At 43.9% G+C, this 72,089-nt stretch overlaps 2 protein-coding genes across 2 annotated transcripts in view; one reads left to right on the top strand and one right to left on the bottom strand.

The window, feature by feature from the left end:
* Positions 1-29,024: 29,024 nt before the first annotated feature.
* LOC115385371 (NACHT, LRR and PYD domains-containing protein 12-like) lies at positions 29,025-55,334 on the bottom strand (the record flags this gene model as incomplete). The annotated part of the gene is made up of 7 exons (XM_030087353.1): positions 55,325-55,334; positions 53,427-55,281; positions 52,299-52,472; positions 51,862-52,044; positions 45,672-45,845; positions 41,956-42,129; positions 29,025-29,082 (listed from the first exon to the last, which is right to left on the bottom strand). Coding segments are annotated over exons 1-7 (2,628 nt in total), but the record flags the coding sequence as incomplete, so codon positions are not given.
* Positions 55,335-68,147: 12,813 nt separating this feature from the next.
* Positions 68,148-72,089, top strand: part of LOC115385365 (uncharacterized) — a 4,023-nt gene continuing 81 nt past the window's right edge. Inside the window, exons 1-6 of the mRNA XM_030087350.1 lie at positions 68,148-68,297; positions 68,828-68,993; positions 69,100-70,319; positions 71,590-71,713; positions 71,802-71,939; positions 72,035-72,089. The exon at positions 72,035-72,089 is cut by the window's right edge and continues 81 nt beyond it. Coding sequence (XP_029943210.1) covers positions 68,828-68,993; positions 69,100-70,319; positions 71,590-71,713; positions 71,802-71,939; positions 72,035-72,081 — 1,695 coding nt within the window. The 5' untranslated portion in view covers positions 68,148-68,297 and the 3' untranslated portion in view covers positions 72,082-72,089. The remainder of the gene's footprint in view (positions 68,298-68,827; positions 68,994-69,099; positions 70,320-71,589; positions 71,714-71,801; positions 71,940-72,034) is intronic.

Raw genomic sequence — 72,089 nt, forward strand, 5'->3', positions numbered from 1 at the left:
CAGACCTCCTAAAAAGTAGAAGTCTTAAAACTAAACAACAAAAAATGGAGGACTGCCTGGCATTAACTAGAGTTTTCGAAGCAGATTATCTCAGCGTAATCCGTTCTGAGCAACCTAAAGACAAAAAGAGGCCGGAGAAATTAGAAAATCTACTAAAAAACCCTGAAAAACCCACTAGTCCTCCACCATACTCAGAGCAGCCTCAGCCGCTATCAGCGCCTTATGCTGAGGCCTTCCTGGCACTTCAGAAAGCCCAAGAAGAAGCAAAACAAAGGGAGCGTGACTCCCTCGTTCCAACCCAAACACCTATATTACAAGTAAACAATGCTCTGGTGGACGCTGTGATCATGGGTGAAGACGCGACCCCTCTGCAAAGAGCAATACAGGAGATGGAAAGAAACCAAAGTGTCCCAGGATCTGCTGGGGAGACACAACAAAAAGCACATGGAGTCCCTGGTGAAGCTACAACACAACAGTCTTCACCTAGTAACCTCAACACAAGTCTGCATGATGTCGCGTGTGAGATAAACAGAGAACTAGGAGAGCTAAAAGGGATGAGACAGGAAACAGAAAGAGAGAGCAGAGAGGTCCGAGAATTAATCTGAATGCATACACCTCGCACAAAATCACTGGCCAATTGCAAATCTAGGACACGAGGAGAGAGGGCGAGAGAGGAAAGGGAGTCAGAATTAGCCAGAAAACTAAAAGAGATTGAGCTGGAGGAGATGAGACGTAAAAGGGGGGAAGAGAGCAGTGAGGGGGACAGGGAAAGATTCGTGAGCAGAAAGGGTACACCTCGCAACTCTGAGGCCCTCTCTGAGACATGAGGCCTGTTCTGACCTTTGACCTCTGTTGCTCTATTGCTCTTATTTGATCTCTACAGCAGATACAGACCTGAAACCTGAACTGCGAGGCCTCTGGGAGCTATAAAATCATGACCTGTTCGATTTTTTTTCGTAAGCTCCTCCCAAACAGGAAGTAGCAGAGGTGTGAACACATTCCGCAAATCTCAGCTTATTTGGAGCAAATCTGACCAAATGATGATGCTTAATTGATTCTTTTAACTGGACACTGCGGCGCCCTGTACAGACAGCAGAAAGGACTTAGTGGAGTCAAACCACCACAGATGTGATTCTGAGGGAAGACAAACAACATCTTAAAAAAAATCAGCTTCTTAACTTGAATGGAAGCAACTTCATCAGCTGATGACACTGGGGGTGGGGGTGGGGTTGGGGGGGGGGGGGGGGGGGGGGGGTCACAGTATGTGACCTTTACACTCTCAGAGCCTTTGTGAGCAGTCTGGAGGATCAGCTGATGAAGATTTTGGGTTAAGGGTTCCAGTAAGTTCAAACAAAGTTCTCAATAAATAATTTGGCCACTATATTTAAAATAAATTCAATTTAATCACATTTCATCCTGTTGAGCCTCACATTCCTCCCTGAAACCTACATGTCAAACAAGCCTGTGTCAAGAGGAGGGAAAATTAAAAATGTGTCATAGGACTAAGTATGATACATCATTGTAAAGAGCTTGATCAGGGGAGTAAGATTACACCAGAGTGGAAGTTTGAATTTGCTCCTGCTCAGAGATATTGACCTTTGAACTTTGACTTTGCTGCTTCTTTTAAAGCTTCTATTTTGACAATGAAAAATGCTAGAATCATGGGACCAACTGTTATATAAAGCTCTTGAACTCCACTATCCTGTCAGGTTTGACTTGATATTATCACCAGCAGGGGGCATGACGATATGTGGTAAAAACTAAATTTCACCTATGTATATCCGTTTCATTTGAAAAAATAATCCAAAGGAGCATGTTCCTCATCACTCTAAACCCCTAAAGGTACTTATTTTGTATATATTAACTCTTCTATTTAGGGAAAACGGGTATTTTGAATACAGAACTACAACTCCCATGGCGGCATGATGCAAATCAATGGATGACGTCATGGTTTTTGTAGTCAATCAATCAATCAATCAATTTATTTTTGTATAGCCCAGTATCACAACAACAGTTGCCTCAGAGGGCTTCAAGATGTTACATTGGTTGGTAAAAATAAAAACAGTGAATAAGCATAATGTTAATATGTCAAATTCACAGTAACGAGACAAAACGAAGCAACCACCGCCTTAGACCCTCACATCTGGCAAGAAAAAACTCCAAAAACCCAGTGGGAAAAGAAGAAATCTTGGGGAGAACCACAGTATGGAGGGATCCCTCTCCCAGGGACGGACAGCTTTGGCAACAGCGAGCATGAGACAATAAGAAGTAAAGCCTCGGACTATGTTGAGTACAGTCCGTTGGACGGTCCAGCACAGGAACTACGGATCCCAGAAGTCGAACCGAAGCCAGTCCGCGGGCAGCACTGACAGGAGTGTCCTCCTGGTCTGGACAGAGCTTGTTCGTAGGCCCTCGTAATAGTGGAGTCAGCAACTGAAACTGGAGAAGACTCCCCCTCGAAGGGGGGGGACAGCAGGTGAAAAGCAATGAACGGACTAAAGGGAATAACATTCAGACATTAGAGGACAGGGCTCAGTGCACCGTACTTCCCACAGCATTCTAGCTCCTAGGGCAGCTTTGTGTATAGTTTGGTATTTAAACTAGTATTTAGTTAGTATAGTTTAGATAGTTTAGTTTAGTTTAATTTAGTTTGGTTTAGTTTGGTTTAGTTTAATTTAGTTTAGTTTAGTTTGATTTAGTTTAGTTTAGTTTAGTTTAGTTTAGTTTAGTTTAGTATGGTTTGGTTTGGTTTAGTTTAGTTTAGTTTAGTTTAGTTTAGTTTAGTTTAGTTTAGTTTAGTTTAGTTTAGTTTGGAATCCCTAGCTGACCTGATCATAGACTGCATCGAAGAGAAACGTCTTGAGCCTAACTTTAAATGTGGAGACTGTGTCTGCCTCTTTGACACCACTTGGAAGCTGGTTCCATAAAAATGGTGCCTGATAGCTAAAGGCTCTTCCACCTAATGTCCATTTAGAGACTCTAGGAGTCACCAGTAACCCTGCATTTTGAGAGCGAAGTGCTCTGATTGGTTGATAAGGCGTTAAAGCATCTTGGAGATAGGTCGGAGCCATCCCATTTAGGATTTTGTAAGACAGGAGAAGGATTTTGAATCTAACTCTAAACTCGATGGGAAGCCAGTGAAGAGATTTTAGAACGGGAGTAATGTGTTCGCCTCTTCTAGTTCCGGTTAATAATCTGGTGGCTGCATTTTGAACCAACTGAAAGTTTTTTAATGCACTTTTTGGGCAGGCTGCAAGAAGGGAGTTGCAGTAGTCCAGTCTAGTAGAAACAAATGCATGGATGAGTTTTTCTGCATCGCTTCTAGGTAGAATGTTTCTTATTTTAGCTATGTTGCGCAAGTGGAAATATGCTGTTTTACAAGCCAGGTTGATGTGTGCTTAAAAGGAGATATCCTGGTCAAATAAGACCCCGAGGTTCCTGACAGTAGAGGAGGAGGATACACTGACGTTATCTAAGGTGATAATCTGTTCAGATAGACACTGTTTCAGTTTATGGGGGCCTAGTATAATGACCTCTGTTTTGCCAGGATTCAGACGGAGATAGTTCGTAGTCATCCAGGATTTAATTTCTCTGATACAGTCACTGAGTCTGTCTATTTGATTAGTTTGATCAGGTTTCATAGATAAATACAATTGTGTGTCATCTGCATAGCAATGAAAATTGATATCGTGATTTCTAATTATGTTCCCTACAGGAAGCATATACAACAGAAATAAAATTGGCCCAAGCACGGACCCTTGAGGAACCCCATAACTGACCTGGGAGCACGGTGAGGACTGTTGGTTAACGTGAACAAATTGGTACCTATTAGATAAATAGGATTTGAACCAGCAGAGGGCTTTTCCTCTGATGCCAACCTCACATTCTAACCTCTGCAGGAGAATATTGTGGTCAATTGTATCAAAAGCTGCACTGAGGTCTAAGAGAACCAGGACTTAGGCTAGACCTGCATCAGCCACCAATAGCAAGTCATTAGTGACTTTAACTAATGCAGTCTCAGTGCTGTGATAAGCTCTATATCCCAACTGAAATTTCTCAAATAAACTATTGTCCTGTAGGTGGCGGCAAAGCTGTTTAACCACGACTTTTTCCAGGACTTTTGAAATAAAAGGCAGATTTGATATCAGTCTGTAGTTAGCTAGAATATCAGGATCAAAATTAGGTTTTTTCAGCAGTGGTTTGATTACTGCGAATTTAAATGACTGTGGCACATAGCCAATTTCTAGAGACGTATTTATTATAGTTATGATCGTATTTAAAATAATTGGAAGAATATCTTTGAAAAGCTTAGTTGGAATTGGATCTAGGAGACAGGTCGAAGTTTTGGAAGACATTACAATCGAAGTAATCTCAGCCCCATTTACTGGTGAGAAACTATCTAGTATTTCAGGTATTTCAGGTGGAGGCAGTGGCTGGATTCCCTGAGCTTGATCTGAGGAAAGCGCTTCATTGATTTTACCTCTGTTGGTTATGATTTTATCATTCAAAAATTTAAGAAAGTCATGGCAGTTTAAAGATTCTGGGATTACTGGTTCCACTACAGTATGACTGGTTGTCAGTCTGGCTACAGTGTTGAATAGAAACCGAGGGTTATTTTTGTTTATTTCTATTAAACGAGAGTAATATAATGTCTTGGCTTTAAAAAGAATTTGTTTATAGCTTAGCAAGCTACATTTCCAGGCCTTCAGAGATTGTTCTGATTTAGATGTACGCCACAGTCTTTCTAATTGCCGAGTTTTTTGTTTGAGAACACGGGTTTCAGAATTAAACCATGGAGCAACGCGCCTGGGTCGATTGGTTTTCAGTTGCAGCAGAGCCACTACGTCAAGGGCAGATTTTAGTGAGTGCATAGCACTGTCAACAAACTGATCACTATGATCACCACTGGTCAATAAGCTCATTTCTGTGAGTTCACAAGATAATGCAGCAAATGCAGGCTGGATCAATTCTTTGTACCGAGCCACAGATTTTTCAGATAATGTCCGTATCAGCTGAATTTTATCTTTTTGAGCAGAGTAGTCTTCAATCAAAACCTGAAAAGTAATCAAAAAATGGTCTGAGAGTATGGAGTTCTGAGGGAGAACATTTAGTTCACTGACCTCTATCCCATATGTTAAAACCAGATCCAGGGTGTGCTTGTGACTATGAGTGGATTCATCAACATTTTGAGTGAAACCGATACTATCTGATACTGCAATAAACGCATTACTCAAACTGTCACCAGAATCATCCACATGGATGTTAAAGTCACCTATTATAAGGATCTTGTTATGAGTCAATACTATATTGCTTAAAAACTCTGAGAACTCAGTTAAAAAATCAGAGTAAGGACCAGGAGGTCGATACACAATAATTAATAGCACAGCTTTTTGATTCTTCCAATTTGGACAAGTACGCGTTAGTATAAAGCTTTCAAAAGAGTTGAATTTAACATTAGTTTTGTGTTTAATAAGAAGAAGACTGGAGTGCGATATCACTGCCACACCTCCACCTCGACCTGTTGATCTAGCTGTTTGGAAATTAACATAGGTTGGAGGGGTACATTCATTGAGCCTCACATAGTCATCTTGCTGAAGCCAAGTTTCTGTTAGAGCAAGGAGATCAATGTTATTGTCACCGATAAGGTCATTAACTAACAGAGATTTAGTGGAGATTGCTCTAATGTTTAGTATCACTCCGCCGCGGCCCGGGCCAACTCCACCTCCACCTCGGCCTCGGAGAAGGAGCTCCCCGCCGCGGCCACGGATCACTCCGCCGCGGCCCGGGCCAACTCCACTTCGGCCTCGGAGAAGGAGCTCCCCGCCGCTGTCCCGGAGAAGGATGTCCCCGCCGCGGCCAGGGAGCCGGGCCGCTCCCCGCCGGTCCCGGAGCGGCGGCGATCGCCCCGGACCGCGGCCTCCGCTGCCCGCCTGAGGCTGATTAGGGAGGCGGTGAGGAGGCATTCCGTGAGCCACCACCGCGGGGAGAACCAGAACCAGGGCCAGGACCACCGCTCCGGCAGCGAGGTTGCTGCCGGCGGCGCCGCTGCACCGGCGGAGCGCTCCCCAGCCCTGGGCGCTGACACCGCCACCCCGGACACCCACGACGTCGCCCCACAGCCGCCCCCGCCCCGTCCCCTCTTTTCCCCCACGACACTCCTGGTTGGGGACAGTAGCATCAGGAATATTCGCTTTTTTAACGCCATCACGCGATGTATTCCTGGTGCTACTGTCCCCACGATCCTCCACGGACTCCCGGAGCTCCTGCAGTCCCTCCCCTCCACTGTCCGCCGGGTCATCGTTCACGTCGGGACTAACGACACGGCCCGGCGGCAGTCGGAGGTCACCAAGCAGGATTTTAAGGACCTTTTTAACCTGTTGGAGAGCTGTGGAAGGTCGGTTTTTATCTCTGGACCTTTGCCGACCTTCTTCAGGGGCGCTGAACGCTTCTCCAGACTGCTCGCCCTAAACACCTGGCTTCAGCGCTCCTGCACAGCCTCCAACTTTTATTTCATTGATAATTTTAACCTTTTCTGGAACCGCCCAGCTTTTTATCATCAGGACGGACTTCACCCGAGCACGCTGGGCAGCTCCATTTTAGCAGGTAACATTCAGCATACAGTCCACACATCCCCCACTGACTGACTACCTGCAAGCCCCCCCCATCCACCACACGCCGCACACACCCCTCACACACCTTCACTGCCCCCGGACACACCACACACACCCCTCACACACCTTCACTGCCCCCGGACACACCACACACTATCCACAGCATCCCAGTTATCACCTCGTGCAGACACCACATCCCTCGGACTGTTCTTAAACACAAAAAGACTCTTTTAACAGTGAAACTTCACCGAGAGCGCACATCCAGTCCGCCCACCACCATTAACATGGCCCTGCTGAATGTGCGCTCTCTTTTAAACAAATCCTTTATTATTAATGATCTTATTTTAGATAATAACTTGGACAGTCTGCTTTTAACTGAGACATGGCTTGGCACCGATGCACCTGTTATCCTCACTGAGGCTTCCCCACCGAGTTTTAACTTTTTATATTCAACCAGACAGGGTAAGAGGGGTGGAGAGACTGCTTCCATTTTAAAAACTTCATTTAGTGCGTGTGCAGTAGCTTTTAACAGTTTTAGCTCCTTTGAGCACCATGCCTTTATTTTTAGCAGTCCCCAGATCCTGTGTTTAACAGTATACAGACCCCCTCAATACTCTAGTCTTTTTATTTGTGAATTTTCAGAACTTTTAACAATAATTCATTCTAAATATAGTAGAATTTTAATATCTGGTGATTTTAACTTACACGTTGATGACAACTCGGACTCTATGTCCAGAGAATTCTTAAACCTTTTAAACTGTTTAGATTTTAAACAGCATGTCGCACAGCCAACTCACAACAGAGGACACACCCTGAACCTGGTTATAACCCACGGTCTGTCCATCAGTGTGTCCTCTGTTGTTGACCTGGCTGTGTCTGACCACTACTGTGTGTTTTTTAACATCACCAGTTTTAACCAGCAGGAAGCCCCGGTGAGAACAGTGAGGAGACGCTACCTTACTTCTGAAGTGGCTGCAGATTTTATAGAGATTTTACAGAGCACTCCTGCAGTGATTTTACCTGCATCTTGTGATTTTATTGTTGACGATTTTAACAGTAAACTGAAGTCTAGCCTGGACTCAGTCGCTCCACTTTTAACTAAAACAATCAAGGGCCATTCCAAACCCGCGTGGAGGAGAAATGATATAGTCATCAAACTGAAAAGAAACTGCAGGAGTGCTGAAAGAAGGTGGAGAAAATCCAAGTTGACTGTACATCACGACATTCTACGTCAACAACTCAAAATTTACAATAATGCAGTTAAACAGGCCCGAACTTCCCACTTCTCTCAACTTATTTCAGACAATAAAGACAACCCCCGGTTCCTCTTCTCCACCTTCAACATTTTAACTGGCACTAATTTTAATAAAGCTTTTAAGGAGCCAACAGACGCTCTCTGTGAAGACTCTGCAGACCACTTCAGAACTAAAATCATGGACATCAGGTCCAGTCTTTTACCACAACAGGTTCTATCAGTGAACACAGCTGAACCGTTGTCCATGCCTGAGGAAACACTGGACAGTTTTGACCTGGTTGATGCGAGGACTCTTGGTCCAGTTTTCTCCCAAGTAAAATCAACAACCTGCCTTTTAGATCCCATCCCCACACCACTTTTTAAATCACTTTATGGATTCCTTGAGGAACAGATTTTAAATATCATGAACAGCTCTCTTCAGACGGGCGTCTTCCCCACTGCCTTTAGAACGGCGGTGGTGAAGCCCCTTCTGAAGAAGAGCAATTTAGACCCCGATGTTCTTAATAACTACAGACCAGTATCCAACTTACCATTTTTAAGTAAAGTTTTAGAAAGACTGGTTTTTAACCAAGTCAATGACTTTTTAATGATCAATAACATTTTAGAAAGACATCAGTCTGGTTTTAGAGTGAACCACAGTACCGAGACGGCCTATTAAAGATATTAAATGATATCAGGTGGAATTTAGATAATAAAAAGCTCACAGTGTTGGTTCTACTGGACCTGAGTGCTGCATTTGATACAGTAGACCACCACATTTTAATGAACAGACTGAGACACCTGGTGGGCCTCTCTGGTACTGTTCTTAACTGGTTCAGTTCTTTTCTCACAGATCGATGTTTTTATGTAAGTTTGGATACTTGTTCCTCAGGAACCCATGAAATTAGGTGTGGGGTTCCCCAAGGTTCAATTTTAGGTCCCATACTTTTTAATCTCTACATGCTTCCACTTGGGGACGTCATCAGGAGACACGGCATCAGTTTCCATGGTTACACTGACGATACTCAGCTGTACATCACCGTGTCTCCTGGTGACTCAGGGCCAATAGAAACCCTTTTTAACTGTATTTCAGACATCAAGTCATGGATGCAGTGAATTTCCTACAGCTCAACCAGGACAAGACTGAGGTTTTAGTTATCCGTCCTGAAGGTCAGAGAGAGAAGATTTTAACAAAATTACGGGATTTTAAACCAGCACAATCAGTTAAGAACCTGGGCGTGATTTTTGACTCTGAGCTAAATTTTATTCCACACATAAAAAACATAACTAAGATTGGATTTTATCATGTTAAGAATATAGCTAGAGTCGCCTGTTTCTCTCTCAGGCCAGTACAGAGGTGCTAATGCATGCTTTTATCTCCTGTAGATTAGACTACTGTAATGCCTTGCTCTCTGGTCTTCCCAAAAAGATTATTTCAAACTTACAGCTATTACAAAACGCAGCCGCACGCGTGCTGACGAGGACCAGGGAGCGGGCCCACATTACAGCGGTTTTACAGTCGCTGCATTGGCTCCCTGTCCGCTTCAGGATCGATTTTAAGGTTCTCTTATTAGTTTTTAAATGTCTTAACGGCCTTGCGCCTTCTTATTTAGCTGATCTGTTTTTACCCTATCGACTCTCGCGGGCCCTGAGGTCCTCTGGCAGCGCCTTATTGTGTGTTCCTAAAGCTAGAACCAAAACCCATGGTGAGGTGGCTTTTGGCCATTATGGCCTCCGCCTGTGGAACAGCCTGCCAGAGAACCTCAGGACTGCAGAGACCGTTGATATTTTTAAAGGGAGGTTGAAAACACACCTTTTTAATCAGGCTTTTAACTGACCTTTTATAGTCCTCTTATTCCATTCTTATTTATGTAATTTTATTCTATTTTATTATGCACATTCAACTTGTTTTACTTTTTTTTTTTTTTTTTACTTTATAATCCTATCTTATTATCTTATTTTAATTTCGTGTCATATTTTATTATATTTTAGCTGTTTAATTCCAGTGTTTCCTCAGGGGGGTCCTTCACACCGGGAGTTGGTGCTGGTCCAATGCTGGGGTTACTGTGCCCGGGTACTCTGGTCCTGGCTGGCCTGGGGGCTCCACACTTTGGTGTGCGAGTTCCCTTGGTCTGTCGGGGGTCGGGCGCTGGAGCCCCAGTTTTAATTGACCCTCGACTTCCCTTGGTGTGGGGGGGCCCCACTGGTGGCGTTTTCCCTAAGATGCTCAGTGCCATGCCATGTCTCCTCTGTTCTGTGCGAATTAATGGTAGAGTGTGAGTGTGAGTGTGAGTGTGAGTGTGAGTGTGGTGCATACTGTTTGATGGCGCGGTTTTTATTCTTTTTGTTTTTATGACTGTTTTTAATGTTCAGCACTTTGCGTTGTTTTTATTAATATGAAAAGTGCTATATAAATAAAATCTGATTTGATTTGATTTGATTTAGTAGACCACATTTTATGTATTTCCTACTGGAAAAGTTATTCTGTCTCATACAGGTGTTAAGCTTTTTACCCATTGACTTTTTTCTAATGCTTTGAGCACTATGGACAGACACAGTCTCTGTTAGCCTAGGTAAACCTCCATGCTTGACTTGTAAAAATCCGGGAGCAGGATTAGTGACAGGATCAACAAGATCAACAGAGGAGCGTTCTACACGACTGCTCTGCACCCAGGGCTCATAGCTGGATTGTCAGTTTAGGGTACGAAGCCGATCAGCCATATTGTGAGCTAAAAGGGCTGCACCATCCAAAGTTGGGTGGAGGCCGTCCCTGCGGCAGAAAAATAACTCCATTTTCCTCACTCCATCTAGACAACCAGCGATTGAATGATGAAAGTCGGCTATACATTTCATCATTGTCGTTCTTTCAGGGGTTTGAATGTAGGGTTACGTTTATGAGTTTATCAACGCCAATAAACCATATGAACAGCTGAACATGTACTACTGATAAAGAGTAATGCGTGTCTGATGATTGAATGTGAAGAAGTTCATCGTTCTGGATTTATTTCTGTGATTTGCCAGCGATTGTGTGACTGATAAGATGCTGCAGTTGCCGCGAGATCTTGTGTTCTCGCGATACCGACAAGCTCGCTCTCAGAATCAGTGGGTTTTTGTCCATTGACAGTCTAAAAGATGATTTTGGCGCAGGGTCCCAGGCAGATGTGGAAGCATGGATGATTTGGCACATACACCTGCAGAACAGATGTGCATATGAGATGCACGTGGCGGATTATTGTGCGTGGGACCACCGGTGTTGCCTTGACTACGATTCCCATAATACTTTGCGGCCTGGTTGATAGTCGGTTCAAATAGAACGGCAAACATGAAGCTCCAGGCACATTATCCACCTCTAACCTGTCAGTCACCATAATCACACAATTTGTTATTGCAAAGAGGAGTATTTGTGGGCAATAATTAGTTAAAAAGCAAAACTCCGTTCTTAAAAAAAAATACAGTCCATGACGCACATCAACTTCCTTCCGGTTCGGGGGTCAGAATACTTAGCAACAGCCTAACAACCAACCTGGCTGCAGTTCAGCAGGCAAAATAGACAGATTGCGCATTGAAACAAAAAAACTACAGATCACATCCATAAACAGAGTGGAAAATATGAAGATAAAATGTACATTCATTGGTAGAAAAGTATTGTGTAAATTACAATTTGGAGACATACTCCGTTTTCAGGGGTTTTGTGGTTCATATTTGGCTTCTGATCTGTTTCAGAAACTATTGTTAATGATTTTGTTATGTTCTGAAAGTGTACTAGAAGTCATTATTCAAGGCAGAGAATTATATTCGATTTAAAACCTAACTACTTCTCAGAGCAACACCTTCTGTAAAAAAAAAAAAAAAAAATAAGAGCGAAAAAAACCACTCCTGTCCGCGATAATATTTACATGGCCAATAGGAGACAGTTGATTTTAAAATGTAGCTCTTGGTCGTAATTTGGATCGTGAATTAATATTTGTATATAAATTAATGATCTATGTTGTTCCTTTTGAAGGACTTTTCGTGAGGTGGAAGTAATATGGAGCATGCAGCCCACTGGCAGGGTAAATACACATTTATTTTATCAGAAATAAACAACAGCTAAGAACCATATTGTTGTAATCACTTCCAGATGATCCAGAATCGCGTCTTGGTTTCCATGGAGATCAAGATGCGCAGTGCAGCGTCGGAGAAGCTCCAGCTGTCTTCTCTGGTGGCAGAGCACGGAGCTGCTCTGACAAAAAAATCCTCTGAAAATCCGGTATGTTAGAAAGACACCAGGAGGGTATTATTAGCTCCAAAACAGCCCTCGTCTGAATTGGGGTGAAAACGGCGAGTGGCGAAGCCTTCCGCTGGAGCCCATCGGTCCTCTCAAATAAAAAATGTATTTATTTCCTGGTCCCGGTCATTATATATCCTGGATTACACATATGATGTTTGTGGGATTAAATGATTCGTTTTTGCGTTGAGACTTTGAAGTTTGCTTCGCCGATCACTTTGTAACAGGTTGAGGGAAAACCCATATTCCAAGTGGCATGTGTGACGTCATGCTCCGGCCGTCCTGCACCAAGCGCGAGCGAGTGGAGGGAAACAGTCAGAGCAACAAACCATCAAACTCTCAACACGACAAATTATCATTTAATTCCACAAACATCATATGTGTAATTCAGAACATATAATGACTGGGACCGACCGGGAAATAAATGTTTCGCTCTCTTTCTGTTACCACCCTAAGCGGATACGCCGACAGCGTTACCTAGGCAACAGGAAACGCCAGTGTTTTTCAGATTAAAAAAAAATAAAAGCATTTCACTCATTGAATTAGAAAGTGAAAATTCAATGTTGACAACAAAAAGGACCAAGGGAATATGATAAATGCTCAATTTGTTTGTTTGTTTTTTATTTGCTGGTAACAGCAAGGTGGACCAATCAGACACGTCGCTGTTAAACATGAGGATTATGGGTATTGTAGTCCTCCGTGATGTTACGTTGACAATAAAACGTGTTTTGTTAAAATAGAGGTGATATTTCACGGGGCTTTTTGACTCAGCAGAAGCTCATACTATTGCTACACAGTCTGCCTCGGATGGCTGCACTGGTTTGGATAATAATCACATCTTTCTTCAGAATATCGATCAGTCTACATTTGCACTTCCGGGATCTCTGAAACGACACCCACGGAGCGACGTCGTTGAAGCTGAGAATGCGTGTCTCCACCACGCCACGGATTCTAATTGACTTTTAGTGGAGACTGTTTGCGTGGTGAGCACACGCAATTTCAGCACTTTGCGTGAAATGAGCACGCAATCTGGGACCCTCTGGTTCTAACAATGCGTGCTCATTTCACGCATTTCTGTGAGATCAGGTTGAGCCAAACACAGCTGCTCCTCCTCCTCTATAAATATTTGAAATCACACCCTCACATTGCAGGAAGTGTGTGACTCAGATCAGCTCTGTTCCCTTTAGAACTGAAGCCAGATTCATCTCATACATTTAATTCATCAGACTTTACAGGACTTTCAATGCTCTGAATGTTTCATGAAGCTCAGGGGTTTTCAAAGTATGAATGAGTGATATCACTCAGCTCCAGTTCAGCCCACTGTCCTGTGATCCTCCAGAAAAGTTTAAATGGTCAGTCCCTGTGAGCACAAGCAAACATCACCAGACAGGTAAAATGTACTATATCATCTTATGATCTGCAGTTTTGGGGTGGATGATGCTCTGTTTCTTTAAAATGTGCACGACTCAGGTGGATGTGTCACAGAACAGAAATATTACACCTTGCACTTTTGTATTTGCAGGTTGTTTTTATTGTGTTTTCATTTTGCTGTGCTTTCGATTTCCAGGGGGAATACCACTGGAACCAGTCGATGGGCCGGCAGCAGAGCTCGCCTCAGGTTTTAATGGACTTTTAGGTTTTTTTTTAAAAAGGGTTTTATTCCCTCCCTCTAGAACTGCCACCTTATCATGGTGGGGGAGTTTGAAAGCCCGCATGATCCCAGGAGCTATATTGCTGGGGGGCTTTATGCCCCCTAGTAGGGTCTCCCATGGCAAACAGGCACCACAGCAGGCACAACCAGCTGATAGTTGACACCCCCATGTTTAGTCGGAACCCCCCGGAACCACACCCCTTGCTGGAGCTTGTAATGAACACACCCCAGATTGACCAGGTGTGTGGAGGGCTCGAGTTCTTGGCAGGTTGGGTCTGTTGCCTGCGCGTCCACAATCTCCTGGAAGGAGCTCGGCAGGTCACCCCAATATGTTTCAGGGACTGTATGAGCCACAGCCTGGGGAACCCCAGGACCAGTGTCAGCCACGCAAAAGTTCACGTTATCTGCAGAGCTCCTCGACTCTCCAGCCTGGAGAATCTCCTGACAGATGAGTGGGGTGGAGGGCAGCACAGGTGGAATGGTGACTGCAACATCAGTAGGTGGGCGGTGTCCAGAAGTCGTGGGAACAGCAGGTGGGGAGGGAATAGTGGACTCCCTAATGAGAGGGCTTCTGGCTTCATGCTGTTTCAGCTCTTCCCGCCATTGCTTATCTCTCCACCGCAAACACGCTGCAACCACCTGTTCCATCCTCTGCAGCTCTTCATCCACATACTCCTTGAGCTCCTCCCGCAGGCAGGCCATAGCCACCCTGAGACCCTCCTCTCTGCTGAGAGTGCTGTCCACAGCCTCTTTGAGTCGAGTCTCCAGGCGGTCCACTGCCTGCTGCAGCCCCTCTGTAGTGTGGCTCTCCATGCTTAAGGAACGCCCCTGGAAAGTGTGAATAAGGCACCAGCACGCATATTATGTTTATGAATGAAATGTGCTTACATCTGCACGCAAATGTGTGAGTATGATGCGCGCACGCGTGAGAGAGCCGTGCGTAAAGGTGCGCGCAACGCGTGCGTAAAAGGAGAAAAACAAAACACCACCAGGATTGGTGGTGCCAGATCAAGTTCTTGACTCTGGAATTTTTTTTTTAACTCTTTATTTAGTTTTGTTTATACAGATACAACTGGAACAAAAATAAACAAATAACGTAAAGAAATACAAAAGGGGGCATACAAGTTCTCAGTCAGTTGAGTGAGCACTGTCTTTGTTTTTGAAAGTTGTCCATTTCCTCCATTTTTGTGCAAAGTTACCTGCTTTGATTCGCAGATGAAAAGTCATTTTCTCCATTGCTTAGATCTCCTCCATAATGGCCGTCCAGTGCCTTGTTTGTGGGGCATCACTTTTTAACCAGTTTCTAGTGATGGCCTTCTTATAGGCAACAATCATTATTTTGAAGAGATACCCGTCTTCTCTCTTGATAACTCCTTCTGGGATCAACCACAGATATAGAACTTGTGGGTCCCTGGGAACCTTATATCTTAAGATGTCCTCCAGAAGTCTAATACTGTCATCCCAGAAAGGTTGCAATTTGGCACATGACCAGAAAATATGACTGTGATTGGCATTATAGTGTCCACATTGCCTCCAACATTTTTGTTGAAATCCAGTGAAATCCAGTCTGTTTGCTTTTAATTTGTGGCGCGATAAAGAATCGTATCACATTTTTCCAGCCAAATTCTCTCCAGCGTTTCGAGCTTGTGGAGCTGTGTTGTGTTTTACATATTAAATGCCAATCACACTGAAATTTCAGTCTGTAACTCATCTTCCCATTTAGATTTTATATAGAGTGAGGTATTACCATTACATTTTTGTAAACATGCATACAGTTTAGAGACAGCTTTGGAAGGCATTTCCTCATAGGCATCCATCATCATTTTAACCAGCACATTGTTTTCTGATGATAAACCTGATTTTACTTCTGAATCAAAAAAGTGTTGTAGGTAACGAAACAGGTCTTTATTTCCAAGTTTAAATTTGTTTTTAACACTTTCAAAAGGTTTAAAAGTGTTCCCTTCTGTCAGTGTGAATATGGCAGTAATGCCTCTATCTATCCATGTTGTAAAGGTTTTGTCAGTTTGTCCTGGTATGAAAAGAATTGTCTGCGAGGGCCATAGCAATAATCTACAGTCTCCTTCAAATTTAAGTAAATTTATATTTATAATTATTTATTTAACTATGTCCGACCAGGTTTTTAGTGTTTCAGAGACAGTAAAGCCGTCGTCTTCCTGGTATCTGTAGTATTTTTCTCCTAGCCTGGACTGAGGTAGGTATCTGCCCTGGGTGAGCTCTGTTTTCTTCCATTTTGCATAATATTTTGGAGAGCACCAACATAACATGTATTTCAAATGAGCAGCATAAAAGTATCGTCTTAAATTGGGCAATGTGAGGTCGCCCCTTTGTTTCTGTTTAGGGGTGACAGTAGCTCAGTTGGTAGAGCGGGTCGTCTTATAACCGGAAGGTTGGCGGTTCGATCCCTGCTCCTGCAGGTGTAAAACTGGCGTTGTGTCCTTGGGCAAGACACTTCACCCACCTTGCCTAGTGTGAGAGTGAGTGGTTGGTGGCGGTCGGAGGTGCCGATGGCGCAGATTGGCAGCTTCGCTTCCGTCAGTCTGCCCCAGGGCAGCTGTGGCTACAATAGTAGCTTACCACCACCCAGTATGGGGTGAAAGGGTTGATGTGATATTGCAGTGTGAAGCGCTTTGGGCTCTGTCAAGCAGGGTAAAAAGCGCTATACAAGTGTAGTCCATTCTCGGGTTGGAGTGTTTTGAATCCCAAATAAATTGTGATATTTGCTTATCCCATGCTGTAAATTGGGAGTCTGGGATTCCAATTGGTAGAGATAGGAATAAGTACAGCAGTCTAGGTTCTATGTCTATGTTCAGTTTTATTGCCTCAATTCTTGAGCTAAAATCTAAAGTTATTGATACCCATTTTGAAAGGCCTTTCGGTATGTTGTCCTTAATTTTATTATAATTTATTTCATATAGTTTACTTTGTGTAATAAAGATTCCAAGATATTTTATACTTTGCAAATCCCATTTTAATTTATATTTCTGTTTGATGAGGCTGCTTGGTGTGTAGTTCACACAGAGAACCTGTGTTTTATTTATGTTAAGTTTGTAGCCAGACTTCAGACCATAATTATCCAAAACTGACATAAGTTTAGGAAACATTGAGTCTGGGTTCTTTGAGCATGTGATAACAGACTCTGGAATTTTTGACCTGTTTCTCTGCATCCACGTCTAGGCTAACAGTGACTGGACTTTGTGTCCTGATGGACAGCGCTGGCCACATGGTGGGGGGAATAGGGGGGGCGGGGGCTCCTTTGTTCTCTGAGGAGGCCTGTCTTGTGCACAGAAGATGACTCCTCGTCATGTTTCAGCTGGGTCTTTCAGATTAATGTTTCACATCAATGAGTCCCCAACACAGGTCGTTCTGGTCCCGTGCTAACAGTACACTGGTGTGTCGATCAGGTGAGAATGGACGTCCAGCCACTGAAGTGTGGCCCTTTCTTCTTGTCCTTTATCCACTCAGCTGCATCTAAAGCGTATGGCTCATTCAAACATCTCCCATTGTTAGGGTGGAGTTCTGAGGCTCAGATGCAGACAGCAAGAGAAGACGGAGGTGGAAGTGAGCATAGCAGGTTTATTTGTGATCCGAGAGCTGGAGAGTTTGGCGAGCAGGTTGAGATGGGTCAGCAGAGTAGAGATGATCTGAGGCGAGGCTCAGTCCAGAGTCGGAATGGAGTGCCAGTCTGAGGCAGGCTGGAAAGGCAGGAAGCAGCAGGTCCAGATGGCTGGCTGAGTGGGTCTTCAGTTAACGCAGGAACAAAATGCTCTGAACGCACAAACGCACATCTGACTGACTGTAGAACGTTGGATCCAGCGCCTGCAGCAAGTCAGGACACCACTTAAACAGTGGCAATGAAGACGACGCAGCTGAAACCCATCCCAGAGATGAGCAGGGCCCACACTTCAGTAAACAGCCTTCCCAGCACCGCCCACCTCAGAGGAGACAGAACAAAGCAGCCCACAGCGCCCCTCAGAGGACGCTGATGGCGTGACGTGACACCCATTCACCACTGTTGATTTAGCAGCATAACTTATTTTATCACAGGGTGATAAACTGTAGCAGAGCGCAGACAACATCTCAAGCTAGCAAGATAACGGTAGATAAACACAGCAGCTGGTCAGTGGGGCAGCTCTTTCTGCAGTCACACTGTGCAAGCATCCACCATGTTGTTAAACAAACAGTCCCTCTATATGTACAGTATGTGATGGATGCAGGACTTTAAGTTACATGTTACTAAAGTGAAGATTAACATGCAAAAAGCCAGAGTTATCATGCAGCACAGACTAATCCTCAGATCATCACCAGTAAACTCCCTCTTGTATCTGACTCAACTCTTCATGAAAACCGCTGCTCATGGCTGAAAGCTTCACATGTTCAGGTTGAAATCATAACGAATGAAGAAGCTCCTTTGCGTACTGTAAATTCCCAACATCAACTTCCAATGGATCAACACTGTGAAGAGGAGGATTTATTTTCCTTCAGTATAATTTATTAAATTTGAAGAAGAACAAACACTGTGCATGTTCCCAAATCAATACAGTCAACAAAAACACAATCATTGCAGTTAGTAGTTTTGATCATTTTTATTGAGCTGCAATAAAGTTTGAAATCATTCAAAAGAACTGAAAGTTGGTTATTGACTTTAAATCTGATGCAAATAAATTAAAAAGAGGCCCCTGCATAGAATTACATTACAGTTCTCCATTTTTGTTCTGCAATCAGTCCAAATATTATAATGTCTGTAATATGATGCAGAAAGGAAGAGATTTTTTTTTCTTTAATCTGTTTTTGGAAATGAGATTGAAAACAGGAGAAGAACCTCTGGTCAGTTGTCTCTACATCAGTCTCACAGAAGCAGCAGATGTTGAGTCATTCTTTGCATCAATATCTTTCAGAACAAGAACAGGAAAAGTTCAATAAATTGTTCTCAGTTTCTCCATTGATCGTTGATCAAGATTGAGTAGAATCTTGTTTCTCTTTGGTTTATCTAGAAATAGAAATTCAGAGGAACAGCTTCTGATAAAGTGATTTTTACATTTCCTGTCCAGAATTGAAATTCCCTGAATGGAAAGTGGATCAACTGGGTAATCTGAGAGAGTATTTTTACCAGGAGTTTAGTTTCTTTGGGGATTGCTTCAGACAATTTGTTTTCATCTGTTTTTGGTGATTTTAAACTCAGTTTGAGAATCCACCAGAGAAAATTTGATCATTGGTTGATTTAGATGAACAATTCTTGTCATAGCAATTAAAAAAAAAAAAAAAAAGGATTGTGAGGAAGCTGGAAGCCTTCCCTCACTAACCAGGTGTATTCTGCCACCCACATTCTATTATGTACATTTTCATTTAGTTTCTGTCTTCACACATCTACGTAGGTGTTCATTTAGGTTCATACATTGCATTTCGGTTACAGATGGTTTTGTGTTAACTGAAGATTGGATCCTTACTTAGTTTTCACATCCATTTGTTTGTGTTGACTTCTCACCAGTTCTTTCTTTGAGGTGATTGGCTGGGGCACTAGCATGGAGGCGTGGCCATGTGAGTGCAGGCCACCTGCACGTCATCACCCTTATTGGACTGGCCCAAGTGGAGCCCAAGAGAGGGGAGGTTTCACTTGGGGATTTGCAATGTTTGGTTTTAAGGGAACTTAGATGTATTACTTAAGATGGAGAAGATGGAACTGTTTGTTGTACATAGAGTGAGTGTTGAATGTTGTAAATAGGATACTTAATTGTAGATAGCACTGGTTGAATAATTGTTAATGTAAGTGAGCACAACCCTCTGCGTTTTGGGTGGGTGGTTTAGCCCCTGGTTATTTAACGCACGCACGCACGCACGCACGCACGCACGCACGCACGCACGCACGCACGCACGCACGCACGCACGCACGCACGCACGCACGCACGCACGCACGCACGCACGCACGCACGCACGCACGCACGCACGCACGCACGCACGCACGCACGCACGCACGCACGCACGCACGCACGCACGCACGCTCTCGTATTTCTATCCTTGTGGGGACCTTCCATTGACTCCCATTCATGTCTAGCCCCTTACCCTAACCCACACTACAACAAAGTCTAACCCTAAAGAAATGTTTTTGCACTTTTACTTTTTTCAGTAACAACAACATGGTCAAGAAAACACTGTTTCTCCTACTTAGGACCGGAAAAAGGTCCCACAAGGCGCGTCGTTCCACGTTTTGCTATCCTTGTGGGGACATTTGGCCCCAACAAGGATAGAAATACGAGAACACACACACACACACACACAGACACCACGGGTTGCTTGTGGAGGGGAGATGCTGCCACTGTGTCCTGGTGTGATTAATAAATGGAAAAGCTCTGGATGACTTTGGACTGTCCATTTGTTGTTCTTGGACGTGCTGGCCATCCTGCGCCCGTGAGAGCTATCATAACAGCTGAAAATCTTACAAGGATTTGTTCCCATGTAAGATGTGTGTGTTGCTCCATAGAGTCACATTGTGAGGTGAAAAGTTCTGAGTGAAGTTTTTCCTGAATGGCAGTATTTGTATTCTGGTAACGCTGAGAGCATCTATTGATGTCTAAATCTGAGAGGAGAAGAAGTGATGAAGAGAAGGAGGAGGTTCAGTCAGTGATGGTTCTTTGTCACATCCAGAGGAATCCTGGTTTGATGCTGGACTCTCACAGCTCTTCACACTGCACCACTGACACTCAGCTCTTCTGGTGCTGCATGAAGCTCTGCTCTCAGTCGAGCTTCAGGACAATCAGAGTCCTCTTTGCTCCCTGTAGTCCTTCCACCTGCAGAGAGATCAATCAATCAATCAATTTATTTTTGTATAGCCCAGTATCACAACAACAGTTGCCTCAGAGGGCTTCAAGATGTTACATTGATTGGTACAAATAAAAACAGTGAATAAGCATAATATTAATATGTCAAATTCACAGTAACGAGACAAAACGAAGCAACCACCGCCTTAGACCCTCACATCCGGCAAGAAAAAACTCCAAAAACCCAGTGGGAAAAGAAGAAATCTTGGGGAGAACCACATTTCAGATGAGAGGAGATGGTCAGAGTGTGAAGCAGTGAGGACTTCAGTCCTGTTCAGAGCAGCAGCAGCAGCTCAGAGCTCATGAAGGACCACCACTGTCAGACCAACACAACAAGCCTGTGGCTCCTCTGATTGGCTGACTGTGTGTCCTCTGCTGTCCAATCCTGAAGCTGCTCAGCGTTCTCCTCTCACAGCCTCACTGAGAGTCAAACTCTGGATCTTTGTTCTCACACTGACTGTGTTTAGTCCAAACCTGCTGGAAGCAGCATGGACTCACTCCAACCATCTACTGACCTCAGAGTCTGCAGGCTGCAGTCTGGACTCTTCTGAAGAGCAACCAGCTGCTGCACATCTGGAGCCTTCAGCTGGTTGAGACTCAGATAGAGCTCCTTCAGGTGGGAGGGGTTGGACTTCAGAGCTGAGGCCAGAGAAGAACAGCTGACCTCTGACAAACTGCAGTTAACCAACCTGAATTAAGAGAGAGAAAGCAGCAGAATCGATGAGGAGGAACCAATCAGATGTATTGATGGAGAAATGAGCAGCTCTCAGATCACAGCTGCTGACAAACATTTCTCCTTCTACAACAGGAACAGACAGTCAACTGACCTCAGAGTCTGCAGACCACAGAGTGGACTCTGCAGAAAACCACACAGATGCTCAACTCCTGAATCCCGCAAATGGTTGTAACTCAGGTCCAGATGTTTCAGATGCTCCTGGAGGGAGGGGTTGGACTCCAGAGCTGAGGCCACAGAAGAACAGCTGATCTCTGTCAACCCGCAGTTCTCCATCCTGAACACAGGAAGAAAGCAGCAGAATAAATGGCAAACAACCATTCATGGAGAAATAAGCAGCTCCACATTATCGTGTTTGATCAATGCTGTGATCATCCACACATATCAGTGAGGTCATTGTTTGGACCAAGAACACAGTGAAGCATTTATATGATGGAGAAATCATACATAATAGGGTCATGAGTTGTTGGGGAGTCATTGGATCTCTTCATGTGACAGAAGACAAAGAACGCAGTACCAGGTCAAGACAGCAGAGGAAAATGTCAGTCAAAAAAAATCAAAATGGGCACCATTGTTCCTTTTTTCTCTGAGAGACTGAGCTGGCCGCATGCTCACCATGGGAAATCTCTTTGCGGTAACTAGGTTAGTGAGACACTTAGACAAAAGACATCACAAAATACTCTGTCAGAAAATGTTTTACTCCTTCGAGGTCCACTAGGTGTCACACTTCAAATATAAAAAGTAATTTACAACACATTAGACAGCATTTTGATTACAGTATTAAAGGCAGTGATTGCAGAAGTTTTTACAAAAAATAGCTCTTAAAAATAGACCCTTGAAGTTCCACCAGGCATAGAATTGATAAAAGTACTAAACTCAGAAGTTATAGGAGCTGTAAACAAACAACCCCATTGGAGTCGTTCTTGTGCACCACCAGACACTATATGTTGAAATCAAAGTCATGTTGAGAAACTAAAGTGGTCCTATAAATTATCTAATGTACTTGTAAATTTTAAAATGCAATACTTCAAAAAACATTTATCTGGTGATTTCTGGCTATGTTTTATTATTTTGACAATAACAATGACTGTAGGATTCCCCCCTAGAGTTGTGTGGTTTCTGTCGGGGGGGTCTCAGAACAGTCAATCACACAGGTTGTCGTCAAGTGATGCTCTTTTAAACACTGTGGCATCGTAGCAAGAATGGTCTCTCTGGGCAGCCACGGGACATAAGACCTGATCTCCTCCTCCATGATGTTTAACCATGTAGTGATGATCCTGCTGACTCCAGACCGGGACACCCTGAACCTCTCAGCAGGTCTTCCTGCAGCAGGTTCAGCCGGAGCTTCATGAGGGTCATCAGGGCCTGATCTCGGACATCAAGCTGAAAGGTGTTAATGTAATCTTTTGTCAGCTGATCAGCCAAAAAATGAATAGACGCCAGTGGGAGACCAGTGTACAGGAGGCTGAGACAGTTGGAGCGTAGGAGAGTGATGTGCAGCACTGATGACCCTGAACACTGTGTGGCTTTATGACCCTGGAGGGGCTGATCCAGGACGGGGCTTTCAGCAGAGTCCTGATCAGACAGAGGCAGACAGGAGGCAGGAAGTTCAGCTGGTAGGTCGACATCGAGAGGCGGCACAGGACTTCCGGCCACATCACTGGTTGATGCATCTGAGAACAAAAAATGTGTCATAAGTCATTTTACATTTTATACTTTGAGAAAACTAACTCATTCAGGCCACCAGTGAACCATTATATAATCTATCTTGTCTGGTGGTGGAATATCCCATTGTATGGTGGGATATGTGTGAATGGTGTATAAAAATGTGTGTAAGAATTTTGTAATGTCGTGCATGGTTGTTTGTAAAGTGATAATGACAGTTTGTCTGACGATTATAAAAAAATATTTGCGATTGAAAATATTTTTAGAACAATTGAATTACTATGGGAGCTATGCTAAAGCTGCAAGTTGAGCCAGTAACTGCTGTATTTTCTGAAAATGACTATTTTGCAAAATTCAGAACGAGGTAAGGTTTTTATTTATGAATGAAGTTCTCTGCCATGCACTGTGGCTGTTTGATAGCTTAGCATGTTAGCCTGTGGTGGTTGCAAGCTACTGTTAACCTAAAACCCTGAGTTTTGAACACAACAGAGACATATATGTTTGTTTTACCTCCCAGAAGACATAGTTAGATCTGTTGAGGAAGCAGGAATTGCCAGAGTAGCTGTAGCAGCACTGCCCTGCACCACGCAGTGTACAGAACATAGCCATGAGAATGTGAGTCTGAAGCCTGTTATGTTGCTGATTTTATTAATTCGTACAACTAAGATCATATAAAAACATGATACGATCAATCGATTATTGCTTATTTCACTGTGATTAGGAATGATATTGTCCAACGTCTAGTAGTAGATAGTACAAAAAACACTTGCCTGTGTGTCTCTGAGGCACTCTCCTCGGCTGAACGCTGGCCCGCAGCATTCAAATATGGGCTTTGTGTGCTCTAAACAATTTTGAGAAAGCGAAAGCTTCATCTTCTTAAAGTTGTCGTGGCATCCATGGACCTAGCAGATGCGGCTGGTCACTTTTAGACTTAATAAAAGTGAGCAACATAGCAGGGATATTCGCTGTGAACACAGTGCAGAGCCGCAAACTGGAAGTTGCAACACATAATGACGCCGCCCAGCAGCACTTCCTGAATAAGGTGAATAAAAAGGAGTGCGCAACTCGCCCATTGTGAGCACGCATGTGCCTGACCGTGTCTCAAACATTTGCACATGTAGCCATACAGCCTCCAGCTCCCTCCTCCTCCTCTTCCCTCCTCCCTCTCTGGAGTCCGCTCAGAAGAAAAGGGAGGAGGCCCCTCCAGACTCTTGGTGCTGAAACACACACACACTCTCGCTTCCACTCTCTCGCATCCTCACACACACACGCACGCACGCACACACACACACACACACACACACACACACACACACACACACACACACACACACACACACACACACACACACACACACACACCTGGAACCGCCACTCCGCCTGCCTAAACCTCCCCCTGCCTCCTGTTCCTTGCTGGATCGTTATCTTCTCCAGGCTGCTGTGCTGCTGCAGAAGGACTTCCCTGCTCTGCCAAAGTCTGTGAGGGATATTTCCTCGACCTCCCTTCAAGCCCATATGCGGCTCTGCTGCCAGGCTGCAGCCCTCCTGGATCTCCTGCTTTAAATAAACCTGTGCGAACGTCAATCCTGTTTGTGTCTTGAGTCTGACATAGAGCGGGGCGATATGGCCTCAAATCAAACAAATCATGATATATTGAGCAGTTCACCTCTATAATGATAAATGGACGATAACTACTGGTGGGGGGGCATTTAATCACAGCTTTATATTGCACTGGATTAAACTTCTGACAGTTTACTGTGGGTGGTCTTTTGGCTCAGGTGGTGCAAACATTTTATTTCTCATTATATGGAGTCAATTTTCTTGAAATTCCATTAGATTTATCAAGATTAGGGTACAAAACATATCTAAGTATCCTAACTTTCACGCCTCTCCTCTTCCACAGCCCAGTGTCCAGATAAATGTCATATATGCAGATATATGTTCGATTTGAATGTACTACTTGGCGTCCACGCGTATCTAGACACCTACATCGAGATATCTATGTCTATATGTCTAGGCGGTAGTGTGACGAGAGCTACGGAAGCCGCAGTGTTGTTGTGTGTGTTTTTTTTCGACTGTCGATCCTAACGCATGTTTCTGATTCCTGCTCTTGGAATAAGCATCCTCACGCTGCCAAACGCCTTTGGACTTCTTTCAAGCATATTAGAGATAAATGTTTTGGTTGTTTTGTGTACCTCTGACCTGAAAGCTTTGTTTACGGTGCCGCGCCATGCGCAGTATGGCTCATTGTTTCCGGGGCTACCTGAGGCTACACACAGTGCTTTTTTTTTTTTCCAGTGTCGTGTAAAATGAACGAATATCTGTCGGATGAAGATGTTGTGGACGAGAACTTTGAATGATTTTCTCTTTAGCAAAAGCAGCATTAGCATTTAGCATCGACAGTCAAAAAAACACACACAACAACACTGCGGCTTCCGTAGCTCTCGTCACACTACCGCCTTGACATATAGACATAGATATCTAGATGTAGGTGTCTAGATACACATGGACGCCAAGTAGTACATTCAACACGAACATATATCTGCATATATGACATATCTCGCAACACTGGGCTGTCGTGGAGGAGCGGCGTGAGTGGACCCTAATGAAATATTGGTGAAACTAATGAGTTTTTGGACGATTAAAGCCGTTTTAGGAGCGGCTATATACATTCCCAATTGGCTAACAGGATGTGCGCCGCTCGATTTTGGATCTAACTTTCTCCCGAAGCACTGTTTGGATCAGAAAAGCCTTCTGGGTGAGTATATTGTTGTACTTCATTCCATAAACAACGTGAAAACTGTTTGAACAGAACTTATCCTTTAATGCCAGCCAAGGGCTGCCAACCCGTGTTATAGACTGTCAATGGACAAAAACCCATTGATTTGGAAAGCGAGAATGTTGGTATCGCGAGAACACAAGATGTCACGGGAACTGCAACATCTACCAGTCACACGGTTGCCGCCCACGACATGGAGAGCAGGGGAGCAGCGGAGGAGCCGGCTGCCCACAGCTGAGCTGTTGTCAGCTGGTGACCAGTCATGGCTGCATGTTCGTCCCCGATCAAACTCGCTTTGCTTTACTAACTATTGAACACATTTCAACCCAGAATGTAACCACCTAGATCACCAATATGTATTTCGACCACACAGAAAGTGGGTAATATTTTTGTCCCCTTTTATATTTGAATGGATACCATCGCAGTGTTTCCAGAATGTCCCTGTTCAGCAGTGTGGCTGCACACATCTTTAAAGTTACCTTCAGCGTGGACAGGACAATAATGGTAAAACTGGCTATTATTTGAGTGTCTGGATAAAAGAAACAATAGTAAATGCCTCGTTTAATCGTGAGGGGGGCATGGCCAGGCGACTCATTGAAATATATTAGTTTAAAAAGAGAGTCATGGGACATGAAAAAATTGTGCAAATCGTGCTCCTTGACAAGATTCAACAGATTAATTTAGGTGCCTCATAGCACAAATTGCCATGAGACTGGGTTGCACCTACACAGCCAAAGTGAACTTTTATTTTAATTTTTTTTTAAGTACCAAATTTACTGACATGGGCAAAATGATGTTGGATATCGTAAATTTTGGTATTGATAAATTTTCAGTATATAGCCCGGCCTAGTCTACCGGCACACTGATCATCCGACATCCGACAGTTTGCTTGTTTTGAATCTGTTCAGATTTGCTATTAGATGTGTGAATTAGAAATAGACATTCTTAATCATGCTCATTAACTGAACCAGACATTTCATGTTTTTTTTTTGTTGTTGTTGTTGTTGCTGTTGTTGTTGTTGTTGTTGTTGTTGTTGTATTTGTAACGAGCTCCTGGTTGTGACAGCTTGAGTTGATCTCACCCTTCTAAACAGCTGTCTGAAGATTAACAACAATTTTAAATTAACTGTCCTTTCCTTTTGAGACTGAACTTTGGTAATTGTCCTCTTCGAGGTGGTGCCCCAAAACTGTTAACTGATAAACCACAAGTTTGTTCAGAACTTCTCTCTGCTCATTTTCGCCGGGCCGAATTCGCTGGGCCAGATTGCTTCTTGCGAGTGCATATGCTGCAGAGTCTCCTGCTCTGGAGGCTTCGTCTCATGCTCTGAGCAATGAGAGCACTTTCCCTGCCAGCCATGGCTTCTGATAGACACATCTCTTGGTGGTTCAAACCTCTTACATCTTCAGTACACTTATGGATGTAGCTGTTGACAGAGTCTGTGTACTCCTGTAGATTTGTCCTCTCATGTGTTGCGGCCTCTCTGTCCCAAAGTGTGGCGTTAAAACAGTCCTGTCGTGTTGCAGCTGCTTCCTGTGGCCACATTCTGACCTCCCTGACCACCGGCTTGTCCCTCTTCATTCTGGGTCTGTGCTGGTATGAGTCTGACATTTAGTGATCTGAGTTACCAATACGGGGGATAGTCTCTGCTTCTGAAGAGACCAGAGAGTTGTTTCCTCTGTTCACAACATTTAAATGTTGGTAGAATTCAGGCAGCTCAGATGAGAGACCTGCCTGGTGGAAGTCACCAGCTGCTATGAAGAGTGTGTCTGAATGTTCCTGCTGCTTCTCCCTGTTGTTACTGTAGAGGTCCTGATATGGAAGGAGGGATTGATATGGAATAATTCTTTGTTTTCAAAGTTCTCAGGAACACAGTGTGTAGGCCGCTCTGTTTTGTCTGAATTCACTTGGAAACAGCGTCTGTTCGTCTTGTGAGATCTGGCTATATGACATGACATGGCCGGAAGTCATGCCAGAGTCGGGCTGGATCCTCGTCGGAGCAACAGCCTTGCTCTCAATCAGCTGATTTGTGTGTGCTTCCTCTGCAATCCTCAATAAATCCTCCTTGTGCAGCATCAACACCTTGACTTGTCATCTTTGGCTCTGATCCACCAGAAATTCCACAACAGGTCTGACACAGCTCCTCCATGTTAGCACTCACTGGAACAGAGATGCTGTTGGGAAGACAGCCGACAGCTGGCGCGGTAGGTAGAAGGCTCCACATTTCAGTCAGTAGCTCTATATGTCGTGAGCAGGAAGTGGAAACAGAGGCAGAATCTGAATGCCACAAGCTGTTGATGTAAACAGCCAGACTTCCTCCTCTCTGCTTGTTGTCAGCGCAGCTGATCTGTCTGCTCGGTGTAGCATTAGCCTCTCCTGCTGTACTGTAGCATCTGAGATGTTCTGATTCAGCCAGGTCTCGGTGAAAACAGCAGCGCAGGAGCTCCTCACATCTCGTTGGGAGGCTCTCCATAGTCTAACGAGGTCCATTTTGTGAAGGATTCAACGTTCGCTAACAAGAGTGCGAGTATGAGTGTGTTTGGATCAGCCTCCACCTCCCTTGCTTCCCTTGCGTCCTATCACAGTGCTGATGGTGCCTCACGATCCTTCTGACTTTTTGGGTTTTAAGCAGGAGGTGTCAGAAAAGTTACCACAGGAATAACTGGCTTGTTGCGGCCGAGCGTTCATAGCGACGTCGCTTTTTGATCCTTCAATGTCGGCTCTTCCTATCATTGTGAAGCAGAATTCACCAAGCATTGGATTGTTCACCCACTAATAGGGAACGTGAGCTGGGATTAGACTGTCGTGAGACAGGTTAGTTTTACCCTGCTGATGATGTGTTGTTGCAATAGTAATCCAGCCGTTGGCTGTGCTCCTGGGCTGTTCCTGCATTTGGCTCCTGTGGCTCATTCAGGTCACTCAGCAAGTGTGTGTCACAGCCACAGACTCTATTGTTGATGTACAATGAAGCTGGTGGCCATATCGTTGCACACAAACACACTTTCCTTTGACACATTTTTCAGCAGCTGCTGAGCTCAGTCCACTCTCTCACTGCAGGATCAGAGTCTCAGATCACAGCTGCTGACAAACATTTCTCCTTCTACAACAGGAACAGACAGTCAACTGACCTCAGAGTCTGCAGACCACAGAGTGGACTCTGCAGAAAACCACACAGATGCTCAACTCCTGAATCCTGCAGATGGTTGTAACTCAGTTCCAGATGTTTCAGATGCTCCTGGAGGGAGGGGTTGGACTTCAGAGCTGAGACCACAGAAGAACAGCTGATCTCTGTCAAGCCGCAGTTCTCCAACCTGAATACAGAGAGAAAGCAGCAGAATAAATGGCAAAGATTCATGGAGAAATAAGCAGCTCCACATTATTGTGTTTGATCAATGCTGTGATCATCCACACATATCAGTGAGGTCATTGTTTGGACCAAGAACACAGTGAAGCATTTATTTGATGGAGAAATCATACATAATAGGGTCATGAGTTGTTGGGGAGTCATTGGATCTCTTCATGTGACAGAAGACAAAGAACACAAAGAGATCGCCCATGGTGAGCATGCGGCCAGCTCAGTCTCTCAGAGAAAAAAGGCGGTGCCCATTTTCAACCCCCCCCCCCCCCCCCCAGAGCTTGTCCAACACAGGGCTGCAATACCACCATCCTGCCTCACGATGGTGCTCATGAGGCCTTCTCCAAACACGGCAGAGCACCTCAGAATGCGCACCATGATTGGCCAAGCTGGGGACAGGAGGCTGACGTCATCACGTTAACAGTGCTGCCGCTAAAAGCTGCAGCACAGCAGCAGAAGAAGAGAACAATCTGGATTTTTTCTCCAGAGATGCAGCTGCATTGCCTAAGTTTTGCTGGATGCAGCAGATAAGTTGAGTTAAAGTGGCGGCTTTAACTCTACCGAAATCACTGTGCTTCACCTGCAGGACCACACACAGAGAGTGACCGCTCGACAACAGCAACCCCATGAGGCTGGTGCCTGGACAGGCTTAGATAGAAGTGTGATAGTTTCCAAGTTTGTGTTTTATTGATTTAACTGAAACTGAAGTTTGTTCATTACAAGTGTGGTTTTGTTTACTTTCCAGCGCTGAACACACGTTCATGCGCACAGTGAGCGCGCTTTCTCCCCTCACCTCAGATCCACAGGGACACACAGGCAGCTGAATTGTCTGTGTGTGAGGAGTTGGCTGTGAATCACTGTTTCCTCTTTTACTAACTCTTGCACGAGGTTTTTATAAAAAGGAGGGCACAACTCGCTCGTGAGCGCGCATGTGCCTGACCGTGCCCCAAACATTCGCACACATATCAATCAATCAATCAATCAATCAATCAATCAATCAATCAATCAATCAATCAAACTTTATTTGTATAGCACTTTTTCATATTTATAAAAATAATGCAAAGTGCTGAACAGTAAAAACAGTAATAAAAACAAAATAATAGAAATTGCACCATCAGTTAGTATACACCACACAGACACAGACACACACACACACACACACACACACACACACACACACACACACACACACACACACACACACAAACAGACACACTCCCAATTTTTTGCGCACTGCAAAGCAGAGGAGACATGGCATGGCACTAAGCATCATGGGAAAACACTACCAGTGGGGCCGTTCACACCAGGAGAAGGCGAAGTAATATGGGAAGAAATATGAGATCAGAGGGGTAGCACAACAATGGGAAAATTTAACTTTTGCAATATAACTTGTGGGGTACCTCAGGGCTCGGTCCTTGGACCAATTCTCTTTCTCCTCTATGTGAATGATATTGTGTCTGCTTCAAATGTACTAAAATGTATTTTATTTGCAGATGATACCACATTGTTTTACATGGGAAAAAACATAAATGAGGTGTTACAAACAGTGGAAAATGAGTTTCAGAAAGTATTACACTGGTTTAATGCTAACAAACTATCTATAAACATTAACAAGACAAAATTTATGGTCTTTACTTGTAAAGATAAAGATATTGGTGCTGACTTTCTGTTCAAGGGTTAGAGATCGATCGAGTGCATGAAATCAAGTTTTTAGGTGTTTTAATTGATGAACATTTAACATGGAAATCACACATAGAACATGTTGAAACAAAATTATCCCAAACTATTGCTGTTACACAAGGTTAAAGAGTGTCTCAATAAGAATGCTTTGTTACTGTTGTATAATTTCCTAATTAATCCACATTTGACTTATTGTAATGAAGTGTGGGGAAATGCTTGTAAAACCTACATTGATCCAATTTGCATTTTACAGAAACGTGCTCTTGGTGTTGTAAATGGAAGTGGATACAGAGCTAAAAAAAAATCCAATTTTTATACAAATAGGAACATTAAAATTTAAAGAATTGGTTGAATTTAACCAGAGCTGTCAAGTAACAAAGTACAAATACTTTGTTACCTTACTTAAGTAGATATTTTGGTTATTTATATTTTACTGGAGTAATTATTTTTTGGATGACTTTTTACTTCTACTCCTTACATTTTCGTGTAATTATCTGTACTTTCTACTGCTTACGTTTTAAAAATGGTCTCGTTACTTAATTTGGGGTGACCATACGTCCTCTTTTACTCGGACATGTTCACTTTTTACGTCCGTCCGGGGCGTCCGGGCGGGTTTTTTTAAATTCAAGGAAATGTCCGGGGTTCACTGTTTCTCATAGCACATAAACGTAAATTGACCAGCGCTTTGCACACAATACTATGATACTTTGTTGTGCGACATTAATTACCGAGAGGCGTATTGTGAGCCGATGTGCGCCGCACGCTCACACACAGACGGAAAGGAGCAGACAGGGCTGTTCAGACAGCGGAGCACGGAAAATGCCTCAGCTTAGAGCACCTTCACAGATGAACTGCAAAAAAATCTCAACATGCCGAAATGAAAAATAGAATGTAGAAGAAAAGCAGGATGAAGAAAACAATTAAAGATTAAAAGTATATATCCTTACTGTTTGTTAAGTTAGTATTTTGGTGAGACTCTTCTATTCTTCTATCTTATTAAAGTTATTAAGAAATATATTGTTGAAGCTAGATTTTCTAACAGAAGAGTTCATATTTAGAACATTATTTAATATTTGTAAAGGAAGCCTATCTGAATTTGTGTTGAGAGCCCCCCCCTCCTTTTTTTTTTTTTTTTTGGAATTCAAAATATGGTCACCCTAACTTCACTTCAACTTGTTTTTATTCCGGCTTACCAGATTAATTCCACCCTCCGATCAGAATTAATTTAATTGTGGTTGGATGAGAAGTCTCAGCGTGGCACCATTCCTTTACCCCATTGGTTTTAAAGCGATGCAACGCGCATGCGCGTTACCCCTAAATTCCACATCCTCCGGTCTGCTCCGTCTGCGCTCAGCTCCGCTCCGGTCCGACCGCCGCAGCAAATACGTTGCTATTTTAATGACTGTAGCGGATTTCACAGCCTCCGTTCTGCTCCGCTCCGTTCCGCTCCGCTCCGCTCCGTCAGTCCAAAATAGAGCCGAGGTCTATTTTTCTCTCCGGTCCGGTCCGTCAGGTCTCCGTACGCATAAATTTCCACAATTCAGATGCACCAAACAGGAAAGAGAACTCCAACAACCTCCGGTTTTGTACAAAATAAAATCTTTTTGTCTTTATTAAAAACTTTAAACTGTTAAAAGCCGTTTTTTTTTTCGTCACATTAATTGTCGGATATATCACGAATAGACATACCATACTGATTAAAATATACCCTTTAAAAAGCGGGCAAACAAAAATTAAAACACACTTTCAAATTTTATTTGACAAACTTCTGTTTTGCCTGTAATCAAACTATAGTCGAACGTTTCTGAATGTTTACGCAGCTGCATATACGGCCCATTTGCAGGCTATTGTCCATAAATTTCGTGTTTTCTACAAAATACATAGCCTATTCAGGACCATGTATGCATTTTATTCTGAATGGCCCGAATGTCAACATCCTGTCACACGAAATTCAGCGTGTTGAAGCACAACAACCAGGATGAAGAGACGCTGATTTTGGAAGTGGAGAATCATAAAATTTTATATGACCCCAGTCATCCTTTCTACCCGGATGTACAGAGAAAGATGCCAGTGTGGCCCAGACTGCTCAGCTTCTGGAGGTCGATGCGAAATAGCGCATGCGCTGCTCTGCTTCTCCGGCCGGGCGGAATAGAGACGCAGCGGAGCAAAGCGCACGCTGTGGGTTTTGAACAAACGGAGCGGTCCGGAGCGCAGCGGAGCTGAGCGGAGCAGAAACGCACGCAGTGGAATTAAGCAGTTAGAATTTCCGTCACACACCTGCAAACCGGAGCAGAATGAAGAAGCGAAAATGTCCGTGGAGGTCAATGACTGAACTAAGTAATGTTATAATATTAAAACAATAAAAACAGTGAATAAGCATAATGTTAATATGTCAAATTCACAGTAACGAGACAAAACGAAGCAACCACCGCCTCAGACCCTCACATCCGGCAAGAAAAAACTCCAAAAACCCAGTGGGAAAAGAAGAAATCTTGGGGAGAACCACAGTATGGAGGGATCCCACTCCCAGGGACGGACAGCTTTGGCAACAGCTGGCATGAGACAATAAGAAGTAAAGCTTAGGACTATGTTGAGTACAGTCCGTTGGACGGTCCAGCACAAGAACCACGGATCCCAGAAGTAGAACCGAAGCCAGTCCGCGGGCAGGACCGACAGGAGTGTCCTCCCGGTCCGGCCGGAGCTTGTTCGTAGGCCCTCGTAATAATGGAGTCAGCAACTGAAACTCGAGAAGACTCCCCCTCGAAAGGGGGGACAACAGGTGAAAAGCAATGAACGGACTAAAGGGAAAACACAACCAAATAACATTCAGACATTAGAAGGTAGTGGGAAGAACCAGAGGATGGGGCTCAGTGCACCGTACTTCCCACAGCATTCTAGCTCCAAGGGCAGCTTTTAATAATGATGGTTTAGAGTCCCAAGCTGGCCTGATCATAGGCTGCATCGAAGGGAAACGTCTTTAGCCTAACCTTAAATGTGGAGACTGTCTGCCTCTTTGACACCACTTGGAAGCTGGTTCCATAAAAACGGTGCCTGATAGCTAAAGGCTCTTCCGCCTAATGTCCATTTAGAGACCCTAGGAGTCACCAGTAACCCTGCATTTTGAGAGCGAAGTGCTCTGATTGGTTGATAAGGCGTTAAAGCATCTTGGCGATAGGTCGGAGCCATCCCATTTAGGATTTTGTAAGTGAGGAGAAGGATTTTAAATCTAACTCTAAACTTGACAGGAAGCCAGTGAAGAGATTTTAGAACAGGAGTAATGTGTTCGCCTCTTCTAGTTCCGGTTAATAATCTGGCGGCCGCATTTTGAACCAACTGAAAGTTTTTTAATGCACTTTTTGGGCAGGCTGCGAGAAGGGAGTTGCAGTAGTCCAGTCTAGTAGAAACAAATGCATGGATGAGTTTTTCTGCATCGCTTTGAGGTAGAATGTTTCTTATTTTAGCTATGTTGCCCGAGTGGAAATATGCTGTTTTACAAGCCAGGTTGATGTGTGCTTTAAAGGAGATATCCTGATCAAATAAGACCCCAAGGTTCCTGACAGTAGAGGAGGAGGATACACTGACATTATCTAAGGTGATAATCTGTTCAGATAGACACACTCTCAGTTTATGGGGACCTAGTATAATGACCTCTGTTTTGCCAGGATTAAGACGGAGATAGTTCGTAGTCATCCAGGATTTAATTTCTCTGATACAGTCACTGAGTCTGTCTATTTGATTAGTCTGATCAGGTTTCATAGATAAATGCAATTGTGTGTCATCTGCATAACAATGAAAATTGATATGGTGACTTCTAATTATGTTCCCTACAGGAAGCATATATAACAGAAATAAAATTGGCCCGAGCACGGACCCTTGAGGAACCCCATAACTGACCTGGGAGCACGGTGAGGACTGTTGGTTAACGTGAACAAATTGGTACCTATTAGATAAATAGGATTTGAACCAGCAGAGGGCTTTTCCTCTGATGCCGACCTCACATTCTAACCACTGTGCTGTGATAAGCTCTATATCCCAACTGAAATTTCTCAAATTCTAACCTCTGCAGGAGAATATTGTGGTCAATTGCATCAAAAGCTGCACTGAGGTCTAAGAGAACCAGGATTGAGACCAGACCTGCGTCAGCCGCCAATAGCAAGTCATTAGTGACTTTAACTAATGCAGTCTCAGTGCTGTGATAAGCTCTATATCCCAACTGAAATTTCTCAAATAAACCATTGTCCTGTAGGTGGCGGCAAAGCTGTTTAACCACGACTTTTTCCAGAACTTTTGAAATAAAAGGCAGATTTGTCTGTAGTTGGCTAGAATATCAGGATCAAGATTAGGTTTTTTCAGCCGGGGATTTGATTACTACGAATTTAAATGACTGTGGCACATAGCCATTTTCTAGAGATGTATTTATTATAGTTATGATCGTATTTAAGATAACTGGAAGAATATCTTTGAAAAGATTAGTTGGAATTGGATCTAGGAGACAGGTCGAAGTTTTAGAAGACATTACAATCGAAGTAATCTCAGCCCCATCTACTGATGAGAAACTATCTAGTATTTCAGGTGGAGGCAGTGGCTGGATTCCCTGAGCTTGATCTGAGGAAAGCTCTTCACTGATTTTACCTCTGATGGTTATGATTTTATCATTAAAGAATTTAAGAAAGTCATGGCAGTTTAAAGATTCTGGGATTACTGGTTCCACTACAGTATGACTGTTTGTCAGTCTGGCTACAGTGTTGAACAGAAACCGAGGGTTATTTTTGTTTATTTCTATTAAACAAGAGTAATATAATGTCTTGGCTTTAAAAAGAGTTTGTTTATAGCTTAACAAGCTACATTTCCAAGCCTTCAGAGATTGTTCCGATTTAGATTTACGCCACAGTCTTTCTAATTGCCGAGTTTTTTGTTTGAGAACACGGGTTTCAGAATTAAACCATGGAGCAACCCGCCTGGGTCGATTGGTTTTCAGCTGCAACGGAGCCACTACGTCAAGGGCATATTTTAGTGAGTGCATAGCACTGTCAACAAACTGATCACTATGATCACCACTGGTCAGTAAGCTCATTTCTGTGAGTTCACAAGATAATGCAGCAAATGCAGGCTGGATCAATTCTTTGTACCGAGCCACAGATTTTTCAGATAATGTCCGTATCAGCTGAATTTTATCTTTTTGAGCAGAGTAGTCTTCAATCAAAACCTGAAAAGTAATCAAAAAATGGTCTGAGAGTATGGGATTCTGAGGGAGAACATTTAGGTCACTGACCTCTATCCCATATGTTAAAACCAGATCCAGGGTGTGCTTGTGACTATGAGTGGATTCATCAACATTTTGAGTGAAACCGATACTATCTGATGCTGCAATAAACGCATTACTCAAACTGTCACCAGAATCATCCACATGGATGTTAAAGTCACCTATTATAAGAATGTTGTTATGAGCCAATACTGTATTGCTTAAAAACTCTGAGAACTCAGTTAAAAAGTCAGAGTAAGGACCAGGAGGTCGATACACAACAACTAATATCACAGCTTTTTGATTCCTCCAATTTGAACAAGTAAGCCTTAGTATTAAGCTTTCAGAAGAGTTGAATTTAACATTAGTTTTGGGTTTAAGAAGAAGACTGGAGTGTGATATCACTGCCACACCTCCACCTCGACCTGTTGATCTAGCTGTTTGGAAATTAACATAGGTTGGAGGGGTACATTCATTGAGCCTCACATAGTCATCTTGCAGAATCCAAGTTTCTGTTAGAGCAAGGAGATCAATGTTATTGTCACCGATAAGGCAATTAACTAACAGAGATTTAGTGGAAATTGCTCTAATGTTTAGTAGACCACATTTTATGTATTTCCTACTGGAAAAGTTATTCTGTCTCATACAGGTGTTAAGCTTTTTACCCATTGACTTTTTTCTAATGCTTTGAGCACTATGGACAGACACAGTCTCTGTTTGCCGAGGTAAACTTCCATGCTTGACTTGTAAAAATCCGGGAGCAGGATTAGTGACAGGATCAACAAGATCAACAGAAGAGCATTCTACACGACTGCTCTGCACCCGGGGCTCATAGCTGGATTGTCAATTTAGGGTACCAAGCCGATCAGCCATATTGTGAGCTAAAAGGGCTGCACCATCCAAAGTTGGGTGGAGGCCGTCCCTGCGGATGAGCCCAGGCTTTCCCCAGAAGGTGCACCAGTTGTTTAGAAAAATAACTCCGTTTTCCTCACTCCATCTAGACAACCAGCGATTGAATGATGAAAGTTGGCTATACATTTCATCATTGACCAAATTGGGCGGGGGACCAGAGAATATTACGGCATCAGACATCGACTTAGCCAATTCACACACCGAGGCTACTTGTAATTTGAGCACCTTTGAGCGTGACTCCAGTGGCAGGGAGAGGAGAAGACACAGGGACCTGGGGCACAAGTGGAAAACGGAGACCCGGGGGCACCAGAGGGACCCTGAGACGGACCCTGAGGCCATGTTCACACCGAGTTGGGTCGAGCCAGGACCCCTTTTGGGAAGTGTGAATTTGTAAATCCGCCTCCTCATAAATAAGTGAATTATGTTCTCACCGTTGAAACAAAGGGGCGTCAAACCAGACAGAAGCAAGTCGGGTGCTGGAAGGAAACGTGATACTTGTTCCTAAATAAGTGATTTCAAAAATAAAATCTGTGTCGTGTTTTTGCCTTAATATTGTATTTTTCTACTTCTTATGGTAGAATACAGAACAAACAACGCGATGTAGTCATTATACGCATTAGAAGAATGAACGCTTTTGTACCTCGTCACTGCAGGAAAGTCAAATAACTCCAAAATTGCACAAAACAGCTCTCTGACAGGAGCGGTTTTCTGTTGCCAGATTGGGCAGGTTTCCGCCAAATCAAGCTTGTTTTTTGAACACGTCTGACGGGTTGATGAAATGATTATGTGTTCATGAAGTGTTTTTTTTAATTATACAAATACGGTTTTAAGGTGCATTTTCAACCGAGATGGTGGTTTGGGCTGCTTTCTATTGAGTTAAACGGGTTTATGGTGGGAGATCGACAGATCTGGTAACCTCCTCCAGTGGACTGCAGAGACACCACAGACAGTGCTGCAGTGATTCCGTTCTGTCGATGGAACGCGGCCAGAAGAACGGTTGTTCTGTTGTACATGATTTTTCTGCAGACCATACAAATCGCCAACTTTCAGAAGGAAGACAGGCTTTCGTCTCCGCCATGCTTGGAATAACAGTTCGTGTCGTGCGTTACGGATGCCTCACACGGACAAAAGTGTGGCAAACGAGGAAAGCTGGCTGGACCCAGGGAGCGACCATGTTCTCACCACATCCAGATCGAGACGGTGTCGACCTCGGACCTCCTCCTCGAAGCGGTCCCGGCTGGACCCAAAAGTGGGTTGATCCAGTGTGAAAAACAGGTTCACACTGTCACTCCCGGCTCCACCACATCATTTACGTCGAGTCAAATGCTTTGGCGTGAACAGAGCCTGAGATGGACCCAGAGGGACAGCGGACCGAAGAGGAAGAGAGGACGAGCGAGAGCTTCCCGGGCAGCGGCAGGAAGCGTTGTGGGAGCACAGGAGGGGGGGAGAGTGCGAACCCCCTCCTTCCAGCTAAATTTTCCCTTTATGGCTTTTGTTGGTGGTTGTAGGTCAGAGTCACAGCTTGCTATTTCGTGTGTGGTGCGCTGCAGTGTGTACTGACAGTGGCTCTGGCCCAACCAACCCATAGCCAAACGTAGTTGCTCGACGCTTGCCACAGCCCCCTTTTTAGTGACAGCCACCCTACCCTGCCCCCTCATGCAGGTCCCTTCTCTGTCTGCGTGTGAGAGGGAGAGACACGCCATAGAAGGAGGGTGTCCACCAGCCCCTATCCACTTGGCTGATGCCCACAGCAGGAGAGGAGCAGAGCACCAACGACCTTGAGCCGGATCCCACATTCACCGTATGTATTTATTAGGTCTGAGAGTGTTAGGTTTATTGTCGGTGCCCTTTTAGGACTTCTTTTTTTTAATCTATTTTTCAAAATTAATAAATCAAATTTTAGAGACATTTGCTCCCAGTGTTGCATGCTTTATTTGTTCAGAAGGACTCCTCATTGCGACCTAAGTAAATCGGGGCTCTCCGCCCTATGACACATACTGCCTTTTTACCCCTTGAATTCTCTGAGCCAGATTGCTTCTTGCGAGTGCATAATGCTGCAGAGTCTCCTGCTCTGGAAGCTTCATCTCATGCTCTGAGCAATGAGAGCACTTTCCCTGCCAGCCATGTCTTCTGATTGGAACGTCTCTTGATGGTTCTAACCTCGATTACATCTTCAGGACACTCATTGATGTAGCTATTAACAGAATCTCTGTACTCCTGTAGATTTTTCCTCTCATGTGTTGCGGCCTCTCTATCCCAGAGTGTGGCGTTTTAACAGTCCTGTTGTGTTGCAGCTGCTTCCTGTGGCCACATTCTGACCTCCCTGACCACCGGCTCATCCCACTTCACTCTGGGTCTGTGTTGGTATGAGTCTGACAATTATGTGATCTGAGTTACCAATATGGGGGAAAATCTCTGCTTCTGAAGAGACCAGAGAGTTGTTTCCTCTGTTCACAACATTTACGTGTTGGTAGAATTCAGGCAGCACATGAGAGACCCGCCTGGTGGAAGTCACCAGCTGCTATAAAGAGAAAATTCTTTGATTAATAGTTATATTTGATAATCATTAATTATTACCGATTGCCAAATTCATTAAGTTGAAGTCACAACATTATCGGTGTGACCCATGTGAGCCAGAAGACCATTAATGCTGTAAACCCCAACACGAGGTTCGACTATCGGTCGAATCCTCCTCTCCAGTACCCTGTAGTAGACTCTCCCAGAGAGGCTGAGGAGCGTGATCCCCCTATAGTTAGAGCACATCCTCCGGTCTGGCTTTTTAAAAAGGGGAACCACCACCTCAATCTGCCAATCCAGAGGCACTGTCCCCGACCACCAAGCGATGTTGCAGAGACATGTCAACCAAGACAGTCACTGTGCATCCAGAGAATTAAGGTACTCAGGGCAAATCTCGTGCAGCCCCGGTGTCTTGCCACCGAATAGCTTCCCAACCAATTCGCTGACTTCAGCTTGTGATGGACAAGTCCACCTCTGAGACCTCAGCCTCTGCTTCCTCCGCAGAAGACATGGCGACGAGGATTGATGTCAGCAGCTCCCCACCTCCACTGTAAACAGTGTTGGTGGAGACCTGCTTTCCCCTCCTGAGGTGCTGGATGGTTTGCCAGAATTTCTTCCTCTTCCATGGCTTCCCCAAACTCCTCCCAGACCCGAGGTTTTGCCTCTACAGCTGCTCGGACTGCAGTCGTTCCCAGCAGACCCTCACAATACGTTCGGGTCTGCCAAGTCGGTCCGGTTTCCTCCTCCGCCAGCGAATCCAACTCACCACCAGGTGGTGATCGGTCGACAGCTCTGCTCCTCTCTTCACCCGAGTGTCCAAAACATGAGGTCAGAGGTCAGATGACACAACAACAAAGTCGATCATCGACCTCCGACCGAGGGTGTCATGCCCCTGTGCTTGAACAAGGTGTTTGTTAAGGACAAACTGTGGCTAGCACAGAAGTCCAAACACAGAACACCACTCAGGTTCAAATCAGGGAGGCGTCCATCCCAGTCACACCCCTCCAGGTCTCACTGTCGCTTCCCATGTGGGCGTTGAAGTCCCCCAGTAGAACAATGCAGTCCTCAGTTGTAGTACTGTCCAACACCCCTTCCAGGGACTCCAAGAGGTCCGGATACTCTGCACTGCTGTTCGGCCCATTAGCCGAGACAACAGTGAGGCACCTATCCCCGACCTGAAGACGCAGAGATGCGACCCTCTTATTCACTGGGGAGAACTCCAACACATGGCGGCAGGGCTGTGGGGCTATTATCAAACCCACACCAGCCTGCTGCTTCTCACTGTGGGCAGCACCAGAGAAGTGGAGAGTCCCGCCCTTCTTGAGAGACTGGGTTCCATGGAACTTTGATTCAGAAATATATCTTTCAGTATTTTTTGGAGAGATGTGAGGACTATTCAAGTTGTATTTATTTATTCTTCCGGGGATATGAAGTGTTTGTGGTACTGTATCTTGGCAATATATATAATAAAACCACTATGGTTAAAGAACATTTTCAGAGTTATACAATCCATTCTTTGGAAATGTGCTCACTTCAGTCATTAAACAAAATCAGTTTAAAGCATGATCTGAGTCCAGAATAATTTTCAATGTACAAATGACCAAACAAAGCTGTTTTCCATCGACGATTACCAACATTTTGTTAAACAAAAAGAGGTACAAGTATATATAAATATATACCTGGACAGTGAAATAATTCTAAAGGTGAATTCAGCTGACTTTATGAGTGATTGTTGGAAAGCTGGCAGCTCTCTGTTCCATTTAATAAAGCACGGTCTCTTCAGTCGGCTCCACTTTGGCATTTAATGGGAGTGTCGAGGGGAAGCAGGAAAATCTGACCAATCACAGAAGACTTCTCGATCACCCAGCCGTAGAAAGTTCTGACAGGAGGACGGCGCGAGGCAGCCGAACTTTGTTTGGCCAGGAGGAGGTGCGAGAACAACCTCCTCCTGGCCGAACTTTGTTCTTGTTCTCATAGAGTATGAATAGGCCTTCAGCCTCTCCTGCTGTACTGCAGCATCTTAAAGAGAATCTTCTAGAAGAGTAACAGACACTCAACTGACCTTGGACTCTGCAGACCATAGAGTGGACTCTGCGGAAAACCCTGAAGCTGCTCAACTCCTGAATTCCGTCTCAGACCCAGAAATTTCTGGACAGAGGGTTTGGACTTAAGACTTGAGACCACAGAAGACCACTTGTTCCCTGATGAACTGGAGTCCTCTAACCTGAGTAAAGAGAGAAAGAAGAGAGATTAGAGGAAAGAGTTTGATGCTGAAGTGACTGAGAGCTGAAGAAGGTTCAGACTGGAAGAGTTTAGAAATGTAAAGTCCAAACAGCTGAAGCCTCCAGGAGGAGAAGAGCTCTCATCAACATGCTGCAGAGCTCAGTCCACTCTCTGTCCAAACAACATCTGGAATCCTCCTAAACTCCTCTCAGTCCTTTGACCCCAACAGATTCTAGCTTTAGACAGTGAACTGACCTCAGAGTCTCCAGGTTACAGTTTGGACTCTCCAGTCCAGAACACACAGTCTCCACTGATGAATCCTCCAGGTTGTTGTAACTCAGGCCCAGATGTTTCAGATGGGAGGGGTCAGACTTCAGAGCTGAGGAGGTCTCTTCACAGTGAGAGTCAGACAGTTCATATCCAGAAAGACTGCAATGAGACACAGAGAGGACAGGCTGCTATGAGAGAGGACACTTTGTTGGGCTGTTTGACATCAGAGCTTCAGATCTTCTTCTCTGGTTTGACTTTGGCTTCATGTCCACATGAAGGAGAGAACATGGAGTTCCACATGTGGACTTCATGTCCTGAGTTCAGGATGTTGAAGTGTAGCTGTGGAGTGGAGCTGGACGTCCAGACACTCCAACCTGCCCTGTTGTCTTTCTGCTCTTTGCTGCATGTTGTGTTTTCAGTTACTGAGCTTGTTGCTCAAAATCGTTCCTGACAAACGTCGTCATGCTGGGGGAGTTTTCAGCGGCGAAAACAACACTGAGTAAATTATTAGAAAAGCTCCAGATCAGCAACTCTTCATTCTTGACCCAGTTCAGGGGTCTGCTTTCATTTTAACACCCATTCAACACATTTTAACCAAGTGTCCAGTCAAGATGCTGCTGAGACCGAGAAGAATTATTTCATCTGATCATCACAGTCTAAAGACCATATAAACCTATCTAAAAACCTACTAAGTCTGAGGTGATGGACAACAGAGATCATGTGGACTCATTCTGAATCGGCTTTTACAAAGTTGCACTTGAGAATGGAAACAGGCCCTCTCAAGCTCTCTTTGTTACTGAGCACATGTGCTGAGCACATCCCTCTGATCCACCATCTTAACTGTAGTCTTCGGCTGGCCACCATTTTGATCTGTAGTTCCATCCGCCAGCCCTCCCTCTCACCTCACAAACCATCTCTCTCCCTCACACATGCACGCACACACACATGCACACATGCCCACGACTTGTACAGACATCTGGATAGAATTGTGTTTTTTGTTTGCTTTATTGTTAATAAATATAATTATTTGAATCATTTGTGTTGTTGATGTTTCACAATTATGAATGTAATGTGGATCTCCTCTGTCCAAGAACTCCAGAATCCTTCAGGTTTTACTGTTAAAATATGGGAATTGTTAATAATCTATTTATTAATCCAGATTGCAATTTAATAGTTTAACCAAGTTTATGAGACTGACTACGACGAATTGGCTATCTTTTCCTGGTAAATGTAAGTGATGCCCCAAGGTTATCTGATGAAAATTTGATCCAAAATTATTTGATTAATAGTTATATTTGATAATCATTAATTATTACCGATTGCCAAATTCATTAAGTTGAAGTCACAACATTATCGGTGTGACCCATGTGAGCCAGAAGACCATTAATGCTGTAAACCCCAACACGAGGTTCGACTATCGGTCGAATCCTCCTCTCCAGTACCCTGTAGTAGACTCTCCCAGAGAGGCTGAGGAGCGTGATCCCCCTATAGTTAGAGCACATCCTCCGGTCTGGCTTTTTAAAAAGGGGAACCACCACCTCAATCTGCCAATCCAGAGGCACTGTCCCCGACCACCAAGCGATGTTGCAGAGACATGTCAACCAAGACAGTCACTGTGCATCCAGAGAATTAAGGTACTCAGGGCAAATCTCGTGCAGCCCCGGTGTCTTGCCACCGAATAGCTTCCCAACCAATTCGCTGACTTCAGCTTGTGATGGACAAGTCCACCTCTGAGACCTCAGCCTCTGCTTCCTCCGCAGAAGACATGGCGACGAGGATTGAGGAGGTCCTCGAAGTATTACTTCCACGGTCCCCCATAATATCCCCAGTTGAGGTCAGCAGCTCCCCACCTCCACTGTAAACAGTGTTGGTGGAGACCTGCTTTCCCCTCTGGATGGTTTGCCAGAATTTCTTCCTCCTCCATGGCCTCCCCAAACTCCTCCAAGACCCGAGTTTTTGCCTCTACAGCTGCTCGGACTGCAGTTCGCTTGGCCTGCCGGCACCTTCAGCTGCTTCTGGAGTCCCATGAGCCAACAAGGCTCGACAGGACTCCTTTTTCAGCTTGACGGCAGCCCTTATTTCCGGTGTCCACCACCGGGTTCTGGGGTTGCCGCCACAGCAGGCGACGGAGACCTTACAATCACAGCTCCGAGCAGCTGCTTTGAAAATGGAGGGTGTCATGCCCCTGTGCTTGAACAAGGTGTTTGTTAAGGACAAACTGTGGCTAGCACAGAAGTCCAAACACAGAACACCACTCAGGTTCAAATCAGGGAGGCGTCCATCCCAGTCACGCCCCTCCAGGTCTCACTGTCGCTTCCCATGTGGGCGTTGAAGTCCCCCAGTAGAACAATGCAGTCCTCAGTTGAAGTACTGCCCAACACCCCTTCCAGGGACTCCAAGAGGTCCGGATACTCTGCACTGCTGTTCGGCCCATTAGCCGAGACAACAGTGAGGCACCTATCCCCGACCTGAAGACGCAGAGATGCGACCCTCTTATTCACTGGGGAGAACTCCAACACATGGCGGCAGGGCTGTGGGGCTATTATCAAACCCACACCAGCCTGCTGCTTCTCACTGTGGGCAGCACCAGAGAAGTGGAGAGTCCCGCCCTTCTTGAGAGACTGGGTTCCATGGAACTTTGATTCAGAAATATATCTTTCAGTATTTTTTGGAGAGATGTGAGGACTATTCAAGTTGTATTTATTTATTCTTCCGGGGATATGAAGTGTTTGTGGTACTGTATCTTGGCAATATATATAATAAAACCACTATGGTTAAAGAACATTTTCAGAGTTATACAATCCATTCTTTGGAAATGTGCTCACTTCAGTCATTAAACAAAATCAGTTTAAAGCATGATCTGAGTCCAGAATAATTTTCAATGTACAAATGACCAAACAAAGCTGTTTTCCATCGACGATTACCAACATTTTGTTAAACAAAAAGAGGTACAAGTATATATAAATATATACCTGGACAGTGAAATAATTCTAAAGGTGAATTCAGCTGACTTTATGAGTGATTGTTGGAAAGCTGGCAGCTCTCTGTTCCATTTAATAAAGCACGGTCTCTTCAGTCGGCTCCACTTTGGCATTTAATGGGAGTGTCGAGGGGAAGCAGGAAAATCTGACCAATCACAGAAGACTTCTCGATCACCCAGCCGTAGAAAGTTCTGACAGGAGGACGGCGCGAGGCAGCCGAACTTTGTTAGGCCTTCAGCCTCTCCTGCTGTACTGCAGCATCTTAAAGAGAATCTTCTAGAAGAGTAACAGACACTCAACTGACCTTGGACTCTGCAGACCATAGAGTGGACTCTGCGGAAAACCCTGAAGCTGCTCAACTCCTGAATTCCGTCTCGGACCCAGAAATTTCTGGACAGAGGGTTTGGACTTAAGACTTGAGACCACAGAAGACCGCTTGTTCCCTGATGAACTGGAGTCCTCTAACCTGAGTAAAGAGAGAAAGAAGAGAGATTAGAGGACAGAGTTTGATGCTGAAGTGACTGAGAGCTGAAGAAGGTTCAGACTGGAAGAGTTTAGAAATGTAAAGTCCAAACAGCTGAAGCCTCCAGGAGGAGAAGAGCTCTCATCAACATGCTGCAGAGCTCAGTCCACTCTCTGTCCAAACAACATCTAGAATCCTCCTAAACTCCTCTCAGTCCTTTGACCCCAGCAGATTCTAGCTTCAGACAGTGAACTGACCTCAGAGTCTCCAGGTTACAGTTTGGACTCTCCAGTCCAGAACACACAGTCTCCACTGATGAATCCTCCAGGTTGTTGTAACTCAGGCCCAGATGTTTCAGATGGGAGGGGTCAGACTTCAGAGCTGAGGAGATCACTTCACAGTGAGAGTCAGCGAGTTCACATCCAGAAAGACTGTAATGAGACACAGAGAGGACAGGCTGATATGAGAGAGGACACTTTGTTGGACTGTTTGACATCAGAGCTTCAGATCTTCTTCTCTGATTTGACTTTGGCTTCATGTCCACATGAAGGAGAGAACATGGAGTTCCACATGTGGAGTTCATTTCCTGAGTTCAGGATGTTGAAGTGAAGCTGTGGAGTGGAGCTGGATGTCCAGACACCCCGATCTGCCCTGTTGTTTTTCTGCTCTTTGCTGCATGTTGCGTTTTCAGTTACTGAGCTTGTTGCTCAAAATAGTTCTTGACAAACGTTGTCATGCTGGGAGATTTTTCAGCTGTGGAAACAACACTGAGTGAAATGTTTGAAAAAGCTCCAGATCAGCAACTCTTCATTCTTGACCCAGTTCAGGGTCTGCTTTCATTTCAACACCCATTCAACACATTTTAACCAAGTATTTAGACAACGTGCTGCTGAGCCCGAAAAGAATTATTTCATCTGATCTTTACAGTCTAAAGACCGTATAAACCTATCGAAACACCTATTCAGGTTGGAGAACTGCAGTCTGTCAGAGATCAGCTGTTCTACTGTGGCCTCAGCTCTGAAGTCCAACTCCTCCCTCCAGAAACCTTTTCACCATCTGGACCTGAGTTACAACCAGCTGCAGGATTTAGCAGTTGAGCAGCTGTGTGGTTTTCTGCAGAGTCCACTCTGGTCTGCAGCATCTGAGGTCAGACTGTTTAAAGGGATGTCCATAGATCATCTTATAGTTTCCGACCACCAAGCCCCTTTGTTGAAGCTGCCAACATTGTCCACCAATGAAGTGATGAACTCAGTTGCATGTCTGTATGTGAGACGAGTGACCGCATGTGTTGTACAGAATGTGCACTGCATGCCAGGTGGTGGGTGTGGCCAAACCACCATAGGATGCAGCAGCACTGCTGGTGAAGGCGCACCTCTGGCTGACATCACTCCGTTGAGTGTTTTCCATGTTGGTGAAGCTTGCTGAAGGTTGCGAGCGACTGAAGTGCTTGCTGTCTCTCTCTTGCTATTACTGTTAATTCACGAAGCAATCAAAAAATCGGGGTTATTTCCGCCCCCGGGGTTACTTTCGCCCCGATTGACCAGCGATCTCTCGTGAATTACATCTCTTCTCCGCCGTTAGCGCCACCGGCGTGCTAACTATCTTAGCGTGCTAACTAGCTTGGTCCGCCGGGACTGCTATGGCGTCCTCCCCTCTGTCTTCTTTTCTTTCCTGCTCAGTGTGCCGTATATTGATTCAGAACCCTGCCTCCCTTTACGAAAGGGCTATTTGCGTAAAGTGCAGTGTATTGACAGCGCTGGAGGCCAGGGTAACCGAGTTAGAGGAGCGGCTGCGCAGATGTGAAGGGCAGGGCAGCGCCAGCTACAGCGAGGTAGCGGCAGGGCTCGCAGCCCGCTCCTGCAGTGAGAGGAGTGTTAGCAAGCCTAGCCCCGCAGCATGTCCCGAGCAGCCGGGGCAAGACCAGGACCGGTTTGTGACCGTCCGGAGGAAGGCTAGTGCTAAGCACCGCCACGTAGCACTCCAAGAACCGCTTCACGTCTGCAATAGGTTCTCTCCCCTCAGCGACGACACACCGGCTGAACTGGACACGCTGGTGATTGGCAGCTCTATAGTTAGAGACGTGAAGCTGCCAGCGGTGAAGATTAGGTGTTACCCGGGGGCCAGAGTGGGGGACATCGAAGGGAACCTTAGGCTTTTAAAACAGGAAGGTAGGAGATTCCGTCGAGTCGTGATTCACGCAGGCGGTAATGATGCCCGGCGGAGACAATCAGAGGTACTCAAATTACAAGTAGCCTCGGTGTGTGAATTGGCTAAGTCGATGTCTGATGCTGTAATATTCTCTGGTCCCCTGCCCAATTTGGTCAATGATGAAATGTATAGCCGACTTTCATCATTCAATTGCTGGTTGTCCAGATGGAGTGAGGAAAACGGAGTTATTTTTCTAAAAAACGGGTGCACCTTCTGGGGAAAGCCTGGGCTCATCCGCAGGGACAGCATCCACCCAACTTTGGATGGTGCAGCCCTTTTAGCTCATAATATGGCTGATCGGCTTCGTACCCTAAATTGACAATCCAGCTATGAGCCCTGGGCGCAGAGCAGTCGTGTAGAACGCTCCTCTGTTGATCTTGTTGATCCTACCACTAATCCTGCTCCCGGATTTTTACAAGTCAAGCATGGAGGTCTACCTAGGCTAACAGAGACTGAGTCTGTCCATAGTGCTCAAAGCATTAAAAAAAAGTCAATGGGTATAAAGCTTAACACCTGTACGAGACAGAATAATTTTTCCAGTAGGAAATACATAAAATGTGGTCTACTAAACATTAGACCAATATCCACTAAATCTCTGTTAGTTAATTGCCTTATCGGTGACAATAACATTGATCTCCTTGCTCTAACAGAAACTTGGATTCTGCAAGATGACTATGTGAGGCTCAATGAATGTACCCCTCCAACCTATGTTAATTTCCAAACAGCTAGATCAACAGGTCGAGGTGGAGGTGTGGCAGTGATATCGCACTCCAGTCTTCTTCTTATTAAACACAAAACTAATGTTAAATTCAACTCTTTTGAAAGCTTAATACTAACGCTTACTTGTCCAAATTGGAAGAATCAAAAAGCTGTGCTATTAATTATTGTGTATCGACCTCCTGGTCCTTACTATGACTTTTTAACTGATTTCTCAGAGTTTTTAAGCAATATAGTATTGGCTCATAACAAGATCCTTATAATAGGTGACTTTAACATCCATGTGGATGATTCTGGTGACAGTTTGAGTAATGTGTTTATTGCAGTATTAGATAGTATCGGTTTCACTCAAAATGTTGATGAATCCACTCATAGTCACAAGCACACCCTGGATCTGGTCTTAACATATGGGATAGAGGTCAGTGACCTAAATGTTCTCCCTCAGAACCCCATAATCTCAGACCATTTCTTAATTACTTTTCAGGTTTTGATTGAAGACTACTCTGCTCAAAAAGATACAATTCAGCTGATACGGACATTATCTGAAAAATCTGTGGCTCGGTACAAAGAATTGATCCAGCCTGCATTTGCTGCATTATCTTGTGAACTCACAGAAATGAGCTTACTGACCAGTGGTGATAATAGTGATCAGTTTGTTGACAGTGCTATGCACTCACTAAAATCTGCCCTTGACGTAGTGGCTCCGTTGCAGCTGAAAACCAATCGACCCAGGCGCGTTGTTCCATGGTTTAATTCTGAAACCCGTGTTCTCAAACAAAAAACTTGGCAATTAGAAAGACTGTGGCGTAAATCTAAATCGGAACAATCTCTGAAGGCTTGGAAATGTAGCTTGTTAAGCTATAAACAAACTCTTTTTAAAGCCAAGACATTACATTACTCTTGTTTAATAGAAATAAACAAAAATAACCCTCGGTTTCTGTTCAACACTGTAGCCAGACTGACAAACAGCCATACTGTCGTGGAACCAGTAATCCGAGAATCTTTAAACTGCCATGACTTTCTTAAATTCTTTAATGATAAAATAATAACCATCAGAGGTAAAATCAGTGAAGAGCTTTCCTCAGATCAAGCTCAGGGAATCCAGCCACCGCCGCCACCTGAAATACCTGAAATACTAGATAGTTTCTCACCAGTAAATGGGGCTGAGATTACTTCGATTGTAATGTCTTCCAAAACTTCGACCTGTCTCCGAGATCCAATTCCAACTAAGCTTTTCAAAGATATTCTTCCAGTTGTCTTAAATACGATCATAACTATAATAAATACGTCTCCAGAAAATGGCTATGTGCCACAGTCATTTAAATTCGTAGTAATCAAACCCCTGCTGAAAAAAACCTAATCTTGATCCTGATATTCTAGCCAACTACAGACCGATATCAAATCTGCCTTTTATTTCAAAAGTTCTGGAAAAAGTCGTGGTTAAACAGCTTTGCCGCCACCTACAGGACAATAGTTTATTTGAGAAATTTCAGTTGGGATATAGAGCTTATCACAGCACAGTGGTTAGAATGTGAGGTTGGCATCAGAGGAAAAGCCCTCTGCTGGTTCAAATCCTATTTATCTAATAGGTACCAATTTGTTCACGTTAACCAACAGTCCTCACCGTGCTCCCAGGTCAGTTATGGGGTTCCTCAAGGGTCCGTGCTCGGGCCAATTTTATTTCTGTTGTATATGCTTCCTTTAGGGAACATAATTAGAAGTCACGATATCAATTTTCATTGTTATGCAGATGACACACAATTGTATTTATCTATGAAACCTGATCAAATTAATCAAATAGACAGACTCAGTGACTGTATCAGAGAAACTAAATCCTGGATGATTACGAACTATCTCGGTCTTAATCCTGGCAAAACAGAGGTCATTATACTAGGCCCCCATAAACTGAGAGAGTGTCTATCTGAACAGATTATCACCTTAGATAACGTCAGTGTATCCTCCTCCTCTACTGTCAGGAACCTCGGGGTCTTATTTGATCAGGATATCTCCTTTAAAGCACACATCAACCTGGCTTGTAAAACAGCATATTTCCACTTGCGCAACATAGCTAAAATAAGAAACATTCTACCGAGAAGTGATGCAGAAAAACTCATCCATGCATTTGTTTCTACTAGACTGGACTACTGCAACTCCCTTCTCGCAGCCTGCCCAAAAAGTGCATTAAAAAACTTTCAGTTGGTTCAAAATGCGGCCGCCAGATTATTAACTGGAACTAGAAGACGTGGACACATTACTCCCGTTCTAAAATCTCTTCACTGGCTTCCTGTCAAGTTTAGAGTTAGATTCAAAATCCTTCTCCTGACTTACAAAATCCTAAATGGGATGGCTCTGACCTATCTCCAAGATGCTTTAACGCCTTATCAACCAATCAGAGCATTTCGCTCTCAAAATGCAGGGTTACTGGTGACTCCGAGAGTCTCTAAATGGACACTCGGTGGAAGAGCCTTTAGCTATCAGGCACCGTTTTTATGGAACCAGCTTCCAAGTGGTGTCAAAGAGGCAGACACAGTCTCCACATTTAAAGTTAGGCTCAAGACGTTTCTCTTCGATGCAACCTATGATCAGGTCAGCTAGGGACTCTAAACTAAACTACAGTAAACTAAACTAAACTAAACTAAACTAAACTAAACTAAACTAAACTAAACTAAACTAAACCAAACTAAATGAAACTAAACTATACTAACTAAATACTAGTTTAATTACTAAACTATCCACAAAGCTGCCCAGGAGCGAGAATGCTGTGGGAAGTACGGTGCACTGAGCCCTATCCTCTAATGTCTGAATGTTATTCCCTTTAGTCCGTTCATTGCTTTTCACCTGCTGTCCCCCCCTTCGAGGGGGAGTTTTCTCCAGTTTCAGTTGCTGACTCCATTATTACAAGGGCCTCCGAACAAGCTCCGTCCGGACCGGGAGGACACTCCTGTCGGTGCTGTGCCCGCGGTCTGGCTTCGATTCTACTTCTGGGATCCGTAGTTCTTGTGCTGGACCGTCCAACGGACTGTACTCAACATAGTCCTAGGCTTTGCTTTTTATTGTCTCATGCCAGCTGTTGCCAAAGCTGTCCGTCCCTGGGAGTGGGATCCCTCCATACTGTGGTTCTCCCCAAGATTTCTTCTTTTCCCCTTTTTGGAGTTTTTTCTTGCCGGATGTGAGGGTCTAAGGTGGTGGTTGCTTCGTTTTGTCTCGTTACTGTGAATTTGATATATTAACATTATGCTTATTCACTGTTTTTATTTTTACCAACCAATGTAACATCTTGAAGCTCTCTGAGGCAACTGTTGTTGTGATGCTTGGCTATACAAAAATAAAATAAAAAATTGGTAGCTTTTGACAGACTGCTCTGAAAACAGGCAGAAATGTCCTGCCACAGTCACAGGACTAAAGCACAGAGAAGAAGCTCCGTTTCTCCTGGAGATCCTTAGTGTGGATCACTCTCACATCAGCCTGATGTCTGACCTTTCGTGTCAACACTACTTTACTGAAACAAATATGGAGTCCTACCTCAGAAACTCCAGACGACAGAGTGGACTCTGCAGAAAACCACACAGCTGCTCAACTGCTGAATTCAGATGATGGTTCCTGCTCAGGTCCAGATGTTCCAGATGTTTCTGGAGGGAGGGGTTGGACTTCAGAGTTGAGGCCACAGAAGAACAGCTGATCTTTGACATCCTGCAGCCTTTCAACCTGAATAAAGACAGAAAGAAGTGAGATTAGAGGACAGAGTTTGATGCTGAAGTGACTGAGAGCTGAAGAAGGTTCAGACTGGAAGAGTTTAGAAATGTAAAGTCCAAACAGCTGAAGCCTCCAGGAGGAGAAGAGCTCTCATCAACATGCTGCAGAGCTCAGTCCACTCTCTGTCCAAATTACATCTGGAACCCTCCTAAACTCCTCTCAGTCCTTTGACTCCAGCAGATTCTAGCTTCAGACAGTGAACTGACCTCAGAGTCTCCAGGTTACAGTTTGGACTCTCCAGTCCAGAACACACAGTCTTCACTGATGAATCCTCCAGGATGTTGTAACTCAGGTCCAGATGTTTCAGATGGGAGGGGTCAGACTTCAGAGCTGAGGAGATCACTTCACAGTGAGAGTCAGAGAGTTGACATCCAGAAAGACTGTAATGAGACACAGAGGGGACAGGCTGATATGAGAGAGGACACTTTGTTGGACTGTTTGACATCAGAGCTTCAGATCTTCTTCTCTGGTTTGACTTTGGCTTCATGTCCACATGAAGGAGAGAACATGGAGTTCCACATGTGGAGTTCATGTCCTGAGTTCAGGATGTTGAAGTGAAGCTGTGGAGTGGAGCTGGACGTCCAGACATCCCAACCTGCCCTGTTGTCTTTCTGCTCTTTGCTGCATGTTGTGTTTTCAGTTTCTGAGCTTGTTGCTCAAAATAGTTCCTGACAAACGTCGTCATGCTGGGAGATTTTTCAGCTGTGAAAACAACACTGAGTGAAATGTTTGAAAAAGCTCCAGATCAGCAACTCTTCATTCTTGACCCAGTTCAGGGTCTGCTTTCATTTTAACATCAATGCAACACATTTTAACAAAGTATTTAGACAAGATGCTGCTGAGCCCGAAAAGAATTATTTCATCAGGTATTTACAGTCTAAAGAAGACCAAAAGTGTACCTGTTCTTTCTTTTTTTTTTTGATTGGACCAATTTGATCTTCCATTGTTACGGCGGCTGTTTGAATGAATTGCAGGAGTCCAACTGGAAGCACTGCAGTCTAATTTAAATATTACAGAAAATAACTAATGAAATCTGAGGCAGACTTTGAATGAAGACTGACAGTCGGTGTTTGAACCAACACTGAAAACTGTTTCTCCATTTGTTATAGTCCTGTTATAGTTGAAACGGACAAAAAATTGGTAAAAATATTAATGAAAGGAATAACAGAGCTGTTTAAAGCTGCATCATAATCATGTAATAATTTGAGGCAGCTAATGGGTCGAGCCCACTGATGGGTTCTTCATGACAGATCATTGAGGATCATCTCCACAGAGGAACTACAGGAACTACTTTCTACCAACATCACTGAGATCATGAGGACATGTGGACTCACTCAGCCTTCCTGCAGTTCTTCACAGCTGGGATCAGTCTCCACCGTCCCTTCCGCGATGTCTTGTACTTCTTCAGGTCCAACTCCTCCAGGACCTGGTCTGACACCTGCAGCATGTAGGCCAGAGCTGAGCAGTGGATCTCAGAGAGTTCCTTCCCTGATCTGTTCTCTGACTTGAGGAACTCTTGGATCTCCTGATGGACTGAGAGGTCTTTCATCTCCATCAGACAGTGGAAGATGTTGATGCTTCTCTCAGGAGACACTTCCTCACTGTTGATCTTCTTCAGGTTCTTGATGACTCTCTGGATGGGTTTTGAACTGATCTCTGTCCGACCCAGAAGACCTTCTAGGAGTCTCCGGTTGGATTTCAGAGAAAGACCATGAAGGAAGCGGACAAACAGATCCAGGTGGCCGTTCTGACTTCTGAGGGATTTCTGCAGGACGACCTTCAGGAAGTCGTCTAGAGATGGGAAAGCATCGTGGCTTCTGGATGACTTTGACCTTTTGTCAGTAAAAGTCCGTGGTCTTGATTCCATGTGTTCCCAGTCCTCTCCGAGGAAGGTCTTCAGTATCTTAGTCTTCCTGTTGGTGAAACAGTGGAACATGGAGACTGCAGCCAGAAACTCTTGAACACTCAGATGGACGAAGCTGTAGACAGCTTTCTGGAAGATCACAGACTCTCTTTTGAAGATCTGAGTACAGATTCCAGAGTGGAGCGAGGCCTCAGTCACATCCAGACCACACTGCTCCAGGTCTTCTTGGTAGAACAGGATGTTTCCTGTGTCCAGATGTTCCAAGGCCATCCTGCCCAGCTTCAGAAGAAGCTCCCTGTCAGCCTCTGTCAGCTCCTGTGGACCCGTCTCAGGTCCTTCATGGTACTTGAGCTTCTTCCTGTGAGTCTGAACCAGCACAAAGTGGGAGTACATGTCAGTCAGGGTCTGGGGCAGCTCTCCTCTCTGCTCGCTGCTCAACATGTGCTCCAGAACTGTAGCAGTGATCCAGCAGAAGACTGGGATTCCACACATGATGTGGAGGCTCCTGGAGGTCTGGATGTGGGAGATGATCCTGCTGCTCAGCTCCTCATCACTCAGCCTCCTCCTGAAGTACTCCTCCTTCTGGGCGTCAGTGAAGCCTCGCACTTCTGTCAGTCTGTCCACACATGTTGGAGGGATCTGATGGGCCGCCGCCGGTCGGGAAGTGATCCAGACCCGAGCCGAGGGCAGCAGATCCCCCCGGATGAGGTTAGTGAGCAGCTCGCCGACTGAAGACTGCTGGGAGACGTCCAGCAGCCGCCGGCTGCTGCTGAAGTCCAGAGACAGTCTGCTTTCATCCAGACCGTCAAAGATGAAGAGCAGCTTGCAGACAGCCAGCTCCTCTGCCGTCAGCTTCTGGAGCGTGGGATAGAAAGCACGAAGCAGCGAGAGGAGACTGAACAGCTGCTTTCTGATCAGGTTCAGCTCCCTGAAGGAGAGCACCACCAGCACCCCCACATCCTGGTTCTCCAGGCCCTCGGCCCAGTCCAGACTGAACTTGTGCACCGAGAAGGTTTTTCCGCTGCCGGCCACGCCGCTGGTCAGAACCACTCGGATGTGTCTGTGCTGCTGGGCCGAGGCTTTGAAGATGTCCTGAACCCTGATGGCAGTGTGATGGAGGCTCTCCTTCCTGGAAGCTGTCTCCAGATGATTCAGCTCAGGTTCCCTCTGAAGCTCCTCACTGTGTTCCTCTGTGATGTGGAGCTCAGTGTAGATCCTGTTGAGGAGGCTTCCTCCTCCTGCTTCATCACTTCCTTCAGTCACATGTTTAAATCTCCTCCTCAATCTCTTCTTATGTTTTTCCAAAAGCTGCTGCAGACCCACACCTGCTCACAGACAACAATAAAATTCATTCTTAAGACAAACAACAAGCTTTCATGTTTCTACAACACAACAACAAGTCCAGTGAAGACAAACAAGTCCCTCAGCAGACACATGTCCACTCTTACTTGGTGCAGCTCTGCTTCTGGATCTTTCTGGCTGCTCCTCACAGACATCACTCCTCCTCTTCTCTCTGTGGACACCGAACAAGATTTACTCTGAGCAACACAACAAACAGCAACGACACAAAGATCTTCAACTCTCACACTGCTTCAAAACACTGGAGCAGAATCTGAAAGACAGCTCAACATCTCTCACTCTGGTTTGGAGGAAATTATCAAATCAAATCATAATCAAACTTTATTTGTAAAGCACTTTTTCATATTTATAAAAACAACGCAAAGTGCTGAACAGTAAAAACAGTCATAAAAACAAAAGAATAAAAACCGCACCATCAGTTAGTATACATCACACGCGCACACACACACACACACACACACACACACACACACACACACACGCACAAAACAAACACATTCCCAATTTTTCTGCACACAGCAGAGGAGACATGGCATTGGCACTAAGCATCATGGGAAAACACTACCAGTGGGGCCGTCCACACCAGGAGAAGGCGAAGGTCATTAATATTGGGGCCCTAGCGCTCGACCCCCGACCCCGCCAGACCAAGGGGACCCCGCACACCGAAGTGTGGCGACCCCCAGGCCAGCCAGGACCAGAGGACTCGAGTGCAGTGACCCCAGCAGAGGACCGGGACCAACTCCCGGTGAGAAGAACCCCCCCTGAGGAAACACTGGAGTTAAAACAGCTAAAAACATAAAAAGACATGATACGAAGTTAATATAAAATAAGTAAGATAAGATTATCAAGTAAAAAAGTAAAATAAGTTAGAAGTATATAATAAAGAGTGAGTCCTTCTGATCGAGGCTCAAAAAGAAAAAAGAAGAAAAAAAAAAGAAGTAGGGATGTGCGATATCACTTTTTTTCAGACCGATACCGAGTACGAGTACTTCATCTTCAGTACTCACCGATACCGATATTTGCATATCGATACTTTATATACATAAAATTTAAAATAATGCAAAGACAGATTATTTTTGAAAATGAATTTTATTTCTAATAAAAAGGCAGCCCAGCCACAATGTTTAAGTCCAAAATAAGTCTGAAAAAAAAAAACAACTCTGAGTTTACACTTATTTAAATGAAATTAAGTGCAAGATAAAACAATTTCCCTGAATTTTAAGGTTTTTTAAATGAACTGAATTACAAGACGTAAACAAACAACTCCAAGTTATACACTTTATAGAATGAACTTATTTTAACGGTTTTTTAATGAAATTAAGTGCAAGATAAAACAGTTTTCTCTGAGTTTTACACTTTATATAAACTAAGGTTTGTAAATGTACTAATTTTAATGATTTTTTTATGAACTAAAGCCAAAGATAGAACAACCCCTGAGTTTAAAGAGTTGCTTGTGTTATTTGTGCTGCTCTCGGATCTCTGCTCTTCAGTTTCTTGGTCTTCTGCAGAGTTTGCCGTCGAGTTGCTGCCGGAGTTTTCTTTTTTTCCAGCACAACAGCGTCAGACTCTCGTCCACAAGCTTCGCCCTGAGGTGTTGAAACAAATTACTAGTGGTAAATGAACAACATCGCGCACCTCCTTTAGCAATTTTAGCATTGCAGAGTTTGCATTCTGCAAGTTCGGCTCATTTTCACTTATATAAAAGAATTTCCACACCGGCGGAGTTTTGGTGAGACGAGCAGCCGTTCTGGATTCATCCTGTTGTCTCTGCTCTGGATGAGACTCGTGGAGAATCAACCCGCTGCAGTGTAGCCCTGCGCCTGTCAGCTCCAGAGAGGAGCTTCTTCCTCTTTCATGTTTGTCGGCAGCTTGCATCCCATTTGGTTGCACTACCGCCAACTGCTGGTGAGGAGGGCTTACTACGTGTGGGGTTTTCTTGCCGTGAGTATCGGCGGCTGGCATCGGTAGCCTTCACGAGTACCCGATACCTTGAAATAAGGCCAGTATCGGCCCGATACCGATACCTGGTATCGGTACTCGCACATCCCTAAAAAGAAGTATATAATAAAAATAGAATGAATAAATAGGATAAGTAGATTAGAAATAAGAATGATGGAAATAAGAACTTTAAAAGGTCAATTAAAAGCCAGATTAAAAAGGTGTGTTTTTAACCTCCCTTTAAAAATATCAACAGTCTCTGCGGTCCTGAGGTTCTCCGGCAGGCTGTTCCACAGGCGGGGTCGTAGTGGCTGAAAGCCGCCTCGCCATGGGTTTTGGTTCTAGCTTTTGGAACACACAATAAGCCGCTGCCAGAGGACCTCAGGGCCGCGAGGGTCGATAGGGTAAAAACAGATCAACTAAATAAGAAGGCGCAAGGCCATTAAGACATTTAAAAACTAATAAGAGAACTTTAAAATCCATCCTGAAGCGGACAGGGAGCCAATGCAGCGACTGTAAAACCGCTGTAATGTGGCTCCGCCCCCTGGTCCTCATCAGCATGCAAGCGGCTGAGTTTTGTAATAACTGGAGGTTTGCAATATTCTTTTTGGGAAGACCAGAGAGCAAGGCATTACAGTAGTCTAATCTACAGGAGATAAAAGCTGCATTAGCACCTCTGTACTGGCCTGAGAGAGAAACGGGCGACTCTGGCTTTATTCTTAAGATGATAAAATCCAGTCTTAGTTATGTTTTTAATGTGTGGAATAAAACTTAGCTCAGAGTCAAAAATCACGCCCAGATTCTTCACTGATTGTTCTGGTTTAAAATCTAATAATCTTGGAGAAATTTTCTCTCTCTGACCTTCGGGACGGATAACTAAAACCTCAGTCTTGTCCTGGTTGAGCTGTAGGAAATTCACTGCATCCATGACTTGATGTCTGAAATACAGTTAAAAAGGGTTTCTATTGGCCCGGAGTCACCAGGAGACACGGCGATGTACAGCTGAGTATCGTCAGTGTAACCATGGAAACTGATGCCGTGTCTCCTGATGACGTCGCCAAGTGGAAGCATGTAGAGATTAAAAAGTATGGGACCGAGAATTGAACCTTGGGGAACCCCACACCTAATTTCATGGGTTCCTGAGGAACAAGTATCCAAACTTACATAAAAACATCGATCTGTGAGAAAAGAACTGAACCAGTTAAGAACAGTACCAGAGAGGCCCACCAGGTGACTCAGTCTATTTATTAAAATGTGATGGTCTACTGTGTCGAAGACGGCACTCAGGTCCAGCAGAACCAACACTGTGAGCTTTTTATTATCTAAATTCCACCTGATATCATTTAATATCTTTAATAGGCCGTCTCGGTACTGTGGTTCACTCTAAAACCAGACTGATGTCTTTCTAAAATGTTATTGATCATTAAAAAGTCATTGACTTGGTTAAAAACCAGTCTTTCTAAAACTTTACTAAAAAATGGTAAGTTGGATACTGGTCTGTAGTTATTAAGAACATTGGGGTCTAAACTGCTCTTCTTCAGAAGGGGCTTCACCACCACCGTTTTAAAGGCAGTGGGGAAGACACCCGTCTGAAGAGAGCAGTTCATGATATTTAAAATCTGTTCCTCAAGGAATCCATAAAGTGATTTAAAAAGTGGTGTGGGGGAAGGGAACAAAAAGGCAGGTTGTTGATTTTACTTTGGAGAAAACTCGACCAAGAGTCCTCGCGTCAACCAGGTCCAGACTGTCCAGTGTGTCCTCAGGCATGGACAACGGTTCAGCTGTGTTCACTGATAAAACCTGTTGGGGTAAAAGACTGGACCTGATGTCCATGATTTTAGTTCTGAAGTGGTCTGCAAAGTTCTCACAGAGAGCGTCTGTGGGTTTTAAGCAGGAGGTGTCAGAAAAGCAACCCTGTCTCCACAAAATTACGTTCTGAGAAAACTAAACTGCATTCTCAAATACGTTTCAGAGGAGCCTCTTCTGTCCCTTATTATGTTCGTCTTCAACATATCTCTTTTTCATTTTTTCATTACGCTTGGTCAGAAACTGATTTTTTTTTCCTGCTTTTTCTTCATCATGTTGGTGGTTAAAAATGAGCCTGTATATTCATCTGGGATGCATTTTACTCTTCTGAAAAGACATTATGTTTATTTACTCTTTTTTAGTGATGTTTGAAGGTTCCATGCAGTCTTTTTCAACTTATTCTTGCCGTGAATTATATGCACGCACACCTCGCTCTCACATTGTGTAGTGACTAGTTCTGTTTTGGAGCTAATAATTACCTCCTGATGTATTTCTGACATACCTGTTTTGGGTTTTTTTTTTTTTTTTTTTTTTAAGAGCAGCTCCAACACGATCTGCCACCAGAGAAGACAGCTGGAGCTTCTCCAACGCTGCACTGCGGGTCTTGATCACCATGGAAACCAAGACGCCGTTCTGCGGTCATCTGAAAGTGATTACATTATCGTTCTTCACTGTTGTTTATTTCTGATAAAATAAATGTGTATTTACCCTTACGGTGGTCTGATTGCTCCTCGTTACTTCCACCTTCCGACAAGTCCCAATATGAAACGACCACATAGCTCATTTATGAACCAAATATTAATTCATGATCCAAGTTATGACCAAGATTTATATTTTGAAATCAAGTGTCTCCTATTGGTCATGTAAATATATCACGGAGAATCGCGGACTGTTTAAAGGGGCTGTATCATGCAAAAATTCACTTTTTGTATGTTTTAACCTTGTTATATGGCTATGTACTCACCAAAAACACCCCCAACGCGTTTTTTTTCCTTCGTGCCTGTGTGTTTGAGCTTTCCTCCTGTTTGTGCTGCTCAGAGAGGCAGCCCCTCCCGCACCCGTGAAAACGCTCTGTTTTCCGACGTTCACGTCACACGGTGAAGATGGCTCCCCTGAGCCCCCCTCCTGCAGGCCCTCGGCAATCAGCGTTGCTGCTTTTTTCTAACTCTGATTACAGAGATAAACTTTAACCATCGTCTAAAAGCAACAGTCAAGCAAGAGCAAGAGTCTGAAGAGTCTGCGCTTGGTGAGTTTCTAACAGGAAAAGATGTTTTCGCGTGTATTTCCGTGTAGAGAAGCTAGAGCTAAAGAGCTAAAGCTAACCCTTAGAGACGCTAACGAAGCGCTGATTGGTTGAAGTAGCTGTCAGTCAAAGTCCACAGGGGGAGAGGCGGGATTTTCAGTGAAACAGAGCGTTTTCTCTTCCAGGTTTCAGAATTAGCCCCAGAAAATCTTTTATTTCACACAAAATGACTTTTCCTTTGCGCCAAAAATGAACTATTACCATGTTAATGCCAATAATAGGGTTTGGACTAGCTAAAAAAGCATGATACAGGTCCTTTAACGGAGGGCGTTGCTCCGAGAAGTTTGAGCACAAATACAATTCTCTGCATTAAATAATGACTTCAGGTAGACTTTCAAAACATAACAAAATCACTAAAATAGTTTCTGAAACAGATCAGAAGCCACAATCTCAAACATTAAAAAAAAAAAAGACTATCGAACGAAGAAGTCTCTAAATTATAATTTACACAATGCTTCTCTAGCAATAAATCTACATTTTATCTTCATATTTTCCACTTGGTTTATGGATGTGATCTGTAGTTTTTTTGTTTAAATGTGCAATCTGTCTGTTTTGTCTTCTAAAAAGCCGCCCGGCTGGTTGTTAGGCTGTTGCTAAGGACTCTGAACTCTGACCCGGAAGTACGTCACGGACTGATTTTTTTTTAAACGGAGCGAGTTTTTGCTCTTAAATTAATTATATTTGTCTACAAATACGCTTCTGTGCATTATATAACAAGTTCTATTTCATTTTAAGAGTAATATTTATTTTGAATCAGATGTGTGTATTCATCTTCATACATTTGCTGAAACAAGTTTGTTATAAATCAAGCAATCCTTAAATCGATCACTCTGTCTGCATTTATGTGTTATAACATTAAGATCAAACGTTTTTAACTGTTTTAATAGTACTCCAATAGATTATGAAGTATTGACGTAACGACAACAAAGAAGAAAAGGGTGAAAAATCAACTAATTTCTTTAAGATAGATAGAACTTTATTCATACCTTTGGTGTGTACCTGAGGATAAAAGTCGATCTAAAAGCAGCACAACAGCAGCGTCACGCGCATGTGCACAGAGAAGTAGCTCCGTCCTGAAAAAGGGACTGTTATGAGCTGTTAACATGGTTAGTGTGTGATTAGCTCACGAAAACTACTTTTTGGTTGATGTTTCTCTTCATTCATGCATATTTAAATGAGTATTCTGTAAGAATAATTAGTTCAAGCCCTTCACACGACTGATGTGCAGCATGGTGGCGTACTTCAGCACGAAGGAGAACCTCTCAACACAGATGTGCTGCTCTAGATCCACCAGACGGAGCTGCAGAGGCCTTCTCTCCAACTTCAGTGTAAAATACACACTACAAGGCCTGTTTCTTTCTTTCTTCATGGTGTTAGAGTTGGATCATTGTCAGACAGTCCTTTAGAGGTGCCCCACAAGGTCATTAAACCCTCTGAGGCCTCGCTGAGACATGAAGCCTGTTATGACCTTTGCTCTATTGCTGTTATTTCACCTCTACAGCAGATACAGACCTAAAACTTGAACTGCGAGGCCTCTGGGAGCGATAAAATCGTGACCTGTTGGACTTTTTTTCATAAGCTCCTCCCAAACAGGAAGTAGCTTCAGGAAGGAAGTGGGGCTTCCAAATTCTACATATGACTTTCTGGCAGAGGTGTGAACACATCCCACAAATCTCAGCTTATTTGGAGCAAATCTGACCAAATGATGATGCTTAATTGATTCTTCATGGAACCTTCAAACATCACTAAAAAAGAGTAAATAAACATAATGTCTTTTCAGAAGAGTAAAATGCATCCCAGATGAATATACAGGGTCATTTTTAACCACCAACATGATGAAGAAAAAGCAGGAAAAAAAATCTGTTTCAGACCAAGCGTAATGAAAAAATGGGAAAAAGATATGTTGAAGACAAACATAAGGGACAGAAGAGGCTCCTCTGAAACGTATTTGAGAATGCAGTTTAGTTTTCTCAGAACGTAATTTTGTGGAGACAGGGTTGCAGAAACGTTCCCACAGGGAGAACTGGCTTGTGGCGGCCAAGCGTTCATAGCAACATTGCTTTTTGATCCTTCGATGTTGGCTCTTCCTATCATTGTGAAGCAGAATTCACTAAGCGTTGAATTGTTTATGCACTAATAGGGAAGGTGAGCTGGTTAGACCGTCATGAGACAGGTTAGTTTTACCCTACTGATGATGTGTCGTTGCAATAGTAATTCTGTAGTGCCAGTTAAAATGTTGAAGGTGGAAAAGAGGAAGCGGGGGTTGTCTTTATTGTCTGAAACAGTTGAGAGAAATGGGAAATTCGGGCCTGATTAACTACATTATTGTAGATTTTGAGTTGTTGACGTAGAATCTGGTGATGTACAGTCAACTTAGATTTCCTCCAACTTCTTTCAGCACTCCTGCAGTTTCTTTTCAGTTTGATGATTTTATCAATCTTCCTCCACGGGGGTTTGGAATGGCCCTTGATTGTTTTAGTTAAAAGTGGAGCGACTGAGTCCAGCTGGACTTCAGTTTACTGTTAAAATCGTCAATGATGAAATCACAAGATGCAGGTAAAATCACCGTAGGAGTGCTCTGTAAGATCTCTATAAAATCTGCAGCCACTTCAGAAGTAAGGTAGCGTCTCCTCACTGTTCTCACCGGGGCTTCCTGCTGGTTAAAATTGGTGATGTTAAAAAACTCACAGTAGTGGTCAGACAGCCAGGTCAACAACAGAGGACACACTGATGGACAGACCGTGGGTTATAACCAGGTCCAGGGTGTGTCCTCTGTTGTGAATTGGCTGTGTGACATGCTGTTTAAAATCTAAACAGTTTAAAAGGTTTAAAAATTCTCTGGACGTAGAGTCCGAGATGTCGTCAACATGTAAGTTAAAATCACCAGTTATTAAAATTCTACTATATTTAGAATGAATTATTGTTAAAAGTTCTGAAAATTCACTAATAAAAAGACTAGAGTACTGAGGGGGTCTGGACACTGTCAAACACAGGATCGGGGGACTGCTAAAAACAAAGGCGTGGTGCTCAAAGGATGTAAAACTGTTAAAAGCTACTGCACATGCACTCAGTGAGTTTTTTAAAATGGAAGCAGTCCCTCCACCCCTCTTACCCTGTCGAGTTAAAACGTGGTGGGGAAGCCTCAATGAGGATAACAGGTGCATCAGTGCCAATCCATGTCTCAGTTAAAAGAAGACTGTCTAAGTTATTGTCTAAAATAAAATCATTAATAACTAGAATTTGGCACTCAGAGAGCGCAGACCTCCGCCACAGGTCAAATCAGTCACCTAGCCGCGCCGCACGCCCCCTGTCGGCGGGCCTGCCCCGCTTTGTGAAAGACTGCCCTATCGCTCAGTGTTACAGTTTTTCTCCATTGGTTTGGCTCATTTCTTGAAACCGAAATTATATTTTCAAAACAACATGGACAAATCTCCAAACTACCCTGTAACTGCTCACAACAGAATGGCATTTTTCATTCATGTCATCACATTTAAAATGTCTTAGTACACGTCTCAATGTCTCAGAAAATCTTTGCAAATGATTAAGTACAGTAAGGCTAGATTTAGCACAATTCCCAAGTGAATAGATCATGTCGATCTGAACTGATTGATTGATTCTCAGTCCAATGGTTGTACTCTCCAAAACATATCAGCCTAATTTCATTGTATTAGTCACCACCTGCAAAATCATCTGTTCAGCTGTCAAAGTTAGTCAAAAACACACTTCAATACCATGAATACCAGACATGGATGTGTTTGGATGAAGGTGAAGAGGACAGTTAGGAGGGTGAGGAGGGAGACCAGTGAAGAAGTGAGCTGTGAAACTCCAGCTTCATTTACAGCACATTGGGCAACAACATACAATTTTCCTTTTTGTTTTGTTACCTCCACCAAGGAGGTTATGTAATCACATCGGTTTGTTGGTTGGTTGGTTGGTTTGTGAGCAACATTACGGAAAAAGTTATGGACGGATTGCAATGAAACTTTGTGGAGAGGTGGGTCTTGGGCTAACTTAGAATCCATTAAATTTTGGTGATGATCCGGATCACTGTCTGGATCCAGGATTTTTTTAAAGATTTCTTTATCATTGAGAGATCGGGCAGTCTTTGACATAGTTGGGCATAACTCAACAATAAATGACAAGGGGGCTTAGCAAAAAATTGCAGTAAGTTCTTCAAGGACTCTAAGAGATATCAGCTGCTGATCCAGATCAGGAGGTATTGCGGATACCAGGATCCAGAACAGACAAAAACAGGGGGATTCCGGAGTGTCGGTCACTGTGAGGAAACACTGAGATATGAACAAGCAGCAAACAGCTTTCTCCCAGACATTGTTTGTGTTGGGGAGAAATAAAATGTTTTATTTCTTTGTTTTTGTTTTTTTTTTTTATCACATATGGTGTTCCTATTGTTGTCGGTGACTGATTGGAGCTGTGGCGGAGGTCTGCGCCTGTGCCTCTCTGAGTGTCAAATTCTAGTTTTTTGTTTTTGTTTTTGTTTCTTTGTTTTTATTTTACAGTATATTGAACTCCGATGGATGGATGTTGCTCTGTGTGTGAAGAAAAATTCTGACAGTTTCCCTGGAGGTATGAGAGCGATGTGTGAATCAGAACTTGAAGGTTCTTCTGACTGTAAAATGCTTTTTGTCTTCATTTTCTTATACACAATATTTTCTGTTAGCTAAAAAACCCAAAGAAGACAATAAAAACTATCACAATCACCATTATGAATGAAGGACTGGGCCCAGGTGGAAAGGTAGATGAGGAATATTTCAATGGTCCTTTGCCCTTAAAGACAAAACATCTAAACATTTTGACTGTCAGAGCTCACACAAGGTCAAAAGGACAAAGAATTTTGAGGGCATTGACCATTTGTTTGAGAAAGAAATTTGGTTTTTCCACCTAAGTGAACTGTTTTGGCAGAGATCTGATCTCTGACAGGTGAACTGTGGTGTTTTGCTGAACCGTCCAGGTTGTTTTTGACAAGAGAACCAAGAGAATTGAGAACGTCCGGTCTGTTTTGAAAAACGAGCCGAAGCTGTTGAGAAGGATCTTTACATTTTGGAGGCTCTGACTATTTATATGGGAAAGAAATGTAGCTTTGAAACATGTGTGAACAGTTTTGAGAGAGAGATGAGCTTTTGCAAGTGAACTATGGTGTTGAGCTGAACTGTAAGACCGTTTTGCCAAATGATCTTCGAGTTTTGAAATTGTAATTTCAGTTTCAAGAAATGAGCCAAACCAATGGAGAAAAACTGTAAAGAATCCTTTAAAAAATTCCTGGATCCAGACAGTGATCCGGATCGTCACCAAAATTTAATGGATTCTAAGTTAGCCCAAGACCCACCTTTCACTGCAATTCGTCAATAACTTTTTCTGCAATGTTGCTAAGAGACCAACCAACCAACCAACCAACAAACCGACGTGATTCCATAACCTCCTGGTGGAGGTAATAAAAGATTTGTTTAAGAGAGAGTGCACATTCAGCAGTGCCATATTAATGGTGGTGGGGGGGCTGAATGTGCACTCTCGGTGAAGTTTCACTGATAAAAGAGTCCTTTGTTGTTTAAAAACAGTCCGAGGGACGTGATGTCTGGAGGAGGTGATGACTAGGATGCTGTGGATAGTGTGTGGTGTGTCCCAGGGCAGTGAAGCTGTGTGTTTGAAGGTGTATGTAACTAAAAAATGAAAAATGAAAGAAAACAAAGAGTTTCTTACTTCTTGTCTGAAGGTCCAGGTTCAACGCTGAAGGTTGGTGGAAAGTCTTTAGACCGGTCACTCTTCAGAGACAACCTGCTGGAACCTGAAGACTCTGCTGTGTGTCTGACCTGCTGATGTCTATACACACGCACGCACGCACGCACGCACGCACGCACACACACACACACACACACACACACACACACACACACACACACACACACACACCTTGGTTTTACTCTCACCTTGATTGTCAGAGTTCTTTGTATCTAAATGAATGGACAACCCAGACTGTAAAATCTGTTTCAATTCGTACCATTTCCATTCCTGCCATATTTTCTTCAATCCCTCTTAATAAAAATGTCCAAAAATTCATCTGGAATTGTAAGACACGCTGAATGTCCATAGAGAAGTTAACATGGGATTATGGATCAGGAGGACTTCCAGGATCCAGTTTTAAAAGCCACTACTTATCATTTCAAATGAGAAAGTCACAGTTCAGACTCAGACTCAGGCGTGGACAGAAATACAGCAGATCAGCAGTTTGCAAAGAATAATCTCTATTTACAGGGAATGAATCCAACACAGAAAAATCAGGAGTCAAGCACAGCAGGACAGCTGCTGCTCCTCACAGACATCAATCCTCTTCTCCTCTGTGGACACCAAGCCACAGTTACTCTGAGCAACACAACAAAGATCCAGCTTCACCTCTCATGCTGCTTCAAAATACTGGAGCTGAATCTGAAAGAGAGCACAACATCTCTCACTCTGGTTTGGAGGAAATGAAAGAAAACAAAGAGTTTCTTACTTTGTGTCTGAAGGTCCAGGTTCAACGCTGAAGGTTGGTGGAAAGTCTTTAGACCGGTCACTCTTCAGAGACAACCTGCTGGAACCTGAAGACTCTGCTGTGTGTCTGACCTGCTGATGTCTGCACACACACACACACACACACACACACACACACACACACACACACACACCTTGGTTTTCCTCTCAACTTGATTGTCGGAGTTCTTTGTGTCCAAACGAATGTGCAACCCAGACTTTAAAATGTTTAAATTCCTACAATTGCCATTACTGCAATATTTTTTAAAAATCCCTCTTCATAAATATGTCAGGCAATTCATATGGAATTGTAACCCCCAAATTCCACAGCGTCCGTTTGCGCTCTGCTCTGCTCCGGTCCGACCACCGCAGCAAATACGTTGCTATTTTAATGACTGTAGCTGATTCCAAAGCCTCCATTCAGCTCCGTCTGGGTCCGCTCAGCTCCACTCCGCACCGTGAGTCCAAAATAGAGCCAAGGTCTATTTTTCTCTCTGGTCCGGTCCGTCCAGATCTGCACGCATAAATTTCCACAGAACAGATCGCACCAAACATGAAAGAGAACTCCAACAACCTCCGGTTTCATACAAAATAAAATCATTTTGTCTTTATTGAAAACTTTAAACTGTTTAAAGACGTTTTATTTGTCCTCACATTAATTTTCAGATATATCACGAATAGACATACCATACTGATTAAAATATACACTTTAAAAAGCGGGCAAACAAAAACTAAAACACACTTTAAAGATTTATTTGACAAACTTCTGTTTTGCCTGTAATCAAGCTGTAGTCAAATGTTTCTGAATGTTTACACAGCTGCATATATGGCCCATTTGTAGGCTATTGTCCATAAATTTTGTGTTTTCTACAAAATACATATTCAGGACCATGTATGCATGTATGCATATATTTTATTCTGAATGGCCTGAATGTCAACATCCTGTCGCACGAAATTCAGCGTCTTGAAGCACAACAACCATGGATGAAGAGACGCTGATTTTGGAAGTGGAGAATCATAAAATTTTGTATGACCCCAGTCATCCTTTCTACCAGGATGTACAGAGAAAGATGCAAGTGTGGCCCAGATTGCCCAACTTTTGGAGGTAGATGGTAAGTAGCACATGCGCTTCTCTGCTTCTCCGGCCGGGCGGAACAGAGACGCGGTGGAGCAAAGCGGACGCTGTGGAATTTGGGGGTAAGACACCTCGGATATCCACAGAGAAAGCAGTGGTGGGCCGTCAGGGCCGAGAAGGGTCTGGCTGCAGACCGCACCTCTCAGGCCCCTCCACCGCACTTCTCAAGCCCCTGTCCTGCAGACCTCTACCGCATTTCTCAAGCCCCTGTGGCGTCAGTCCAGCCCGGAAATGACGTAACTTCCTGTACATTTGGACCGGAGCCGAGCGAAAAGACGGTAAGTGACTAGTCCGTGAAAAACTTTAAACAATCAGGTGAATGTAGTGTTTTTAACCTTGATATAAATAAATATTGTCAGTTTTTAGTAAAACGACCGGATGGTACCTCTGTCTTTTGCATAACTTCTTTAAAGTTTTGCATCCACGAGAGCATAGACTTGTGTTAGCAGCGAACAATAGCGTTAGCAGCTGCTAGCGCCTTTGTTCGTTCGCTGCTATGGTGTTTTCACGACCGTCTTCAACCTAACGTGCACGTTTGACCAAGGACGAGTGTGTTTCGGAAGCGTACTGAGTAGGTTGGCTTTGGGTCTGGGTAGCTATCTGACCAAAGGGAAGTGTTAAATTTGTTAGATGGCTGGAAAAGTTTGTCCTGTTATTTAGGGCGTTCGGACTAAGAGTTCACTAGAAATATCTGTTTTAGCATTAAATCAGCCTAAATTTCAGAGTATCATGTTTAAATTATGTTCAGTCTTAAGTTGGTCTGTCATTTGAACATTGCCTTACAATGTTTTTTTCTGTCCTTACGTAGATGCATCATTCGATTGTATTGAGTGGCACACAAATAGCAGCTAACCGCTGCACATCATGCTGCAAACTGTATCACTGTCCCCTGTGCCCTGGATTTAAACCAGCAAAACTGAACAGGATCCAGAGTCACCTTAAAGTCCACATCAGCAATGCCATTTCGTTTGAAGGTAAGTGTGCAAGAACAGTGAAGCCTATTGTTGTGTCTGTAGCACCACACCGACATGCTGCACTATTTATTGAAAGACATCATTTTTCTTTTTTTTTTTTCCTCAGATAAAAAGATATGCAAGTGCAGTCTTAACTGTAGGACTGCAGCACATTTTCATTGCCCTGTGTGCCACAAAACAGTGCTCAAAAGAAGTGATATGGAAGGACACTTAAACGGTTGCCGAGGGAAAGTTGTGCAAACGCCTTCTCCGGCAACAGAGAGTACCTCAGATCCCAATGTACCACCATCTACCCCTGCCCCATTGGATTTATCAACTGAACAGGCCTCTTTTTCAATCCAACAGAGCCCAAATACTTCACCACCCCCCACGTTTCCAAAGACTGAAGTCTCTGTTTCACCAGTGGTCAGCCCTCAACATCAACACACCAATCCCATATCGTCTGTTGACACTGCTTCTCAGGTAGATAATAGTCTGCTGCTTCAAAAGAAAAAAACAAAGTGTCCCCACTGTAATCTTCTTCTTTATAAAAAGAATATCTCCAAACACATACAAAGAAAACATGCCAAAAAATGTAAAGATGTTACAATCGAGGATCATTTAAAAAGTATTTGTGTGGACTCAATAAATGGCATTTCTGCTGTTCAGAAGTCGAGGCATGGCTTTTCTGTCCCAGTGCATGTTCAAAATAAAACTTGGGGCCATCTACACAAAGTACAGTGTGAGCTGGAGGAGTGCAGACAGTATCACTCTTTGGCAGCTAGAAGTGGTCTGTCATTCAGCCACTGTGAGCACATCCGCTCACTGCAATACTGCACTGAGACTGTCAAAGAAGAAAAACTTCAGGAAAATGTTTTGGAGGAAATGGTGCAGCTTCAGTTTTTTGGGGAGGCGAAAAAGGCAACATGTCTTAAAAGGCAAAAAACTGCACGTGCTAAACATGTACCTCTCTGTGTCCCAGTAGCCTTCCAAGAGACCCCAAAGCAGCTTTGCTTTTCTGTGTACGAGCCTGCTTTGACTCATTATACCCGTCTTGGAAGGATCATGGTTACTTACAGTACCTCAGATAACACATGGCACTGTCCGTGTGCCAAAGCCAGGCTTTCATGCATTCACAAAAACATCAGCAAGTGGCATTTATTTCAAACAAATCGGGACCTGTTTAAAACACAGACAGACAATTCTTCCACTCCCCAACAGCAGCAGGACACTGTCTATCCACCACAGAATGAAAGCTTGAGACAGTTTGTCCAATACATTTATCATCATAAGAAGCTCCCAGCCATCCTCCCTGATGACCTTTTGAAGCCAAAGGCCGCGACAGACTTTATTCAGTTCAGTTCAGTTCAGTTTATTCATTTGTCCCTTGGAGGGCGATTCAGTGTGCAGTAAGTTCACGTTCATACATAACATAAATATACAAGACAACATAAAAGCATAACAAACCTCGGTGCATCATCAGCTCCAGTACAAATAAAAAGCAGATCAGCAAGGTGGACCCATAACACCAAGCTGTGCGAAACATTCCAGACGGCAAACAAGAAATGACAAACCACTGTCAGCAAATGTGCAGTAGTTTCATAGTAAAGCATGGAGACTGGTGGACATGCTGTTACTTCCTCTTCTTCTCGGCATTTAAAGCGCGGATGGAGAGAGGCACAAAGGAAAATTTATATCTGTTTTTAGTAGCTAGAGGGACAGTGAAGCGGAGGCCAGAGGGAAGGAGCTGATCCTCCTGATGCAGAGGGTGGGTTTCGTCTCTGCAAATGTTCTTGGCTTTCTTAAGCAGCTGAATATTATAAATTTCCTCCAGGCTGCTGAACTTCACCCCGGCTACTTTGGAAGCAACGCGCACAATTTTCCCTAAGGAGTTTTTGTCCTTAACAGTAAGATTACCGTACCAACAAAGGATACAAAAGGAAATAACGGACTCGATATAAGCACAGTAAAACATTTTCGTCAGGCCTCTGTCTACCTGGAATTTAGCGAGCTTCCTCAGACAAAATAGGCGCTGCTGACCCTTTTTACAGAGCATGTCACAGTTCTCATCAAATTTGAGCGAGTTATCTATTATAGTGCCCAAATATTTGTAGCTGCTCACCAGTTCAACTCCCTGATTGTGAACGACACTGCGATGAGGAACCTGAGTCGTACGTCTGAAGTCAATACAGACTTCCTTGGTTTTAGTAACGTTGATCTGTAAAAAGAAATCATCGCACCAGGATACAAAATCGTCAAGTACCTGGCCGTGGCTGACCTCCTCATCATGGAGCAGGCTGACTATAACAGAGTCATCCGCATACTTTATAATGAATCTGTTTGTGTGACGACTACAACAGTCATTAGTGTACAGAATGTAAAGAAGTGCAGACAGAACACAGCCTTGAGGTGAACCGGTTGAGGATGATAAAAGGCTGGACAATGTTCCATTCACTCTGACTTGTTGTGATCTGTTAGTGAGGAAGTCAAGAATCCAACCCACAAGACACGCATCTAGACCAAACAAGTCCATGAGTTTCTCTACTAGGATGTGAGGCTGGATCGTGTTGAAAGCTGATGAAAAATAAAAAAAAAGCAATCTGACATGATTTTTGCTTTTATGTCTGAGTTGCATCCAGCAGAGAAGATTTGCACTGTCTGTTCAGGCTCTATACATCTAGAGAAGTCTTCAAGGATAACTGGAAAAGCCAAGATAGTCACCATGAATGGTGTGATCGGAAGTAAGTTATTATTTATTACGTCTTGTGAATATCTGCAGTTTGAATATATGTCACTGTGTTCATTTACTTTTGTTATTTTTTTTTCCAGATGTTTCAACCTTTTTCCGGAGATGCCCGCAGTGCCATATGGTTTACAGATATCAAGAATGGAAGGATGGTCTCCACAACTTTGATGATCATCTGTTGCTGAGTCTGGAACTGTTTGTATCTACGACACAACCTGCAGGTAGGCACAGTGTACTTGCAGTATTAATGAAAAAAGGTTTTCTTCTGTTACTACTTGTTAATAATGGAATTTTCTTTTTGAACCATTTCCTTCAGAACAATGTCTCCATGTCGAAGGTGGTCAGTTCACTGGAAAGCCTTAGGAAAGAAA

This window comes from Salarias fasciatus, unplaced genomic scaffold, assembly GCF_902148845.1.
Source record: "Salarias fasciatus unplaced genomic scaffold, fSalaFa1.1, whole genome shotgun sequence".
Lineage (NCBI taxonomy): Eukaryota > Metazoa > Chordata > Actinopteri > Blenniiformes > Blenniidae > Salarias > Salarias fasciatus.